At 45.0% G+C, this 72,089-nt stretch overlaps 1 protein-coding gene across 5 annotated transcripts; it reads left to right on the top strand.

The window, feature by feature from the left end:
- The first annotated feature begins 60,187 nt into the window (after positions 1-60,187).
- LOC100275628 (Arginine decarboxylase) lies at positions 60,188-66,803 on the top strand. 5 transcript variants are annotated; one of them, XM_035965439.1, is made up of 4 exons: positions 60,209-60,383; positions 61,191-63,089; positions 63,194-63,329; positions 66,566-66,803. In XM_035965439.1, exons 1-2 carry the CDS (start codon positions 60,319-60,321, stop codon positions 62,749-62,751), a joined length of 1,626 nt encoding a protein of 541 aa, XP_035821332.1. In that variant the 5' UTR covers positions 60,209-60,318; the 3' UTR covers positions 62,752-63,089; positions 63,194-63,329; positions 66,566-66,803. The 5 variants fall into 5 exon arrangements, 4 of the variants coding, with proteins under 4 accessions (XP_035821333.1, XP_035821332.1, XP_008669760.1 ...); XM_035965440.1 differs by lacking the exon at positions 66,566-66,803 and having other exon boundaries at positions 60,188-60,383; positions 61,180-63,089; positions 63,194-63,498; XM_008671538.3 differs by lacking the exon at positions 66,566-66,803 and having other exon boundaries at positions 63,194-63,490.
- Positions 66,804-72,089: the final 5,286 nt, after the last annotated feature.

The following is a 72,089-nucleotide window of genomic DNA, read 5'->3' as shown; positions in this document are numbered from 1 at the left end:
ACATTCTTGCTGTGATGCGCTCCTCCCACCTGTTTACCTGCTTGACAAGCTGCACAAGGTCTATCTTTTTCGAATTGTACGTTAGTCAAACCTATCACGTGTTCTCCCTTTAGAAGCTTGTGAAGGTTCTTCATCCCCACATGTGCTAAGCGGCGATGCCACAGCCAGCCCATGCTAGTCTTAGCAATTAAGCATGCATCTAGACCGGCCTCCTCTTTTGCAAAATCAACTAAATAAAGTTTGCCGTCTAATACACCCTTAAATGCTAGTGAACCATCACTTCTTCTAAAGACAGACACATCTACATTTGTAAATAGACAGTTATACCCCATGTTGCATAATTGACTAACAGATAGCAAATTATATCCAAGAGACTCTACTAAAAACACATTAGAGATAGAGTGCTCATTAGAAATTGCAATTTTACCTAACCCTTTTACCTTGCCTTGATTCCCATCACCGAATATAATTGAATCTTGGGAATCTTTATTCTTGACGTAGGAGGTGAACATCTTCTTCTCCCCCGTCATATGGTTTGTGCATCCGCTATCAATAATCCAGCTTGAACCCCCGGATGCATAAACCTGCAAGATAAATTTAGGCTTGGGACTTAGGTACCCAACTCTTGTTGGGTCCTACAAGGTTAGTGCAAATATCCTTAGGGACCCAAATGCAAGTTTTGTCTCCCTTGCATTTTGCCCCTAACTTCCTAGCAACTATCTTCCTATCCTTTATACAAATAGCAAAGGAAGCATTTAGGGCATGATAAATTGTAGAAGGTTCATGAACTTTCCTATGAGCATTAACAACATTTCTCCTAGGCATATTGTGAATAACATTTCTTCTACCAACCTTTCTATCATGCACAACATGAGAACTAGAAGCAGTCATAGCACAAGAATCATAAGCATGTGAATCAAAAGCATCATAACTTCTAAAAGCATTTCTAGAATTTTTCCTATCATGATACAAAAAGGCATGGTTCTTTTTAGCACTAGTAGCCATAGGGGCCTTCCCTTTCTCCTTAGCGGGAGTGGGAGCCTTATGGCTTGTTAAGTTCTTGGCTTCCCTTTTGAAGCCAAGTCCATCCTTAATTGAGGGGTGTCTACCAATCGTTTAGGCATCCCTTGCAAATTTTAGCTTATCAAATTCGCTTTTGCTAGCCTTAAGTTGAGCATTAAGACTAGCCACTTCATCATTCAATTTAGAAATTGAAACTAGATGTTTACTAGAAGCATCAACATTGAGATCTTTACACCTAGTGCACTTTTCAACAATTTCTACACAAGATGTTGATTTACTAGCTACTTTTAGTTTAGCATTTAAGTCATCATTAACATTCTTTAAAGTAGCAATGTTTTCATGACAAGAAGATAATTCACTAGAAAGCACTTCATTTCTTTTAACTTCTAAAGCATAGGATTTTTGTGCCTCTACAAACTTATCATGTTCATCATACAACAAATCCTCTTGCTTTTCTAAAAGCCTATCCTTTTCATTCAAGGCATCAATCAATTCATTGATTTTATCAATTTTATTTCTATCCAATCCCTTGAACAAACTAGAGTAATCTATTTCATCATCACTAGACTCATCGTCACTAGAAGAATCATAAGTGACATCATTACGAGTGATTACCTTCTTCTCTCTTGCCATGAGGCAAGTGTGACGCTCGTTGGGGAAGAGGGATGACTTGTTGAATGCAGTGGCGGCGAGTCCCTCATTGTCGGAGTCAGACGAGGAGCAGTCCGAATCCCACTCCTTGCCAAGATGAGCCTCGCCCTTTGCCTTCTTATAATTCTTCTTCTTCTCCCTCTTGCTCCCTTGGTCCTGATCACTATCATTGTCGGGACAGTTAGCAATAAAATGACCAAGCTTACCGCATTTGAAGCACGAACGCTTCCCTTTGGCCTTGGTCTTGCTTGGCTGTCCCTTGCGACCTTTAAGCGCCGTCTTGAATCTTTTGATGATGAGGGCCATCTCTTCATCATTAAGTCCGGCCGCCTCAATTTGTGCCACCCTGCTAGGTAGTGCCTCCTTGCTTCTTGTTGCCTTGAGAGCAAGGGGTTGAGGCTCGTTGATCGGTCCATTCAAGGCGTCGTCCACGTATCTTGCCTCCTTGATCATCATCCTCCCGCTTACGAATTTTCCGAGTACCTCCTCGGGCGTCATCTTCGTGTACCTGGGATTCTCACGAATATTGTTCACGAGATGAGGATCAAGAACGGTAAATGACCTTAGCATTAGGCGGACGACGTCGTGATCCATCCATCGCGTGCTTCCGTAGCTCCTTATTTTGTTGATAAGGATCTTGAGCCGGTTGTATGTTTGTGTTGGCTCCTCGCCCATTATCATCGCGAATCGTCCGAGCTCGCCCTCCACCAACTCCATTTTGGTGAGTAAGGTGACATCATTCCCCTCATGAGAGATCTTGAGGGTGTCCCAAATCTGCTTGGCATTGTCCAAGCCGCTCACCTTGTGATACTCGTCCCTGCACAAAGAGGCTAGCAACACAGTAGTAGCTTGTGCATTTTTATGGATCTGTTCATTAATAAACGAAGGACTATCCGAGCTATCAAATTTCATTCCACTTTCCACAATCTCCCAAATGCTTGGATGGAGAGAAAATAGGTGTGTACGCATTTTGTGACTCCAAAATCCGTAGTCCTCTCCATCAAAGTGAGGAGGCTTGCCAAGTGGAATGGGGAGCAAATGAGCATTTGAGCTGTGCGGAATGCGCGAATAATCAAAAGAAAAGTTTGAGTTAACCATCTTTTGTTTGTCGTAGTCGTCGTCCTTGTGGGAAGAAGTAGACTCGTCGCTGTCGTAGTAGACGATCTCCTTGATGCGTCTTGTCTTCTTCTTCTTCTCATCTTTACGTCTGTGGCCCGAGCCAGAGTCGTTGGATTTGTCATTTTTTGGCTCGTTGACGAAGGACTCCTTTTCCTTGTCGTTGATCACGATTCCCTTCCCCTTAGGATCCATCTCTTCGGGCGGTTAGTCCCTTTCTTGAAGAGAACGGCTCTGATACCAATTGAGAGCACCTAGAGGGGGGGGGTGAATAGGTGATCCTGTAAAACTTAAGCTTATAGCCACAAAAACTTGTTAAGTGTTAGCACAATAAATGCCAAGTGGCTAGAAAGGAGTCTCAACAAAACACAATACCACAAGAGATCAATCACAGAGATGACACAGTGGTTTATCCCGTGGTTCGGCCAAGACCAACGCTTGCCTACTCCACGTTGTGGCGTCCCAACGGACGAGGGTTGCAATCAACCCCTCTCAAGCGGTCCAAAGACTCACTTGAATACCACGGTGTTTTGCTTGCTTTTTCTCAATCCCGTTTGCGAGGAATCTCCACAATTTGGAGCCTCTCGCCCTTACAATTGAAGTTCACAAAGAAGCACAGAGTAAGGGAGAATGAGCAACGCACACAAGACTTCAAAAGATCAGAGCAACAACACGCACACAAGTCGCAACAAGAGCTCGCAACACAACTCCAAGAGTTCGCAACTCAACAAGAGCTCTAGATGCTTATCACAATGAAACGAATGCGTGAGATCGATGTCTTAGTGCTTAGGAATGTTGTAGGAATGCTTGGTGTACTCCTCCATGCGCCTAGGGGGTCCCTTTTATAGCCCCAAGGCAGCTAGGAGCCGTTGAGAACAAATCCAGAAGGCCATCCTTGCCTTCTGTCGTCGGGCGCACCGGACAGTCCGGTGCACACCGGACACTGTCCGGTGCCCGATTTCCTTCCTTAAACAGCGCAGTCGACCGTTGGAGATCTGGGAGCCGTTGGCGCACCGGACATGTCCGGTGCACACCGGACAGTCCGGTGCCCCCTTCCGACCGTTGGCTCGGCCACGTGTCCCGCACAGATCGTGCGGCCGACCGTTGGCCCGGCCGACCGTTGGCTCACCGGACAGTCCGGTGCACACCGGACAGTCCGGTGAATTTTAGCCGTACGCCGTCAGCAAATTCCCGAGAGCGGCCTCTTCGGCCGAGGCAGCCTGGCGCACCGGACACTGTCCGGTGCACCACCGGACAGTCCGGTGCCCCAGACCGAAGCAGCCTTCTAGCCAACTTTTTCTTTTCTTTTTCCTCCTGTTTCCAATACTTAGACAAGTATATTAGTACACAAAACCAATGTACTAAGACTTAGAAACATACCTTTGCTCTAGATTTGCACTTTGTTCATCCATGGGCATTGATTCACATTTAAGCACTTGAGTTGGCACTCAATCACCAAAATACTTAGAAATGGCCCAAGGGCACATTTCCCTTTCACTTACTTGGCATGGCAATATGATAATCATCTTCGGAATCAGTTTCCTCAATGTCTCCTTCTTCCGCTTCGGCAGTTGCCTGTTCTGTTTCAGCAGTGGGGATTTCTTCCGAGATTAGCAGTCCGGATCGTTGCATCGCTTTAGAGATGGGAACAGTCTCCGATCCTTCAGCTTCGCCTCCCTCACGCTCAACCCTAGCGGTAGAGCGCACTCTAGCCATTTAATTCTGGATTTTTTTGGGAATTAAATACTTTTCTTCCGAAGTTTTTTTTCTTCTGACGAAGTAGGCTTCAAGCTGGAGCTTCGTTTGGTTTCGAGAGTCAAGCTTCGGCTATGGTTAAAAATTTTGGCAGCAAAATAGTGCAAATAGCAATGAATGCTGTGGTAACTTCACACCTACCCGTCTGTTTATATAGTGATGCAGGTAAGAAGGTGAATCGCCAGGATTTTTACACCAGGCGAACAGCTGCTTGCACCCGCTGCGCGGTGGACCGCAGAGACCAAATAGTAACTCTGCAAGGTGGGACCGCTACGCGCTCGGAAACTGAATCGTTTCTCGACAACGAGCTCAGGGAAGGTGTTTTTCGGACCTTCGGCTTCCCGAAGCCTAAGATACTTTTTTCACGGATCAAGCTCGTTACGAAAAACGATCTAGCACCGCGAAGGGGCTACTGTTGGGACTATGCTTCGTCGCCGAAGGTCTTGTAAGAAGAAACAACTTCGGCTGAAGCTGTCCGCATGTGATGACCGAAGGTTCCTCTTCATGAAGCTTCGGAATTACAAACCGACATAAAAGTAGAATGACCTTTTAGTCCATAAATGTTTGAGTCGCTGTTGTAATCCCTTATGGGGGGCATAATTGTAATTCCTCACAGGCTGTGTCCCGTGTCTATAAATAGTGAACAGTATTCCTGTACTATTCACGGATTCCTGTAATTGCAACCGCATCATTCGGGAATCAATCTTTGTCAAGGCAAAGGTATAATTGTATTTAATGCTTAAATATATTAAATCAATTTAATATGAAAGCAGTGTTGTTCATTTGTAATTTATTTACCTTTGACGCTTCGTATTCTATATTACTTTATTCAATCTATTACGAAGATTTGACCTTCGTAATTGTATTGCCTTTAACCTTCGTCCAAAATTCATTAATCCTTAAGGGAATAATGCTTCGTTGGACGAAGGGCATCTACATTTAACACTTTGTGTTGCCTTGTTCTTAATTCATAGCATTTGAGAACAAGTCCCCAACATTTACACTTTGTGTTGCCTTGTTCTTAATTCATAGCATTTGAGAAGAAGTCCCCAACATTGGCGCCCACCTCCGGTCAACTCACTTCCACTTTTTGAGCTGATGGCTTTGATTAACGATCAAGTTGGAGCTGCTTCGGCCCCGAAGCTGCTGCTCCCGATAACAGGTGGTTCATGCTCAGAGCCAGCCAACAAAAAGCAGAAGAAAGAGGCGCAGAGAAGGGTACAATATGTTGGAGTGCAAGGACCCTTCATCAAGTCAAGATGGTCTCACATTCCAATCACCTTCTCCCAAGAGGATCTTCAACTCAAGGATTTTCCTCACAATGATGCTATGGTTATTTCTTGCGTTATCAAAGGGTTTCTGGTCCACAATGTTTTGGTTGATACAGGCAGTGCAGCTGATATTATATCTGCTAAGGCCTTCAGACAAATGCAAGAGCCAGAAGATAAGATTCATGATGCTACGCACCCTCTCTGTGGCTTCGGAGGAAGACAGATTGTAGCACTGGGCAAAATCACCATGTCAGTGACCTTCGGATTCATCAACAACACCACTGAGCAAGTTGTGTTTGACATTGTTGACATGGAATACCCTTACAATGCAATTATTGGTCGTGGCACCCTCAATGCTTTCGAAGCAATTCTTCATCCTACTTACCTTTGCATGAAGATACCTTCGGATCAAGGACCCATTGCTATTCATGGAAGTCAGGAAGCTGCCAGAAGGGCCGAGGGAAACTGGACTGACTCAAAAGCAATCCATAATATAGATGGAGTTGAAGCTTGTGAACAGTACAAATTCAGAAGGGAGAAAGCAGCTTCGGCAGATCAGCCGAAGCCCATGCTCTTATGTGAAGACATAGCAGAGCAGAAGGTGCTGTTGGGCTCCCAATTATCCGAAGAACAGGAGAAAACCTTGATAAGGTTTTTGTTCAACAACAAAGATGTTTTTGCATGGTCAGCCAATGATCTTTGCGGAGTTAACAGGGATGTTATTGAACACTCGCTCAATGTTGACCCATCCTTCAGACCTAGAAAGCAGAGGCTTCGGAAAATGTCTGATGACAAGGCCGAAGGAGCTCGGAATGAAGTCAAAAGACTCCTCAGTGCAGGAGTTATCAGAGAAGTAAAGTACCCAGAATGGCTAGCTAACACTGTTATGGTAAAAAAGGCCAATGGCAAATGGCGAATGTGTATCGACTTTACGGATCTCAACAAGGCCTGTCCGAAGGACGAATTCCCATTGCCAAGGATAGACTCCTTAGTTGATGCAGCAGCTTCGTCAGAGCTTATGAGTCTTTTAGATTGTTATTCAGGCTATCATCAAATTTGGATGAAGAAGGAGGATGAGCCAAAGACCAGTTTCATAACCCCTAGTGGAACATATTGTTACCTTCGGATGCCTGAGGGGCTCAAGAACACTGGAGGAAGTTTCAGCAGAATGACTTCGAAGGTTCTTCAGTCTCAGATAGGCAGAAATGTGCTAACTTATGTTGATGATATCATTGTAAAAAGCACGAGACAAGAAAATCACATTGCTGATTTGCAGGAGACCTTCGCCAGTTTTAGACAAGCTGGTCTAAAGCTGAATCCAGAAAAATGTGTCTTCGGAGTAAAGAAGGGGAAATTTCTTGGATGCTTGGTTTCAACAAAGGGAATTGAAGCTAATCCAAGTAAAATTGAAGCTATACTTCGAATGGAGCCACCAAATACAAAAAAGGGGCCCAAAGATTGACGGGGAGGCTGGCATCTCTCAATAGATTCATATCCAGATCAGCAGAGAGAAATTTACCATTCTTCGAAGTGCTGAAATCAGCCGAAGTCTTTCAATGGGGACCAAGCCAACAAAAAGCTTTCGAGGAACTGAAGCAATATTTGATGGATCTAACAACATTAACTCCACCAACACCAGGGGCTCCTTTGTTATTATATGTGGCAGCTTCGCACTCAGCGGTAAGTGCAGCACTTGTACAGGAGAAGCTTGATGGCCAAGTCAAGAAGCAGGTCCCAGTATATTTTGTATCTGAGGTTCTTAGTGTATCAAAGAAAAACTATACAGAATTGGAGAAGGTGTTGTATGCTGTTTTGATGGCATCCAGGAAGCTTCGGCATTACTTTCAAGCATATAATATTGTTATTCCTTCTTCGCAACCGTTGAAGGATATTTTGCGAAATAGAGAAGCTACTGGACGGATTGGAAAATGGGCTGCAGAGCTCAATGAATTTTGCATTGATTATGTGCATAGATCTTCGATCCAGTCTCAAGCACTGGCAGATTTCATTGCCGACTGGACGCCAGGGGCTCAGGATGAAGAAACAAATAAAAATGCCGAAGTATGGACAGTGTTTTGCGATGGGTCTTGGGGAACCTTCGGAGCAGGAGTAGCTGCTGTGTTGGTCTCACCATCCAAAGTTAAAACTTGTTATGCGGCAAGACTCGATTTTAGTTGCACAAACAATATTACTGAGTACGAAGCCCTGCTTTTGGGTCTTCGGAAGTTAAAAGCAATGGGAATCAGAAGGGCCATTCTTAAAACTGATTCCCAGGTTGTTTCGGGTCATATTGACAAGAGTTGTAAGGCTAAAGATCCGAAGCTTGAAAAATATCTAGACACGGTCCGAAGGATTGAAGCCTCTTTCGAAGGATTTTCTGTCAAAAATATTCCTCGAGGAGAAAATGAGCATGCTGATTTGCTAGCTAAGTCAGCGGCACAGGGGCTGCCCTTACCTTCGGATGTGTTCTTCGAAACAATAAAAGCACCTTCAGTGGAGCTTCTTGAAAGAGCAGTCCTCAATATATCTCCTGTTTATAGTGAAGACTGGAGAACTGAGATCATCTCTTACCTTCAGGGTAACTTTCTTTCAGATGACGAAACTTATAACAGGAGGATAGAGGCAAGAGCTCGTCCATATGTCATGATAGAAGGGGAGTTGTACAAGCATGGAGTTTGTGCTCCATTACTCAAGTGTTTATCTAGAGCCGAAGGCATAGAATTGATGAAAGAAATACATGCAGGCCTGTGTGGACCTCACATTGGATCTAGGCCGTTACTTGGAAAAGTTTTCCGTCAAGGGTTTTATTGGCCGAAGGCAGCTTCGGATGCAGCGGAATTAGTTCAAAAATGCTAAGGTTGTCAGAAATGTGCAAGAGATCAAAAACAACCTGCGTCTCTAACTCAGCTGATACAACCCATCTGGCCATTGCAAAGGTGGGGCCTTGACTTGTTAGGTCCGTTACCACCGGCCCAAGGAAACTTAAGATATGTTGTAGTGGCTGTGGAATATTTTTCTAAATGGATTGAGGCAAAGCCTTTAGCCACAATAACTTCGGCCACCATTCAAAAGTTTTTCTGGCAGAATATTGTTTGTCGTTTCGGAGTACCAAAGGCCATTACTGTAGATAATGGAACACAGTTCGACTCCGAAGCTTTCAGAGAATTCTGTGATCAAATTGGCACGAAGATCCATTTTGCATCAGTCAGGCATCCGGAGTCAAATGGACTTGTTGAAAGAGCCAATGGCATCATAATGACAAGAATAATGAAGTTAATCTTCAATCAACCCAGGGGAAAGTGGCCAGATCGATTAATCAAAGTGGTATGGAGCCACAACACAACAACATCAAGGTCAACAGGCTTTACTCCATTCAAATTATTGTTTGGTGACGAAGCAATAACTCCGGAGGAAGCTAAAACTGGATCAATAAGAGTAGTAGCTTCGGCGGAATCAGATTCTGAAGCTGATCATTCTGTGGAAAAAGATGCTATAGAAGGGATCAGGCTTCAAGCTGTGGAGAACATCAATAAATATCAAGCCGAAACAATCAAATGGCGTGATAGAAAGGTCCGGCTAAAGAATATTGAGCCAGGACATTTGGTGCTTCGGAGAGTGGCTAACCCAGATACAGTGGGCAAGTTGCAGTTGAAATGGGAGGGACCTTTTTTGGTAGTATCTTCGTCAAGACCCGGTTCATACAGATTGAAGGATATGGACGGCAACGACATTCCTAGATCTTGGAATGCGGATGAGCTTCGACGATATTATGTATAACTCGATGTAATTTTTTATATTTTTTATTTTTCTTTCATGGCACCCTTTTCCTTTCTGAAGGGGAGAAAGGTTTTTAATGGGGCCATCACATGTAATTTCCTTTTTTTAGCTCTATAAGAGCAAAATTCCCCCAAAGATGTAAATGTAAAAACTGAGAACGCACCATCGAGTGCCGAAAAGAAACAGGGAAGAAGCTCGAAAGCCGTCCCTAAGGGGATGCGGAGCACGACGAAGCTACTAAAGAAGTCGCTCCAAAGGGAGCGCAGTGTAAGTTTTCTGCTCGAAAGTCGTTCCAAAGGGAATGCAGAGCTTACAGCGAAAAGTCAACGCTGATACCGCCGAAAGTAAAAGGCGAAGAAGCTCCTAAGGGAGGCTTACAGCGAAAAGTCAACGCTGATTCCGCTGAAGTAAAAGGCGAAGAAGCTCCTAAGGGAGGCTTACAGCGAAAAGTCAGCGCTGATATGTGATTGTTTCTAAGGAAATAACGGTTGTGATTATGGCTTCAGATATGTGTTTGGACATTCATTTGCACACCACATTACATCATAACATTTGCATTCATAAACATTCATCCAGGCATAGGTAGGATAACCATCATCATAGCATAAGTGGTTGCTTCGGCAAAAAGGAAAAAACTGTCTTTTGTACTTCGTTGTGTACGAAAAGAAGAGCTTCGGCAAAAAGAAAAAGCTGTTTTTTATGCTTCGCTGTGTACGAAAAGAAGGGAAGGTGTTTTTTCGCCTTCGTCTCAAAAAGATAATTTCGTCCACATCAAAGCACCTCATACATTAATGGAAGGGTAAGAGCATATTACAAGGTATGAACAAAGTTCATTAAGAACTGTTTAGCCATATTTACAAAAGTTATTTCAAAAGTTTCTTGAGTTTTTCTACAGTCTACTCCTACTGATCTTCATGGGGCCTCAGCTTTGGCGTCGTACTCTAAGCATCGGTCTCGGCTTCGTCATCCTACATGAATTAAGTTGTTGAGAGTCAAAACCAAGTTTGAAGGAAAAGGTAAGCACAAGGTATGATTTCTTACTGGTTCAAGATGACTCCGAGCTTCGTCTCCAGCCTTTTCTCGCCCGCCTTTTGTCCATATCATCTTTACAAATCTATTAGAAATGCTTCGGGCGAGGTCAGGAATATCATCTAAAATTGATGGTGATAGAGTGAAATTGGGCCTATTAACAATTTTTCCATGGTCGCAGCCAGCTTTCAGAAAAGCTGTAGCAGTGCCCCGAGAAGCTACCCAGGCACAGAAGTCACCGTGCCCGGCTATAACTTCGTCAAGCTCATCAATTTCACCCTCAATATGTTCGAAGGTTTTTGGTAAATCTTCAGTTGACGGGGTGAACTTCTCACTGCTAGCCCCGACTGAGTGGAAGATTTTTCTCAGTCGTTGAATACATTTATTGCTAAACTCCAAACATTTGTCTTGAAGGCTTGCCAATAATTTTTTCAAATCTGAATTTTGTTGGACTTCGGCTTCAAGTTTCGCATTAAGTTCTTGCTTTTCTTGTTCAAACTGTTCAGATTGGCAGAGAAGCTTCGTATTCAATTCTGCTATTTTAGCTTCGGCTTCTGCCAATAAGCCTTCAGCTGTCTGAAGCTCGAAGTCTTTCTTTTCAATAGTAGCTGATTGCTCTTTTAATTTGCTCTCTAAATTTTCAATTATAACATCGTGTTTTTTGTCTTCCAGATCCTGCTGCATTTTCAAAGCCTTACTCAACAGCATACTCTGCACATAAACAACCTTCGTTAGAAATGTCTTCGTGATTAAAAACAATAAAAGACAAGGGAAAAGTAGTTCACCTTGAAATTGGAATAAAATAAACTACCAACGATATGTTGTCGTCGGTAGCGGCTAATATCCGTTTCCAGCTCCGGAAAACCGATACTCTTTGATAGAGTACCGATAATCTTAGCTCCAGTTTGATCCCGGATACAGTCTAATTTTTCATCGTCAATGCCCCCGAAGAGAAGTGCTCCTGGTTTATATCCGCAAGATTTGGCATATTCTTTAAGCTCTTCTATTTCGGTTTTTGACAGTTCTTGTCCAACTAAATTTTGAAACATGAATGCTTCGTCCTCTGAAGTTTCGTCAGAGATTTCCTTTTCTTTCCCAGACACTGCGGCCATGGTCTCCTCGGCGGCAGTCGTAGCTTCTTCCGTGGCCATGTTTAGCAGTATTTTGTTGATATGTTCGATTGTGGTTTCCAAGTTCAAATCTTCGGTTGAGGTAGCTTCGGTAGCCGCGATCTCCGAAGGTGCGACTTCAATATTTGTTATTTCCTCAGCCGCTGGTATCTTCCGAGCTGAGGCTCTCGGTGGTGTCTTGTCAATGACTTCTGTCACTGCGATGATTCTTTGTCTCTTTGTTTTAGCTGTTTCCTTCGTTTTTTCGGGCTCCTTTTCCTTCTGAAAAAACTTCGTCAGTTGAGGCCCTAATGGACTTAGCTTCACAGGCAGGGATTCAGTCATTACCTTCAAAATCTCTTCCACGTCAGTGGCAGAGCGTGATGCGGGAGTCTCTTCTTCGTCGGATACTTTTCGATTCGGAGATGATACTTTTCTCTTCTTCGGAATTTTCTTCTCTTTTGGTGGTTCTTTCTCATCTTCATTTAAAGCTTCGGCTACCCTTTTCCTTTTCCGGCCTTCGACACCTTTATTCAGTTGTTCGTAATCAGGGTATTCAAAACCCAAGGCGTCCAGCACTCGATTCAGTCTTCGCTTCGGACGGGTACCGAAGGCCGCAGTCATCAACTGATCTTCTTTTTTGGAGTAATTACCGAGTATTTCATTGCACATTATTTCAATTGTGTCCAGCCACTCTTGGCAAGGTGTTTTAAAGTATTTCTTAAACTTGTAATAGTAAGGTAACCGCACAAGTTCCCCTTCTTTCTTCTCCCCCTCTAGCTTCGGCATTTCCCATTCTTTTAAAGTAGGAAAAACCCTGAAGGCCAAGAACTCTTGAACCAGGTCTCTTGTGCCGATATGCTCTGAAATAATTTTAAACTCAGCCAGTGCAGCCCAAGTGGGACCTTCTAATGACATTTGGCATCGCGGTCTTGTTTCTCCGAAGATCAATTCAAGAGGGCTTTGTACCAGCTTCTCTTTGTCTTCGTCAACTTTCACATAAAACCATTCCGACTTCCAGCCTGCCGGCCATTTGCTTCGGTAGCTGATTACAGGAAATTTTGTGGTTTTCCGATAAGCAAAATTATAGCAACCAAAGTTATCATGCAATCCATCTTTTCTAGCCTTCGTCTGGTAGTGCAGCTCATGAACTCGACAAAAGCTGTCGGCAAACGGCTCCACCGCTTGGCTTCGGAGGGCCCAGATATAAACACTAAGCCTAACGATAGCGTTAGGAGTCAGCTGATGAAAGTAGATCCCAAACTTCTTCAATACATCTGCAATAATCCCATGGAGGGGGAATCCCAACCCAGCCTTTAGAAAACTCTTGAAAATGACTATTTCATCCTTCTCCGGCTTCGGGGTAGTTTCTTCTCCCCCGAAGCGAAGTAGCTTCTTCTGACTCTCACTGAAATAACCCGACTTCACCATCTTGGAGAGATCAGCCTTAGAGACAGTCGACTTTCCGAAGTCTAAGTGGCTGGGCTTACTTGGCATGGCAATATGATAATCATCTTCGGAATCAGTTTCCTCAATGTCTCCTTCTTCCGCTTCGGCAGTTGCCTGTTCTGTTTCAGCAGTGGGGATTTCTTCCGAGATTACCAGTCTGGATCGTTGCATCGCTTCGGAGATGGGAACAGTCTCCGATCCTTCAGCTTCGCCTCCCTCACGCTCAACCCTAGCGGTAGAGCGCACTCTAGCCATTTAATTCTGGATTTTTTGGGAATTAAATACTTTTCTTCCGAAGTTTTTTTTTCTTCTGACGAAGTAGGCTTCAAGCTGGAGCTTCGTTTGGTTTCGAGAGTCAAGCTTCGGCTATGGTTAAAAATTTTGGCAGCAAAACAGTGCAAATAGCAATGAATGCTGTGGTAACTTCACACCTACCCGTCTGTTTATATAGTGATGCAGGTAAGAAGATGAATCGCCAGGATTTTTACACCAGGCGAACAGCTGCTTGCACCCGCTGCGCGGTGGACCGCAGAGACCAAATAGTAACTCTGCAAGGTGGGACCGCTACGCGCTCGGAAACTGAATCGTTTCTCGACAACGAGCTCAGGAAAGGTGTTTTTCGGACCTTCGGCTTCCCGAAGCCTAAGATACTTTTTTCACGGATCAAGCTCGTTACGAAAAACGATCGAGCACCGCGAAGGGGCTACTGTTGGGACTATGCTTCGTCGCCGAAGGTCTTATAAGAAGAAACAGCTTCGGCTGAAGCTGTCCGCATGTGATGACCGAAGGTTCCTCTTCATAAAGCTTCGGAATTACAAACCGACATAAAAGTAGAATGACCTTTTAGTCCATAAATGTTTGAGTCGCTGTTGTAATCCCTTATGGGGGCATAATTGTAATTCCTCACAGGCTGTGTCCCGTGTCTATAAATAGTGAACAATATTCCTGTACTGTTCACGGATTCCTGTAATTGCAACCGCATCATTCGGGAATCAATCTTTGTCAAGGCAAAGGTATAATTGTATTTAATGCTTAAATATATTAAATCAATTTAATATGAAAGCAGTGTTGTTCATTTGTAATTTATTTACCTTTGACGCTTCGTATTCTATATTACTTTATTCAATCTATTACGAAGATTTGACCTTCGTAATTGTATTGCCTTTAACCTTCGTCCAAAATTCATTAATCCTTAAGGGAATAATGCTTCGTTGGACGAAGGGCATCTACATTTAACACTTTGTGTTGCCTTGTTCTTAATTCATAGCATTTGAGAACAAGTCTCCAACAGGCAAGTAATATATGAATTGACTCAAGCCTAGCTACGAGTGCATAGGTTTCACCGAAATCCAAACCTTCGACTTGTGATTATCCCTTGGCTACAAGTCAGGCTTTGTTCCTTGTCAGCACACCATGCTCATCTTGCTTATTGCGGAAGACCCACTTGGTTCCTACAACATTTTGATTAGGACGTGGAACTAAATGTCATACCTCATTCCTCGTGAAGTTGTTGAGTTCCTCTTGCATTGCCAACACCCAATCTGAATCCCTTAATGCATCTTCTACCCTGTATGGCTCAATAGAAGACACAAAGGAGTAATGTTCACAAAAATGAGAAACACGAGATCGAGTGGTTACCCCCTTATGAATATCGCCGAGGATAGAGTTCACGGGGGTGATCTCATTGTATTGCTTGATGGACTCTTGGGTGTGGCGGTCTTGGACCCACATCATCTTCCTTGTCTTGATCATTAGCATCTCCCCCTTGATCATTGTCCTTCTCTTGAGGTGGCTCCTTGTCACACCCGTTTCTAAGGGGCAGAGCCGGGTGCATAGCATATGTGTGCCAGGATCTATTTCCACACATATGTTGACGTCACAAGTGTAATATATCAAAAGAACAATGCATAAGAGCGTAAATAACAATTATATTAACATATTACACTTCAAACAGACATAATGTCTTAACCTTTATTCATCAAAGTACAGCGAACATGGACATCCATCCACAGGAAGATGACCGGGGGTATCACTAGACTAGCATCCATGGAGTTCAACATCATATCTTCATCTGCAACTTCTGATCAAAATTAAGCAAGGGTGAGCTCACTTATGGTCGGGGCTCAGCAAGTGGGGGAAAAACTAATGCAAGGTAACAAGGTGAGGCTAAGGTTGAGCAGTAAGCATTTTAGTTGGTCAACATTTTATTAACAACACATGTCTTACTAATAAGTGTGAATCCCAAGTATTCCCATTAAACAAAGGTATAAGAGTATATCAAAAACACTTAAGTGAAACCACTTAAGCAAACCATTGGTAGATCATCGGATCTCGATTTATTTCCATATTCAAGTTTAATTATCATGTGAGGAGTCGAGGCTGCTCATAACCGTGAGCACGGCTGATATATCAGTTTTACACTCTGCAGAGGTGGCGCATCTTTACCCATGAGTCGTGATTCCCTTCTAGCCCGGGTTAGCTAGACCCTTATTCACTTCCGAGGTGAATGGCCAGGGTCTCACTACGAGGCTTCTCCCTAGAGTCCTCATTACGCAAATGCTGGAAATGGTCAACTGCATAAGGTACACCTACCATAACCAACTTATAGTCCAGACTACAGGGTAAAGCTTTAGGAACTATGCCCGTATCCAATCTGCCTGAGCCGGAACTATAAGCGCTTGCCAGATGCCCCCATTCCGGTCGACCACGACCAGCACCCAACATAAGACTTCCCTAGTTATTTAGCCAAGACCAGAGCCATGATAGTTCTCATGGTAGCACTGTTTTCCCGGGTGGTCACTCCATGTTCCAATTAATATGCAATAATCTTGTTTAACCATCGGGTTAACAACAATAATGTAAACTTACCAATTTTGGAACATTAATATCATAAGCGGGAGTGACTGCATAAAGTTAAGTTGTAGCAATAGCATAGCTACTAATGTAAAGTATAATTCCCAGGTTTGATCAAGGAATAAGGTTGGAAAGGTTATCTAAATAGGTAACCCGTCAAATTATGCATATATATCCAAAAGAATAAACTTTATTAAATGTATTGTTTGGGATAAAACAGAGTATGCGGAGGGAGAAGTCCACTTGCCTTGCTTATTGAAAACTTGAGGTTCTTCCAAGGATAGGAACAGATCTTGATTCTTAACTACTAGATCAACCACTGAATATCACACAAACAAACAAGAAGAACAAACACCACTCAATAATATACAACATTCGCCATACGTAAAGCTAAAAGAAAGCCTAACGAAAAGAGCGTTCGCTTTTCAAAAGCATCGCACGTAATGGTTATAATAAGAAGGTATTCTTTTCAAAAATGTGTGATCTATACTTTATAAAACAAAACATGAGCTTAAAAATATCTTAATTAAAATATACAAATATTAGGTTCATCAATTTTTTAATCTTTTATAAAACGTCATACATGATACGTCTAAGATAAAAGGTTAATAAGATGATAAAACACGTAATAACGATATTAAACCTTTTTAACCTTTTAGAACACATATAAGTTATATCTAAGGTTAATGGGCTACGAAACATGTTATTAATCTTAGAAGCATTATGGAGCGTATTATAATTCATTGTTATACCTTTACTTAAGACAAATTAAGATATAAGTCTAAATAGGTTTTATGTGAAAAGATCATTATTATTAAATACCTATTTATGGAAAGTTATGATATATGTTTTAATGAACTTTTATGTAAAAGATAATGAACAACAATTATATTATATTTTTTTATTAGAAAGTACATGCCCTATATTTTATTAAGAAAGCTATATACAAAACAATATATAAACTAACATTATTATTAAAGAACATGAACGCTAATTTCCTTAGTTTATTCTTTAGAAAAAACTAAGTGACACATATATAAATAATATGAACTAATTTTGATTAAATGATTAATTAAACCTATATAACCAGTTGTAAACAAATATAAATCTAATTAACTTGGTTATGAGAGGACATAATTACTCTATTATTTATCTTTACATTTAGTTTAGAAACATATGACCTGGATATTTAAAATGAATATTATATTCATTGGTATGTTATTAACTATTGTTTTAGTTATGATGATGTGAGCACTTAATTAAGCCATTATATCGTTATTAGAAAAGTTATATGACATATTACTTTTAAGTTTCTATTTAATACTGCTATACTTAAACATCTATAATGAATCTTGTTAAATATGATAACTATTAAAAAGGTTATTTTAAAGTTAGAAACAAGTTATCTAATTCTTTAGTAAGAAACCTATATCAACATACTATCAATTTCTTTATTAGAAAAATATGAGCGCCTAATTAAATTATTATAAATTCTATCCTTTCGGTTTTCTTCCTTTCTTTTCTAAATAGAGTTTATACGTATAACTAAAAATTGTTTATTTAATTCTTCTCACATTAATATACTAAGAATTAATTGTAAATTACTAAATATGACTAATAACATATTCATGGTTATTATGACATAAATAAATATCTTACTAATTCTAAGTAATTAAGTGTCATGAATACATTTACCATGACTTGTGAAATCTATATTTTCATTTGACCGAAAATACGTGGCTTAATTCCTATTTCAATTTCTTATATCACTAAAGTTAATAATAACCGATTATCGCTCCATACACTAAAACAAAATTAATTATAAACATTTCTAGTATGAAAATCACTAAGTTAGTGAATAGTGACCGTTTTCATTTTTAGAACTATAAAATCATACGCATATTGAAGCGTTATCGTGGGGTTCGATTTTGACTAAACGTATAAAACGAAAACTCTACAATCATATACGAATCACCAAATCGCATCATCACAATATTACAACGATAAATCGCAAGATTCAAAATATGATTTAGAAAATAAATACTTCGGGGTTGCCTTCAACCTTGTGATTTCGTTCATGCGCAGGGATGAACGTCTACGAGCGGGAGTGGTTCGACGGACAGGTGCGGGGACGTCTCCGGCGAGCAGCGAAACGGGCGCGAGGTCCAGCCGAAGTGTTGCGTGGGCGGCGAGTACGAACTCCGGTGAGTTCCACGGGCGGTCCGAGCACTGCAGGGCAGTGGATGGTCCAGCGAATCGGTGAAGGCGCGGGCGACGGGACGTGCTACACTGTGAGAGGGAGGAAGGAGCGAGGTGGCTGGGGTCGGGTGCGGATGACAGGGCGCGATGTCCGGCGAACAACGAACACGCACGAGCGAGGTAGCGATGGGAAAAAGCTTAGACAGGGGAGGGAGAAAAGAGAGGAGCTCGGTGGATTTTATAGGGAGAGGGCGCTGTGTAGAGAAGAGAAACGGCAGCCATCACTACAACCATCAATGGAGCGTTACCTACATTAACGACGAGGAGGAAATGGAGAATGGGAAAAGGGAGAAACGACCGGCGTGAAGCTCCATTAATTCAAAGACGAACGGTCGGCGAGATCGGGCTCGGATGCTCGGTCGGTTGGCGGCTTCGACTGCGCGCAGGGGCGTTGAGGCAGCTTGGGGTCAGCTCCTGGCGCTGGAGCGTTGAGCAGCTGGGCGCGGGTCCGTGGCGCGGGCGGCCTGGATGGAGGGCGTCACAACTACGTGGCTTGAGGCACGGACGTCGGGGTAGGGATACAGGGGCGCGGTCTTTGGCGTGGGGCTCAGGTGTTCAGTCGGGGAGGGCGAGCGGCGTCGGGTCCGCGCGGGATCGGCTAGAGCCGCTGCAGGCGCGAGGCAGGGAAGAGAGCAGGGGAGGCGAGAGAAATGGGAGAGGAGAGGGAGAGAGAAGCAGAGGCGGCGGCATAGGAGCGGCGGCGGCCAGGAAAGCCTGGGGCGCGCGGCTAGGTCAAGGGGAGGAGCGGCGGCTGCTTGCTGATGGGCCTAATGGGCCAAGGTTAGGTTAGGATTAGTTAGGTTTTGTTTTTTTAAAATTTCGAAATACATATTTAAATACTTCTAAAATTCATAATAATTACAACAAAACTATTTATAAATAAAATATTTATTTTTGGACTAATAATTATTATATTACTTATTTGGATTTTTTAACAAAAAGTGCTATTCGGTATCCAAAATCAATTATGAGAAATCAAAAATCATTCCAAAGACAAATAAATAACAAACACTTAAAATAAAATTAATGACCATAAATATCATTAATAACTAAATGTATTATTTTTATTTTATGACTTTTATAGTGTTACACTCCTCTTGATCTTCATTTTCATCATCTTGAGCTTGATCCTCATCTTGGGTTGGTGGAGATGCTTGCATGGAGGAAGATGATTGATCTTGTGCACGTGGAGGCTCTTCGGATTCCTTAGGACACACATCCCCAATGGACATGTTCCTTAGTGCGACACATGGAGCCTCTTCATCATCTAGCTCATCAAGATCAACTTGCTCTACTTGACAGCCATTAGTCTCATCAAACACAATGTCACAAGAAACTTCAACTAGTCCAGTGGACTTGTTAAAGACTCTATATACCCTTGTGTTTGAATCATAACCAAGTAAAAAGCCTTCTACAGCTTTAGGAGCAAATTTAGATTTTCTACCTCTTTTAACAAGAATAAAGCATTTGCTACCAAAGACTCTAAAATATGAAACATTTGGCTTTTTACCGATGAGGAGTTCATACGATGTCTTCTTGAGGATTCGGTGAAGGTAGAGACGGTTGATGGCGTAGCAAGCGGTGTTGACTGCTTCCGCCCAAAACCGGTCCGAAGTCTTGTACTCATCAAGCATGGTCCTCGCCATGTCAAGTAGAGTTCTATTCTTCCTCTCCACTATATCATTTTGTTGTGGTGTGTAGGGAGAAGAGAACTCATGCTTGATGCCCTCATCCTCAAGGAAGCCTTCTATTTGTGAGTTCTTGAACTCCGTCCCATTGTCGCTTCTAATCTTTTTGATCCTTAAGCTGAACTCATTTTGAGCCCGTCTCAAGAATCCCTTTAAGGTCTCTTGGGTTTGAGATTTATCCTGCAAAAAGAACACCCAAGTGAAGCGAGAATAATCATCCACAATAACAAGACAATACTTACTCCCGCCGATGCTTATGTAAGCGATCGGGCCGAATAGATCCATGTGGAGTAGCTCAAGCGGCCTATCGGTCGTCATGATGTTCTTATGTGGATGATGAACATCAACTTGCTTCCCTGCTTGACATGCGCTACAAATCCTATCTTTCTCAAAATGAACATTTGTTAGTCCTAAAATGTGTTCTCCCTTTAGAAGCTTATGAAGATTCTTCATTCCAACGTGGGCTAGTCGGCGATGCCAGAGCCAACCCATGTTAGTATTAGCAATTAAGCAAGTGTCGAGTTCAGCTCTATTAAAATCAACTAAGTATAGCTGAACCTCTAATACTCCCTTAAATGCTACTGAATCATCACTTCTTCTAAAGACAGTAACACCTATATCTGTAAAAAGACAATTGTAGCCCATTTTACATAATTGAGAAACTGAAAGCAAGTTATAATCTAAAGAATCTACAAGAAAAACATTGGAAATGGAATAGTCGGGTGATATAGCAATTTTACCAAGTCCTTTGACCAAATCTTGATTTCCATCCTCGAATGTGATAGCTCTTTAGGGATCACTGTTTTTCTCATAGGAGGAGAACATCCTTTTCTCCCCAGTCATGTGGTTTGTGCACCCGCTATCAATTATCCAACTTGAGCCCCCAGATGCATAAACCTACAAAACAAATTTAGGCCTTGTTCTTAGGTACCCAAACGGTCTTGGGTCCTTTGACATTAGAAACAAGCACCTTGGGTACCCAAACACAAGTCTTTGATCCCTTGTGTTTGGCCCCAACATATTTGGCAACTACTTTGCCTGATTTGTAGTTAAAACATATGAAGCATCAAAAGTCTTAAATGAAATATTAGGTTCATTTGATGCTATAGGAGATTTCTTTTTAGGCAATTTAACATGGGTTGATTTCCTAGAGCTAGATGCCTCACTCTTATACATAAAAGCATGATGAGAGCCAGAGTGAGACTTCCTAGAATGTGTGCTCCTAATTTTGTGCTCGGGATAACCGGCAGGATATAAAATGTAACCCTCGTTATCCTGAGCCATGGGAGCCTTACCCTTAACGAAATTAGACAATTTCTTAGGGACATTAAGCTCGACATTGTGAAAGGGAAATGTGCCCTTGGGCCATTTCTAAGTATTTTGGTGATTTAGTGTCCAACACAAGTGCCTAAGTGTTAAATGGTGGACAAAGTACAAATCAAGTATAAAGGTATGTTTCTAAGACTTAGTATATTGTTTTGGAGACTAATGTATTATGTATAAGTGCTGGAAACAGGAAAAATCAAGTTGGAATTAAAGATGACTTTGTTCAGCCGAAGTCAGCTCAGTCTGGGTGCACCGGACTGTCCGGTGGTGCACCGGACAGTGTCCGGTGCGCCAGGCTGACTCAGGCGAACTTGCTGCTCTCGGGAAATCGTCGGCGACGTACAACTATAATTCACCAGACTGTCTGATGTGCACCGGACTGTCCGGTGAGCCAACGGTCGGCCGAGCCAACGGTCGGCCGCGTAATCCGTGCGCGACGCGTGGCCGAGCCAACGGCTAGAAGGGGGCACCGGACTGTCCGGTGCGCCAACGACTCCAAAGCGCCAACGGTCGGCTTCACCAAAGAAGGAAAGAAATCCGCACCGGACTGTCCGGTGCGCTAGGCGACAGAAGGCAAGAATTGCCTTCCTGGAATGCTCTCAACGGCTCCTAGTTGCCTTGGGGCTATAAAGGGACCCCTAGGCGCATGGAGGAACACACCAAACATTCTCTAAGCATTCCTAAGCACCAAGACTTCGATTCCGCGCATTTGATTCTTTGTGATAGCAACTAGAGCTCCATTTGAGTTGTGAACTCGTCGGGTTGTGTTGTGAGCTCTTGTTGTGACTTGTGTGCGTGTTGGTACTCTGATTTCGTGTCTTGTGTGCGTTGCTCATCCCTCCCTTACTCCGTGCTTCTTTGTGAACATCAAAGTGTAAGGGCGAGAGGCTCCAAGTTGTGGAGATTCCTCGCAAGTGGGATATAGTAAAGTGAAAGCAAAACACCGTGGTATTCAAGTGGGTCTTTGGACCGCTTGAAAGGGGTTGATTGCAACCCTCGTCCATTGGGACGCCACAACGTGGAGTAGGCAAGTGTTGGACTTGGCCGAACCACGAGATAAACCACTGTGCTATCTCTGTGTTGATCTCTTTGTGGTTGTCGTGTTGTGCAAGCTCTCCTCTCTAGCCACTTGGCTTAATTGTGCTAACTCCTAATCAAGTTTTGTGGATTAAGTTTCAAGTTTTTATAGGATCACCTATTCACCCCTCTCTAGGTGCTCTCAATTGGTATCAGAGTCGTTCTCTTCAAGAAAGGGACTAATCGCCCGAAGAGATGGATCCTAAGGGCAAGGGGATGATGGTCAATGATAAGGAGAAGGAGTCCTTCGTCAATGATCCAAAGGATGACAAGCCTACTGACTCAGGCTCGAGCCACAAAAGAAAAGATGGGAGGAAGAAGAAAACAAGGCGCATCAAGGAGATAGTCTACTACGACAGCGACGAATCTTCCTCCTCCCAAAAGGATGACGACAACGACTACGAGAAAAAGAAGACGGTTAATTCTAACTTCTCTTTTGATTACTCTCGTATTTCTCAAAGTACCAATGCTCATTTACTCTCCATTCCACTTGGTAAACCTCCTCATTTTGATGGAGAGGACTACAGATTTTAGAGTCACAAAATGCGTAGTCACTTGTTCTCTCTCCATCCAAGCATATGGGAGATAGTCGAGAGTGGAATGCAATTTGATAGTACTAATAGTCCTATATTTATTAATGAGCAAATTCACAAAAATGCACAAGCTACTACTGTTCTTCTAGCATCATTGGGCAGGGATGAATACCATAAGGTGAGCGGCTTGGATAACGCCAAGAAGATTTGGGACACCCTCAAGATCTCACATGAGGGGAACAACGTTACCATGCTCACCAAGATGGAGTTGGTGGAGGGCGAACTCGGGAGATTCGCGATGATCAGGGGGAGGAGCCAACCCAAACGTACAACAGGCTCAAGACCCTCGTCAATAAGATAAGGAGCTATGGAAGCACGCGATGGACGGACCACGACGTCGTCCGCCTAATGCTAAGGTCCTTTACTGTCCTTGATCCACATCTTGTAAACAATATTCGTGAGAATCCTAGGTACACCAAGATGTCGCCCGAAGAAATTCTTGGGAAATTTGTAAGCGGGCGGATGATGATCAAGGAGGCGAGATACGTGGATGATGCGTTGAATGGCCCAATCCACGAGCCTCAAACCATTGCTCTCAAAGCAACAAGGAGCAAGGAGGCACTACCTAGCAAGGTGGCGCAAGTTGAGGCGGTCGGGCTTAATGTGGAAGAAATGGCCCTCATTATCAAGCGGTTCAAGACGGCGCTAAAGGGTCGCAAGGAGCACCCCAACAAGAACAAGACGAGGGGGAAGCACTCCTGCTTCAAATGTGGTAAGATTGGTCATTTTATCGCTAATTGCCCCGATAATGATAGTGACCAGGAAAAGAAGAGTGAAAAGTGGGAAAAGAAGAAGAACTATAAGAAGGCAAAGGGCGAGGCACATCTTGGAAAGGAGTGGGATTCAGATTGCTCCTCGTCCGACTCCGACAACGAAGGACTCGTCGCCACCGCCTTCAACAAATCATTCCTCTTCCCAAACGAGCATCACACATGCCTCATGGCAAAGGAGAAGAAGGTATGTACTTGAAACAATACTACTTATGCTTCTTCAAGTGAGGATGAGTCTAGTGATGATGATGAAATAGACTATTCATGTTTATTCAAGGGCCTAGATAGAACTAAGGTTGATAAGATTAATGAATTAATTGATGCCTTGAATGATAAGAATAGGTTGTTAGAAAAGCAAGAGGATCTTTTGTATGAAGAGAATGATAAATTTGTAGAGGCACAAAATTCACTTGCATTAGAAATTAAAAGGAATGAAATGCTTTCTTGTGAATTGTCTACATGCCATGACTCTATTTCTAGCTTAAAGAGCATAAATGATGATTTGAATGCTAAGTTAGAAATAGCCAATAAATCAACATCTTGTGTAGAACATGTTGCAATTTGCAATAGGTGTAAAGATTTTAATATTGATGCTTGTAGTGAACACCTAGTTTCAATTTCTAAATTGAATGATGAAGTGGCTAGTCTTAATGCCCAACTTAAGACTAGCAAAAATGATTTTGATAAACTAAAATTTGCAAGGGATGCCTACATGGTTGGTAGACACCCCTCAATTAAGGATGGTCTTGGCTTCAAGAGGGAAGTTAAGAACTTAACAAGCCATAAGGCTTCCATCTCCATCAAGGAAAAAGGGAAGGCCCCTATGGCAAATAGTATTCAAAAGAACCATGCTTTCTTATACCATGATAGGAGATATTCTAGGAATGTTCATCATGATAGGAGTTGCAATGATGTTGTTTCACATGCTTATGATTCAAATGCAATGTTTGCTTCTAGTTCTTCTATGCATCATTGAAATTTGGCTAGGAAAAATGCTATGCCTAGAAGAAATATTGTTCATGTTCCTAGGAAAGTAATGAATGAACCTTCTATAATTTATTATGCTTGCAATGCTTCCTTTGCTATTTGTAGAAAGGATAAGAAGATAATTGCTAGGAAATTAGGGGCCAAATGTAAGGGAGACAAGACTTGCATTTGGGTCCCTAAGACTATTGTAACTAACCTTGTAGGACCCAACATGAGTTGGGTACCTAAGACCCAAGCCTAAATTTGCCTTGCAGGTTTATGCATCCGGGGGCTCAAGCTAGATTATCGACAGCGGATGCACAAACCACATGACGGGGAAAAGAGGATGTTCTCTTCCTACGTCAAGAACAAGGATCCCCAAGATTCAATCATATTCGGTGATGGGAACCAAGGCAAGGTGAAAGGGTTAGGAAAAATTGCTATTTCATCCGAGCACTCTATTTCAAATGTGTTCTTAGTTGAGTCGCTTGGATATAACTTGTTGTCTGTGAGTCAACTGTGTAATATGGGATATAACTGTTTATTCACAAATGTAGATGTGTCTGTCTTTAGAAGAAGTGACGGTTCATTAGCTTTTAAGGGTGTACTAGACGACAAACTTTATTTAGTTGATTTTGCAAAAGAGGAGGCCGGTCTAGATGCCTGCTTAATTGCTAAGACTAGCATGGGCTGGCTGTGGCATCGCCGTTTGGCACATGTGGGGATGAAGAACCTTCACAAGCTTCTAAAGGGAGAACACGTGATAGGTCTAACTAATGTAACTTTCAAAAAAGATAGACCCTGTGCAGCTTGTCAAGTAGGTAAACAGGTGGGAAGCTCTCATCATGCCAAAAATGTGATGACAACACCAAGACCCCCGGAGTTACTTCATATGGACCTCTTCGGACCCATTGCCTATCTAAGTATAGGAGGAAGTAAGTATGGTCTTGTTATAGTTGATGATTTTTCCCGCTTCACTTGGGTATTCTTTTTGCAGGATAAATCTGAAACCCAAGGGACCCTCAAGCGCTTCCTAAGGAGAGCTCAAAATGAGTTTGAGCTCAAGGTGAAGAAAATAAGGAGTGACAATGGGTCCGAATTCAAGAACCTTCAAGTGGAGGAGTACCTTGAGGAGGAAGGAATCAAGCACGAGTTCTCTGCTCCCTACACACCACAGCAAAATGGTGTGGTAGAGAGGAAGAACAGGACGCTTATAGACATGGCGAGGACGATGCTTGGAGTGTTCAAGACCCCCGAGCGCTTTTGGTTGGAAGCCGTGAACACGGCTTGCCACGCCATCAACCGGGTCTACCTTCATCGCCTCCTCAAGAAGACTTCATATGAGCTTCTAACCGGTAACAAACCCAATGTGTCCTACTTTCGTGTATTTGGGAGCAAATGTTACATTCTAGTGAAGAAAGGTAGAAATTCTAAGTTTACTCCCAAAGCTGTAGAAGGGTTTTTGTTAGGTTATGACTCAAATACAAAGGCGTATAGGGTCTTCAACAAATCATCGGGTTTGGTTGAAGTCTCTAGCGACGTTGTATTTGATGAGACTAATGGATCTCCAAGAGAGCAAGTTGTTGATCTTGATGATGTAGATGAAGAAGACATTCCAACGGCCGCAATGCGTACCAGGACGATTGGAGATGTGAGGCCACTAGAACAAAAGGAGCAAGATCAACCTTCTTCCTCCACAATGATGAATCCCCCAACTCAAGATGATGAACAGGTTCATCAAGAAGAGGCGTGTGATTAAGGGGGAGCACAAGATGTGCATGTGATAGAGGAAGAAGCACAACCGGCACCTCCAACCCAAGTTCGAGCGACGATTCAAAGGAATCATCCCGTCGACCAAATATTGGGTGACATAAGCAAGGGAGTAACTACTCGTTCTAGATTAGTTAATTTTTGTGAGCATTACTCCTTTGTCTCTTCTATTGAGCCTTTCAGGGTAGAAGAGGCCTTGCTAGATCCGGACTGGGTGTTGGCCATGCAAGAGGAGCTCAACAACTTCAAAAGAAATGAAGTTTGGACACTGGTGCCTCGTCCCAAGCAAAACATTGTAGGAACCAAGTGGGTGTTCCGCAACAAACAAGACAAGCACGGGGTGGTGACAAGGAACAAGGCGAGACTTGTGGCAAAAGGTTATGCCCAAGTCGCAGGTTTGGACTTTGAGGAGACTTTTGCTCCTGTGGCTAGGATAGAGTCAATTCGCATATTGTTGGCCTATGCTACTCACCATTCTTTCAGGTTGTTCTAAATGGATGTGAAGAGCGCTTTCCTCAACGGGCCAATCAAGGAGGAGGTGTACGTGGAGCAACCCCCTGGCTTCGAGGATGAACGGTACCCCGACCACGTGTGTAAGCTCTCTAAGGCGCTCTATGGACTTAAGCAAGCCCCAAGAGCATGGTATGAATGCCTTAGAGACTTTTTAATTGCTAATGCTTTTAAGGTTGGGAAAGCCGATCCAACTCTTTTTACTAAGACTTGTGATGGTGACCTTTTTGTGTGCCAAATTTATGTCGATGACATAATATTTGGTTCTACTAACCAAAAGTCTTGTGAAGAGTTTAGCAGGGTGATGACTCAAAAGTTTGAGATGTCGATGATGGGCGAGCTAAGTTATTTCCTTGGGTTCCAAGTGAAGCAACTCAAGGATGGGACCTTCATCTCTCAAACGAAGTACACGCAAGACTTGATCAAGCGGTTTGGGATGAAGGACGCCAAGCCCGCAAAGACTCCAATGGGAACCGACCTCAACAAAGGAGGTAAGTCCGTTGATCAAAAGGCATACCGGTCTATGATATGGTCTTTACTTTATTTATGTGCTAGTAGACCGGATATTATGCTTAGAGTATGCATGTGTGCTAGATTTCAATCCGATCCAAGGGAATGTCACTTAGTGGCGGTGAAGCGAATTCTTAGACATTTAGTCGCTACGCCTTGCTTCGGGATCTGGTATCCAAAGGGGTCTACCTTTGACTTAATTGGATATTCAGACTCCGACTATGCTGGATGTAAGGTCGATAGGAAGAGTACATCGGGGACGTGCCAATTCTTAGGAAGGTCCCTGGTGTCATGGAGCTCTAAGAAACAAACTTCTGTTGCCCTATCCACCGCTGAGGCTGAGTATGTTGCCGCAGGACAGTGTTGTGCGCAACTACTTTGGATGAGGCAAACCCTCCGGGACTTTGGCTACAATCTGAGCAAAGTCCCACTCCTATGTGATAATGAGAGTGCTATCCGCATGGCGGATAATCCTGTTGAACACAGCCGCACAAAGCACATTGACATCCGGCATCACTTTTTGAGAGACCACCAGCAAAAGGGAGATATCGAAGTGTTTCATGTTAGCACCGAGAACCAGCTAGCCGATATCTTTACCAAGCCTCTAGATGAGTCGACCTTTTGCAAGCTGCGTAGTGAGCTAAATGTCTTAGATTCACGAAACCTGGATTGATTTATAGCATACATGTGTTTTATGCCTTGATCATGTTCCTTAATACATGTTGTTGTTTATTTATGGTGCTCAAGTTGTATAAGCACTCCCCGGACCTCACAAGTCCATCTGCAAGTGCTGCACATATTTAGGGGGAGATGTGCTACAACTTGACCCTTTGAGACTAACTGTGCGCTTGAGTTTGCTTAATTTAGTCTCAAAGGAGGTTTGAAAGGGAAAAGGTGGACTTGGACCATGCAAGACTTCCACTGCACTCTGATGAAAGAGTAACTAATTCCAAGTTCATCTTTGTACTCTTATTGCCTTTTTACTCTTAGTTGAAGATTTTGGTGAGGCAATGGGGTTGAAGGGCCAAAATTGATCCCGTTTTGGTGCTTGATGCCAAAGGGGGAGAAAATAAGGCCAAAGCAAGTAATGGATCAGCTACCACTTGAGAATTTTGAAAATAGTAGAATAGAGCGTTTGGTTTGTCAAAAATCTCTTATTATCTCTTCTGTCAAAAGTTGGCCTCTTGTGGGGAGAATGGTTGATTATGGGAAAAAGGGGGAGTTTTTGAAATCTTTGATCAATTTCTCTTGGAACAACTCTCTTTATGTCTCAACAAGTGTGTTTGACTTAGAGATAGGAAATTGAATTTGATTTGCAAAAACAAACCACGTGGTGGCAAAGAATGATCCATATATGCCAAATTTGAATCAAAACAATCTTGAGTTCTTATTTGAATTGATTTTGCACTTGTTCTACTTGCTTTGTGTAGTGTTGGCATAAATCACCAAAAAGGGGGAGATTGAAAGGGAAATGTGCCCTTGGGCCATTTCTAAGTATTTTGGTGATTTAGTGTCCAACACAAGTGCCTAAGTGTTAAATGGTGGACAAAGTACAAATCAAGTATAAAGGTATGTTTCTAAGACTTAGTATATTGTTTTGGAGACTAATGTATTATGTCTAAGTGCTGGAAACAGGAAAAATCAAGTTGGAATTAAAGATGACTTTGTTCAGCCGAAGTCAGCTCAGTCTGGGTGCACCGGACTGTCCGGTGGTGCACCGGACAGTGTCCGGTGCACCAGGCTGACTCAGGCGAACTTGCTGCTCTCGGGAAATCGTCGGCGACGTACGGCTATAATTCACCGGACTGTCCGGTGTGCACCGGACTGTCCGGTGTGCCAACGGTTGGCCGAGCCAACGGCCGGCCGCGTAATCCGTGCGCGACGCGTGGCCGAGCCAACGGCTAGAAGGGGGCACCGGACTGTCCGGTGCGCCAACGGCTCCAAAGCGCCAACGGTCGGCTTCGCCAAAGAAGGAAAGAAATCCGCACCGGACAGTGTCCGGTGGTGCACCGGACTGTCCGGTGCGCCAGGCGACAGAAGGCAAGAATTGCCTTCCTGGAATGCTCTCAACGGCTCCTAGCTGCCTTGGGGCTATAAAGGGACCCTAGGCGCATGGAGGAACACACCAAGCATTCTCTAAGCATTCCTAAGCACCAAGACTTCGATTCCGCGCATTTGATTCTTTGTGATAGCAACTAGAGCTCCATTTGAGTTGTGAACTCGTCGGGTTGTGTTGTGAGCTCTTGTTGTGACTTGTGTGCGTGTTGGTACTCTGATTTCGTGTCTTGTGTGCGTTGCTCATCCCTCCCTTACTCCGTGCTTCTTTGTGAACATCAAAGTGTAAGGGCGAGAGGCTCCAAGTTGTGGAGATTCCTCGCAAGTGGGATATAGTAAAGTGAAAGCAAAACACCGTGGTATTCAAGTGGGTCTTTGGACCGCTTGAAAGGGGTTGATTGCAACCCTCGTCCATTGGGACGCCACAACGTGGAGTAGGCAAGTGTTGGACTTGGCCGAACCACGGGATAAACCACTGTGCTATCTCTGTGTTGATCTCTTTGTGGTTATCGTGTTGTGCAAGCTCTCCTCTCTAGCCACTTGGCTTAATTGTGCTAACTCCTAATCAAGTTTTGTGGATTAAGTTTCAAGTTTTTACAGGATCACCTATTCACCCCCCTAGGTGCTCTCACATTGTCTCCCTTTTGGAAGCCAATGCCACCCTTAATGCCAGGGCATCTCCCACTATAGAGCATGCTTCTAGCAAATTTAAATTTCTCATTTTCTAAGTCATGCTCATTAATCTTGGCACTAAGTTGAGCTATGTGATCATTTTGTTGTTTAATTAAGGCTAGGTGATCATGAATACATCTAGTGCAAATAGTAACATGCTCAATGGTAGATGTAGAGGGTTTGCAAACATTTAGTTCATTAATCTTAGCATGTATAATATCATTCTCATTTCTAAGATTGGAAATAGAAACGTTGCAAACATTTAAATATTTAGCCTTAGCAATTAATTTTTCATTCTCAATTTTAAGGCTAGAGAGTGATTCATTTAACTTGTCAATCTTAGTAATTAAACTAGCATTATCATTTTTAAGGTTGACAAGAGAATCATCACTAACATTTAATTTCTCAACCTTAGCAATCAATTTATCATTCTCAAATCTAAGGTTGGAAATAGTGTCATGGCAAGTGCTTAGCTCACTAGTTAATTTTCACATTTTTCTATCTCTTGAGCATAGGCATTTTTAACCTTAACATGCTTCTTATTTTCTTTAATAAGGAAGTCCTCTTGGATATCCAAGAGTTCATCCTTCTCATGAATAGCACTAATCAATTCATTCAAATTTTCTTTTTATTGCATGTTTAAGTTGGCAAAAAGGGTGAGCAAATCATCCTCATCATCACTAGAGCTAGCCTCGTCACTAGATGTTGCATATTTAGTGGAATCTCTAGATTTTACCTTCTTCTTTTTACCGTCCCTTGCCCTTGTGGCCGACGTTGGGGAAGAGGAGACCCTTGTTGACGGCGATGTTGGCGGCGTCCTCGTCAGAGGAGGAATCGGTGGAGCTCTCATCGGAGTCCCACTCCCGACAAACATGGGCATCGCCGCCCTTCTTGTAATACTTCTTCTTCTCCTTCCTTCTTCCCTTCTTGTCGTCGCCCCTGTCACTATCACTTGATAATGGACATTTAGCAATGAAATGACCGGGCTTACCACACTTGCAGCAAACGTTCTTGGAACGGGGCTTGTAGTCCTTCCCCCTCCTTTGCTTGAGGATTTGGCGAAAGCTTTTGATGATTAAAGCCATCTCCTCATTATCGAGCTTGGAGGCATCGATGGGGAGCCTACTTGAAGTAGGCTCTTCTTTCTTCTCCTCCGTCGCTTTGAAGGCGACGGGTTGCACCTCGGTTGTAGAGGTGGCTCCTCGCTCGATGATTTGCTTGGAGCCTTTGATCACGAGTTCAAAGCTCACTAACTTTCCTATCACTTCCTCGTGAGACATTAGTTTATATCTTGGATCACCACGAATTAATTGAACTTGAGTAGGATTAAGAAAAAACGAGTGATCTAAGAATAACCTTGACCATCTCATGGTCATCCCATTTAGTGCTCTCGAGGTTGCGCACTTGGTTCACCAAGGCCTTGAGCCGGTTGTACATGGCTTGTGGCTCCTCCCCTTGGTGAAGCATGAATCGACCGAGCTCCCCCTCGATCGTCTCCCGCTTGGTGATCTTGGTCACCTCATCTCCTTCGTGTGTGGTCTTGAGTACGTCCCAAATTTCTTTGGCACTCTTCAACCCTTGCACCTTATTATACTCCTCTCGACTTAGAGAGGCGAGGAGTATAGTAGTGGCTTGGGAGTTGAAGTGCCGGATTTGGGCTACCTCGTCCGAGTCATAGCCTTCATCCCCCACGGATGGTTCCTGCGCACCAAATTCAACAATGTCCCAAATACTAGCGTGGAGTGAGGTTAGATGGTGCCTCATTTTATCACTCCACATACAATAATCTTCACCGTTAAAAACCGGTGGTTTGCCTAGTGGGACGGAAAGTAAAGGAGTGCGTTTGGAAATGCGAGGATAGCGTAAGGGGATCTTACTAAACTTATTGCGCTCATGGCGCTTAGAAGTGATGGACGACGTGTCGGAGCCAGAGGTGGAAGGCCACGAAGAGTCGGTCTCGTAGTAGACCACTTTCTTCATTTTCTTCTTCTTGTCACCACTTCGGTGCGACTTGACGCGGGGAGGTGGTTCCTCTCTCTTCTTGTTGTCGGACTCTCCTGATGGAGCTTTCCCATGGCTTGTGGCGGACTTCTCGCCGGTCACCATCACCTTCTTGGCGTGAGCTCCCGACATAACTTCGAGCGGTTAGGCTCTAATGAAGTATCGGGATCTGATACCAATTGAAAGTCGCCTAGAGGGGGGTGAATAGGCAAATCTGAAATTTATAAAGTTTAAGCACAACTATAAGCCGGGGTTAGCGTTAGAAATATAATCAAGTCCGAAAGAGAGGGTGAAAACAAATCATAAGCAAATAAGGCGGATGACACGGTGATTCGTTTTGCCGAGGTTCGGTTCTTGCAAACCTACTCCCCGTCGAGGTGGTCACAAAGACCGGGTCTCTTTCAACCCTTTCCCTCTCTCAAACGGTCACTTAGACCGAGTGAGCTTCTCTTCTCAATCAATTGGGACACTTAGTCCCCGCAAGGACCACCACACAATTGGTGTCTCTTGCTTTGATTACAAAGAACTTGAGAACAAGAAATGAGGAAGAAGAAAAGCGATCCAAGCGCAAGAGCTCAAAAGAACACAACAAAACTCTCTCTTCTAGTCACTATTGCTTTGAGTGGAATTTGGACTTGGAGAGATTTTGATTCACTCTATTTGTGTCTTGTATTGAATGCACTAGCTCTTGTATTGAATGTGTTGGCTGAAAAACTTGGATGCCTTGAAGTGTTGGTGGTTGGGGGTATTTATAGCCCCAACCACCAAAGTGGTCGTTGGGGAAGGCCGCTGTCGAGGGTGCACCGGACAGTCCGTTGTGCCACCGAACACTGTCTGGTGCGCCAGCCACGTCACCCAACCGTTAGGGTTCGACCGTTGGAGCTTCTGACATGTGGGCCACCGGACAGTCCGGTGGTGCACCGGACAGGTCCTGTTCACTGTCCGATGCGCCATCTAACGCCTGCTCTGACTCTGCACGCGCTGTCGGCACTGTTCACTGTTCACTTTTGTAGTCGACCGTTGGCGCTGTAGCCGTTACTCCGCTTGGCACACCGGACAGTCCGGTGCAACACCAGACAGTCCAGTGAATTATAGCGGAGGGCAATTCCAGAAACCCAAAGGTGGCAAGTTTGGAGTGATTCTCCTTAGTGCACCGAACACTGTTCGGTGGCAAACCGGACAGTCTGGTGCGCCAGACCAGGGCAGCCTTCGGTTGTCTTTTGCTCTTTTTATTTGAACCCTTTCTTGGACTTTTTATTGGTTTGTGTTAAACCTTTGGCACCTGTAGAACTTATAATCTAGAGCAAACTAGTTAGTCCAATAATTTGTGTAGGGCAATTCAACCACCAAAATCATTTAGGAAAAGGTGTGAGCCTATTTACCTTTCAAAGAGAACTGGAAGGCGGATCAGCTGTGAAGAGAGGCGAAAACGAAAACTGGGATGAATTGGATGCTGGCTGCCAGGCGCCTTTTATAGGGCCGAGTCCGCGACCAGATAGCTCTCTTCAATCTTATCCACCCGCGAAAATCTCGCATTCTGTTTAGATTTTATAGCGATCGGTTAGGATTCTAAACTTAACAGCCAAGCAACCAAAAATTCAAACGGCAAAAGGAGACCGCGCCCCCGCAAAGCGACGGGCCAGATTTTGGCGGACCATTCACGCGCATGTCGTGCGCCCGCGCCCTTCGCCCCGCCCCTGAAGCGTCCCGATCCTTTGGGACTCAAATGTGATACAATTACTAGTCCCAGGAGGCTAGTAACCACATTCCTTACTTCAAATAGTACAGAGTTTAAATAAAAGTTATTACAATACCGGGGTACAAGCTCGAGAGAGCCAGAATATAAAGCGCAGTAGAAAGTTTACTAGCCCAAGCCACAGGCAGAACTGGGTGCAGACACAATCCTCTCAATCAAGCATAGCAGAAAAGAAGTCTTTGGCTGCTGAAAAACATAAATAAATCTGGGTGAATACACTAGGTATTCCGCAAGCCCACTGAAAGGGAAATTTGTCCTTAGGCCATTTCTAAGTATTTTGGTGATTTAGTGTCCAACACAAGTGCCTAAGTGTTAAATGGTGGACAAAGTACAAATCAAGCATAGGTATGTTTCTCAGACTTAGTACATTGTTTTAGAGACTGATGTATTGTGTCTAAGTGTTGGAAACAGGAAAAATCAAGTTGAAATTGAAGGTGGCTTTGTTCAGCCAAAGTCAGCTCTGTCTAGGTGCACCGGACTGTCCGATGGTGCACCAGACAGTGTCCGGTGCGCCAGGCTGGCTCAGGCGAACTTGCTGCTCTCGGGAAGTGATTAACGACGTACGACTATAATTCACCGGACTGTCCGGTGTGCACCGGACTGTCCGGTGAGCCAACGGTCGGCCGCGTGATTCGCGCGAGACACGTGGTCGAGCCAACGGTCGGAAGGGGGCACCGGACTGTCCGGTGTGCACCGGACAGTGTCCGGTGCGCCAACGGCTCCAAAGCGCCAACGGTCGGCTTCGCCAAAGAAGGAAAGAAATCCGCACCGGACAGTGTCCGGTGCGCCAGGCAACAGAAGGCAAGAATTGCCTTCCTGGAATGCACTCAACGGCTCCTAGCTGCCTTGGGGCTATAAAAGGGACCCCTAGGCGCATGGAGGAGTACACCCAAGCATTCACTAAACATTCCTAAGCACCAAGACTTCGATTCCGCGTGTTTGATTCTTTGCGATAGCAATTAGAGCTCCATTTGAGTTGTGAACTCGCTGAGTTGTGTTGTGAGCTCTTGTTGCAACTTGTGTGCGTGTTGGTACTCTGATTTCATGTCTTATGTGCGTTGCTCATCCCTCCCTTACTCCGTGCTTGTTTGTGAACCTCAAAGTGTAAGGGCGAGAGGCTCCAAGTTGTGGAGATTCCTCGCAAACGGGATATAGTAAAGCAAAGCAAAGCAAAACACCGTGGTATTCAAGTGGGTCTTTGGACCGCTTGAGAGGGGTTGATTGCAACCCTCGTCCGTTGGGACGCCACAACGTGGAGTAGGCAAGTGTTGGACTTGGCCGAACCACGGGATAAACCACTGTGTATATCTGTGATTGATCTTTTTGTGGTTATCGTGTCTTGCAAAGACTCTTCTCTAGCCACTTGGCTTATTCGTGCTAACTCCTAATCAAGTTTTGCGGATTAAGTTTCAAGTTTTTACAGGATCACCTATTCACCCCCCTCTAAGTGCTCTCAATTGGTATCAGAGCCGTTCTCTTCAAGAAAGGGACTAATCGCCCGAAGAGATGGATCCTAAGGGCAAGGGGATTGTGATCAATGATAAGGAGAAGGAGTCCTTTGTCAACGAGCCTAAAGATGACAAGCCTACCGACTCGGGCTCGGGCCACAAACAAAGAGATGGGAAGAAGAAGAAGACGAGGCGCATCAAGGAGATCGTCTACTACGACGACAGTGACGAGTCCTCCTCTTCCCAAAAGGATGACGACAACGACTACGAGAAAAAGAAGACGGTTAACTGAAACTTCTCTTTCGATTATTCTCGTATTCCGCATAGCTCGAATGCACATTTGCTTTCCATTCCTCTTGGCAAACCTCCTCACTTTGATGGAGAGTACTACGAATTTTGGAGTCACAAAATGCGTAGTCACTTGTTTTCTCTCCATCCAAGCATATGGGAGATAGTCGAGAATGGAATGAAATTTGATAGTACTGATAGTCCCATGTTCATTAATGAGCAAATTCACAAAAATGCACAAGCTACTACTGTTCTCCTAGCTTCCTTAACGCCAAGCAGATCTGGGATACCCTCAAGATCTCACATGAGGGGAACAACGTCACCATGCTCACCAAGATGGAGTTGGTGGAGGGAGAACTTGGGAGATTCGTGATGATAAGGGGGGAGGAGCCAACCCAAACGTACAACAGGCTCAAAACCCATGTCAACAAGATAAGGAGCTATGGAAGCACGCGATGGACGGACCACGACGTTGTCCGACTAATGCTAAGGTCCTTTACTGTACTTGATCCACATCTGGCATACAATATTCGTGAAAATCCTAGGTACACGAAGATGACGCTCGAGGAGATCCTTGGAAAGTTCATAAGCGGGCGGATGATGATCAAGGAGGCTAGATACGTCGACGATGCATTAAATGGTCCAATCCAAGAGCCTCAAACTATTGCTCTCAAGGCAACAAGGAGCAAGGTGGCACTACCTAGCAAGGTGGCGCAAGTTGAGGCGGTCGGGCTTAATGATGAAGAGATGGCCCTCATCATCAAGCGGTTCAAGACAGCGCTAAAGGGTCGCAAGGAGCACCCCAACAAGAACAAGACGAAGGGGAAGCGCTCCTGCTTCAAATGTGGTAAGATTGGTCATTTTATCGCAAATTGTCCCGATAATGATAGTGACCAGGAAAAGAAGAGTGGAAAGTGGGAAAAGAAGAAGAACTACAAGAAGGCGAAGGGCGAGGCACATCTTGGAAAGGAGTGGGATTCAGATTGCTCCTCGTCCGACTCCGACAACGAAGGACTCGCCGCCACCGCCTTCAACAAGTCATCCCTCTTCCCCAACGAGCATCACACTTGCCTCATGGTAAGGGAAAAGAAGGTAAGCACGTGTAATACTAGTACTTATGCTTCTTCAAGTGAGGATGAGTCTAGTGATGATGATGAAATAGATTATTCATGTTTGTTCAAAGGCCTAGATAGAACCAAGGTTGATAAAATTAATGAACTAATTGATGCCTTGAATGATAAGAATAGGTTATTAGAAAAGCAAGAGGATCTTTTGTATGAAGATCATGATAAATTTGTTAGTGCACAAAATTCTCTTGCTCTAGAAGTTAAAAGGAATGAAATGCTTTCTTGTGAACTATCTACTTGCCATGAAACCATTTCTACTTTAAAAGGTGTTAATGATGATTTAAATGCTAAACTAGTAGTAGCAAATAAATCTAACTCTTGTGTAGAACATGTTATAATTTGCAATAGGTGCAAAGATTTTAATGTTGATGCTTGTAGTGAACACCTAGCTTGCATTTCTAAATTAAATTATGAATTGGCTAGTCTTAATGCTCAACTTAAGACTAGCAAGAGTGAATTTGACAAGCTAAAATTTGCAAGGGATGCCTACACGATTGGTAGACACCCCTCAATTAAGGATGGTCTTGGCTTCAAGAGGGAAGTCAAGAACTTAACAAGCCAAAAGGCTTCCATCTCCGCCAAGGAGAAAGGGAAGGCCCCTATGGCTAGTAGTGCTCAAAAGAACCATGCCTTCATGTATCATGATAGGAGACATTCTAGAAATGTTTATAGAAGTTATGATGCTTTTGATTCTCATGCTATGGTTGCTTCTAGTTCTTCTATTATGCATGATAGAAATGTAGCTAGGAGAAATGCTATTAATCACATACCTAGAAGAAATGTTGTTCATATGCCTAGGAAAACAAATAGTGAACCTTCTACAATTTATCATGCTTTAAATGCTTCCTTTGCTATTTGTAGAAAGGATAAGAAGGTAGTTGCTAGAAAATTAGGGGCAAAATGCAAGGGAGATAAAACTTGCATTTGAGTCCCTAAAGCTATTTGTACTAACCTTGTAGGACCCAACATGAGTTGGGTACCTAAGACCCAAGCCTAAATTGCCTTGCAGGTTTATGCATTCGGGGGCTCAAGCTGGATTATCGACAGCGGATGCACAAACCACATGACGGGGGAAAAGAGGATGTTCTCTTCCTACGTCAAGAACAAGGATCCCCAAGATTCAATCATATTCGGTGATGGGATCCAAGGCAAGGTTAAAGGCTTAGGCAAGATTGCTATTTCATCCGAGCACTCTATTTCTAATGTGTTCTTAGTTGAGTCGCTTGGATATAACTTGTTGTCTGTGAGTCAACTGTGTAATATGGGATATAACTGTTTATTCACAAATGTAGATGTGTCTGTCTTTAGAAGAAGTGATGGTTCATTAGCTTTTAAGGGTGTATTAGACGACAAACTCTATTTAGTTGATTTTGCAAAAGAGGAGGCCGGTCTAGATGCATGCTTAATTGCTAAGACTAGCATGGGCTGGCTGTGGCATCGCCGCTTAGCACATGTAGGGATGAAGAACCTTCACAAGCTTCTAAAGGGAGAACACGTGATAGGTCTAACTAATGTTACTTTCGAAAAAGATAGACCTTGTGCAGCTTGTCAAGCAGGGAAACAGGTGGGAAGCTCTCATCATGCCAAAAATGTGATGACAACGTCAAGACCCCTGAAGTTACTTCATATGGACCTCTTCGGACCCGTCGCCTATCTAAGCATAGGAGGAAGTAAGTATGGTCTTGTTATAGTTGATGATTTTTCTCGCTTCACTTGGGTATTCTTTTTGCAGGATAAATCTGAAACCCAAGGAACCCTCAAGCGCTTCCTAAGGAGAGCTCAAAACGAGTTTGAGCTCAAGGTGAAGAAGATCAGAAGCGACAATGATTCCGAGTTCAAGAACCTTCAAGTGGAGGAGTATCTTGAGGAGGAAGGAATCAAGCACGAGTTCTCCACTCCCTACACACCACAACAAAATGGTGTGGTAGAGAGGAAGAACAGGACGCTTATAGACATGGCGAGGACGATGCTTGGAGAGTTCAAGACCCCCGAGCGCTTTTGGTCGGAAGCCGTGAACACGGCTTGCCACGCCATCAACCGGGTCTACCTTCATCGCCTCCTCAAGAAGACTTGAGCTACTAACCGGTAACAAACCCAATGTTTCGTATTTCCGAGTTTTTGGGAGTAAATGCTACATTCTAGTGAAGAAGGGTAGGAATTCCAAATTTACTCCCAAAGCGGTAGAAGGGTTTTTATTAGGTTATGACTCAAATACAAAGGCGTATAGGGTCTTCAACAAATCATCGGGTTTGGTTGAAGTCTCTAGCGACGTTGTATTTGATGAGACTAATGGCTCTCCAAGAGAGCAAGTTGTTGATCTTGATGATGTAGATGAAGAAGACGTTCCAACGGCGGCAATGCGCACCATGGCGATTGGAGATGTGAGGCCAATGGAACAAAAGGAGCAAGATCAACCTTCTTCCTCAACAATGGTGCATCCTCCAACTCAAGAAGATGAACAGGTTCATCAAGAGGAGGCGTGTGATGAAGGGGGAGCACAAGATGATCATGTAATGGAGGAAGAAGCACAACCGGCACCTCCAACTCAAGTCCGAGCGATGATTCAAAGGGATCATCCCGTCGACCAGATTTTGGGTGACATCAGCAAGGGAGTAACTACTCGGTCTCGATTAGTTAATTTTTGTGAGCATTACTCCTTTGTCTCTTCTATTGAGCCTTTTAGGGTAGAGGAGGCCTTGCTAGATCCAGACTGGGTGTTGGCCATGCAGGAGGAGCTCAACAACTTCAAAAGAAATGAAGTTTGGACACTGGTGCCTCGTCCCAAGCAAAATGTTGTGGGAACCAAGTGGGTGTTCCGCAACAAACAAGACGAGCACGGGGTGGTGACAAGGAACAAGGCTAGACTTGTGGCAAAAGGTTATGCCCAAGTCGCAGGTTTGGACTTTGAAGGGACTTTTGCTCCTGTGGATAGGCTAGAGTCCATTCGCATTTTGCTAGCATATGTCGCTCACCATTCTTTCAGGTTGTTCCAAATGGATGTGAAGAGCGCTTTCCTCAACGGGTCAATCAAGGAGGAGGTGTACGTGGAGCAACCCCCTGGCTTCGAGGATGAACGGTACCCCGACCACGTGTGTAAGCTCTCTAAGGCGCTCTATGGACTTAAGCAAGCCCCAAGAGCATGGTATGAATGCCTTAGAGACTTTTTAATTGCTAATGCTTTCAAGGTTGGAAAAGCCGATCCAACTCTTTTTACTAAGACTTGTGATGGTGATCTTTTTGTGTGCCAAATTTATGTTGATGACATAATATTTGGTTCTACTAATCAAAAGTCTTGTGAAGAGTTTAGCAGGGTGATGACTCAAAAGTTTGAAATGTCAATGATGGGCAAGTTAAGCTATTTCCTTGGGTTCTAAGTGAGGCAACTCAAGGATGGGACCTTCATCTCCCAAACGAAGTACACGCAAGACTTGATCAAGCGGTTTGGGATGAAGGACGCCAAGCCCGCAAAGACTCCAATGGGAACCGACGGACACACCGACCTCAACAAAGGAGGTAAGTCCGTTGATCAAAAGGCATACCGTCTATGATAGGGTCTTTACTTTATTTATGTGCTAGTAGACCGGATATTATGCTTAGTGTATGCATGTGTGCTAGATTTCAATCCGATCCAAGGGAATGTCACTTAGTGGCGGCGAAGCGAATTCTTAGATATTTAGTCGCTACGCCTTGCTTCGGGATCTGGTATCCAAAGGGGTCTACTTTTGACTTGATTGGATATTCAGACTCCGATTATGCTGGATGTAAGGTCGATAGGAAGAGTACATCGGGGACGTGCCAATTCTTAGGAAGGTCCCTGGTGTCGTGGAGTTCTAAGAAACAAACCTCTGTTGCCCTATCCACCGTTGAGGCCGAGTATGTTGCCGCAGGACAGTGTTGCGCGCAACTACTTTGGATGAGGCAAACCCTCCGAGACTTTGGCTACAATCTGAGCAAAGTCCCACTCCTATGTGATAATGAGAGTGCTATCCGCATGGCGGATAATCCTGTTGAACACAGCCGCACAAAGCACATAGACATCTGGCATCACTTTTTAAGAGACCACCAGCAAAAGGGAGATATCAAAGTGTTTCATGTTAGCTCCGAGAACCAGCTAGCCGATATCTTTACCAAGCCTTTAGATGAGCAGACCTTTTGCAAGTTGTGTAGTGAGCTAAATGTCTTAGATTCGCGGAACTTGGATTGATTTATAGCATACATGTGTTTTATGCCTTGATCATGTTCCTTAAGCATGTTGTTTTATGGTGCTCAAGTTGTACAAGCACTCCCCGGACCTTACAAGTCCATTTGCAAGTTATGCACAAATTTAGGGGGAGATGTGCTACAATTTGACCCTTTGAGACTAACTGTGTGCTTGAGTTTGCTTAATCTAGTCTCAAAGGAGGTTTGAAAGAGAAAAGGTGGACTTGGACCATGCAAGACTTCCACTGCACTCCGATGAAAGAGTAACTTATTCCAAGTTCATCCTTGTGCTCTTATTGCCTTTTTACTCTTAGTTGAAGATTTTGGTGAGGCAATGGGGTTAAAGGGCCAAGATTGATCCCGTTTTGGTGCTTGATGCCAAAGGGGGAGAACATAAGGCCAAAGCAAGAAATGGATCAGCTGCCATTTGAGAATTTTGAACAAGTAGAGTTAGAGTTTTTGTTTGTCAAAATACTCTTGTTTGCCTCTTATTGTCAGAAGTTGGTCTCTTGTGGGGAGAAGGCTTAATTATGGGAAAAGGGGGAGTTTTTGAACTCTTTGATCAATTTCTCTTGAAATATCTCTCTTTATGTTTCAACATGTGTGTTTGACTTAGAGATGGGAAATTGAGTTTGATTTGCAAAAACAAACCAAGTGGTGGCAAAGAATGATCCATATATGTCAAATTTGAATCAAAACAATCTTGAGTTCTTATTTGAAGTGATTTTACACTTGTTCTACTTGCTTTATGTTGTGTTGGCATAAATCACCAAAAAGGGGGAGATTGAAAGGGAAATGTGCCCTTGGGCCATTTCTAAGTATTTTGGTGATTTAGTGTCCAACACAAGTGCCTAAGTGTTAAATGGTGGACAAAGTACAAATCAAGCATAGGTATGTTTCTCAGACTTAGTACATTGTTTTAGAGACTGATGTATTGTGTCTAAGTGCTGGAAACAGGAAAAATCAAGTTGAAATTGAAGGTGGCTTTGTTCAGCCAAAGTCAGCTCTGTCTGGGTGCACCGGACTGTCCGGTGGTGCACCGGACAGTGTCCGGTGCGCCAAGCTGGCTCAGGCGAACTTGCTGCTCTCGGGAAGTGATTAACGGCGTACGGCTATAATTCACCGGACTGTTTGGTGTGCACCGGACTGTCCGGTGAGCCAAGGGTCGGCCGGGCCAACGGTCGGCCACGCGATCCACGCGAGACACGTGGCCGAGCCAACGGTCGGAAGGGGGCACCGGACTGTCCGGTGTGCACCGGACAGTGTCCGGTGCGCCAACGGCTCCAAAGCGCCAACGGTCGGCTTCACCAAAGAAGGAAAGAAATCCGCACCGGACAGTGTCCGGTGGTGCACCGGACTGTCCGGTGCGCCAGGCGGCAGAAGGCAAGAATTGCCTTCCTGGAATGCACTCAACGGCTCCTAGCTACCTTGGGGCTATAAAAGGGACCCCTAGGCGCATGGAGGAGTACACCCAAGAATTCACTAAGCATTCCTAAGCACCAAGACTTCGATTCCGCGCATTTGATTCTTTGCGATAGCAATTAGAGCTCCATTTGAGTTGTGAACTCGCTGAGTTGTGTTGTGAGCTCTTGTTGCAACTTGTGTGCGTGTTGGTACTCTGATTTCGTGTCTTGTGTGCGTTGCTCATCCCTCCCTTACTCCGTGCTTCTTTGTGAATCTCAAAGTGTAAGGGCGAGAGGCTCCAAGTTGTGGAGATTCCTCGCAAACGGGATATAGTAAAGCAAAGCAAAACACCATGGTATTCAAGTGGGTCTTTGGACCGCTTGAGAGGGGTTGATTGCAACCCTCGTTCGTTGGGACGCCACAACGTGGAGTAGGCAAGTGTTGGACTTGGCCGAACCACGGGATAAACCACTGTGTCTATCTGTGATTGATCTTCTTGTGGTTATCGTGTCTTGCAAAGACTCTTCTCTAGCCACTTGGCTTATTCGTGCTAACTCCTAATCAAGTTTTGCGGATTAAGTTTCAAGTTTTTACAGGATCACCTATTCACCCCCCTCTAGGTGCTCTCACCCACCCCGCTCCGTAAAGAGAAAGAGACCTATATCATACATGCTTTATTTGGTGGAGTTGAAGTCACTCTTCATTTTCTTAGAGAAAGGCAGTTGATGTGAGGTTTTTCCCAAAGACTTAAAAGTAAGAAAATACTCAACCACCACTGAGCTTCCCGCTCCCGTGGCCTTGTTTTCTTTTTCAGTACACACTTACACACACATTTCCCTGTTCACGGAGGTTGTAAAAATCTCTAATTGTCATACCACACCAGACTCGTCCATACCAGTGGACACGGACTATTCGAATAGGTTTCAACTCTGCGCAGAGGGGTACACTTTACCCACTAGTCCAGTTTCTGCGATCTCACCGTCGCGAGACCCAAATGCTGGATCTCTTTCTTTCCTCGCACGTACTAACCTTAACGGTTATACCGGAAGGAGTCAGACCACCGCCATGTCCAAACCAGACAAAACATTCCCCCTCCTTATCCTCCCGGTGCTCCCCAGCCTTCATAACCCTGGGGTCGGACCGTACGAGTTCGGATTGAGTGACTGCCCACACAGTCTCGAGTGGTTGTACTATTTATGAGTACAGGTAGTGAAATATGACAAACCGGTCCTTATATGAGGGGACAATCCTTCTGCTCACGCCTAAACCAACTGAGCCAACACCTTAGGCCCTCCCCTAAACCAGGGAGTCCCTGATCATCCCACTCCCAAGGTGATGAGGGTGAATACCCTTCATCGCACATCCCTTTTTAAAAGAAACCTTATTTAAAGAAACATACTGCCCTTTCTCCCAATCCACATTTCGTATCAAAAGATATAGGTTAATGTGGGCTATCTCTCTACTCACAATGCAAATATCCCACCCTGAAATCCCGGCCTGGGTAGTGGTAGAAAGAATAGGTAATTTATGCATCAAGGGAAGGATGGACTTGCCTTCGTCGAAGCTTTCCTGGCACAAAAGGTCTACCTCCGGGAGATCGGGCTCTGGCCCTTCTTCCGGGGCTACGGGTTCCGGATCGACGGTCCCCGCTTCTTCTAGTAAAACAGGCAATAAAACAATACATCAACAATGGTTTTCTAATTGCAGTGTGTCATTTTCTAACATTATTATTACATGTGACTTTAGAAATCATTTTTGATAATTTTTGGTGCATAAAATATTGAGAAGTACTAGTTAAAGGAGAAAAGGTTGAAAAAGAAAAAAGAAAAAGGGTTTCAGCTCTGGTGGGCCGGGGGGATTCTGGCCCAGCCAGGCGCAGCGCGCGCGGGCGCGAGTGCGCCGGCCCAGTTGCGGCCCAAGGCGGTAGACGGCGCGGGCGCGTGAGGGGGGGAACGGCGTCTCCACGGGGCCCACACGCTAGAGAGAGCGGAAGGGGGGGGGACGGCGCCAGCGGTTGACGGCGGGGTGAACCGGCCGTCCGCGGGGAGAACCCGACCGCCGGTGGGCTCGGCGGCGATTCGCCGCTGATGGCCCGGTTCTTGGGCAACGGGTAGGCGACTTAGCACGGGGAGGGGCTGGCGAACCTAGGGGCGGGCTCAATTTGGCTAGAGGGGGCCGGAAGGGGGCTGTCCGCGGGGAGATGGTGGAGCTCCGCGGCGGGAGTCGCCGCCGGTGAGCTCCGGGCGGGGATTGGTGTAGGGGAGTGGTGTTCCAAACTCGTGGCGGTGTGGCAAAGCTGATAGGCCTAGCTAATTGCTTGCTACACAACCAGAGGGGGAGGGAGAAGAGGGGGAAGGGATTACCGGAGAGGGAGGAGACGGCGGCGCTTCCGCGAATTGAGCTCGGGCGAGGGGAGGAGAGGGGTGGCTGAGGCCGGTGCGGGGAAGGAAGTGCTCGGGGCGACCCTTTTATAGGCGCCCGAGGGGAGGGGAGCGACGGAGCTCGGCGGACACCGGTGAGGTGCACAGCGCCGGAGTTTAATGCCACACAGCGGCGACGATGAGACCTCACGGCGGGGGCGGTACCGGGCAAGGACGCGGTCAAGCGGCAAGGACGGGGCGGTGCCAAACTTCTCTGTGCGGCGAGGGGATGGGCGAGGGGACGGGGCGATGGAGAGGACGGTGGTCGGAGGTGACCGCGACGAGCCGTACGCGGAGAGGACGACGGGGCGGCTGACCGGTGGGGTCGGTCTGCTAGCGGGAGTGAGCGCGCGAGAGAGCGATGGTGAGAGCGGCTGGCGGGTGGGGTCGGCTCGTCAGCGAGAGCGAGAGAGAGCGCAGGGCGTGCTGGCGCGCGCGCGGAGGCAGGCCGGAGATGGGCCGAAAGGGGGAGTCGCGGGCGCGAGGGGGGAGAGGGTTTCTCTTTTTCTTTTTATTTTCCAATTTCTATATCCATTTTTATATCCTTTTTCTTTTGAATAATTAATTTAATAGATAATCTTAGGTGCTAGAAAATAAAATTTTAAGTGAGGTGCTTCTAATCACACAAAGTTTATGCATATGATGAGAAAACCTAGGGAGATTTGGGATAGATAATAGGAAAAGGGGGGTTAGATTAGGGTTCCAAACCTGGGTTAAAAATTGGGATGTTACAAACCTACCCCACTTAAAGGAATCTCGCCCTCGAGATTCAGACGGGGCTTGAGAAAAGGTAAGGGTATTCCCTCCTCAGAGAGTCCTCACTTTCCCAGGTAGCTTCCTCTTCCCCTTCTCTGCTCCACTAAACCTTACAGAGTCTTACTTCCGAGTTGCGGGTCTTTCGGACTGCTAAGTCAAGAATCTTTACTGGCTTTTCCCGGTACTGGAGATCTTTTTGAATCTGAATTGATTCTGCCTCGATGTGGTTCTCTGGTACTTGCAGGTACTTACGAAGCTGGGACACATGAAAAACATTGTGAATGTCTGACATGGATTCTGGTAGCTCAAGGCGGTATGCTGCGGGTCCCACTCTGCTAATGACGGGATAGGGACCGACGAAACGCGGTGCTAACTTTCCTTTCATTTGGAATCTTCTGACACAACGCACCGGGGAGACCTTGAGGTATACGAAATCTTCTTCCTTAAATATGAGTTCCCTCCGTCTGTTGTCTGCATAACTTTTCTGGCGACTCTGAGCTTCAAGTAACCTCTTGCGGATCAGGGCAACCTTCTCTTCGGCCTCTTTAACAAAGTCGGGTCCTTCCAGTGTCCTTTCCCCTACATTGGACCACATTAGGGGGGTCTGGCACTTTCGTCCATACAATGCTTCGAACGGTGACATCTTGATACTGGCCTGATGGCTGTTGTTATATGTGAATTCGGCATACGACAAACTGGACTCCCAATTCCTGTCGAACATCAACACACAGGCTCTTAGTAAATCTTCGAGGACCTTGTTGACCCTTTCCGTTTGACCATCTGACTGAGGGTGATAAGCGGTGCTGAAATCTAACTTGGTGCCCATAGCTTGCTGAAGGCTCTTCCAAAATTTTGAGGTGAACTGCGTCCCTCTATCTGACACTATCTTCCGAGGAATACCATGGAGCCTGACTATCTCTTTAAGATATATCTGGGCAAGGTTGGCTCCTCCAAAAGTGGTTTTACTGGAATGAAGTGGGCCACCTTGGTGAGACGGTCGATTATTACCCAGATAGAGTCATTCCCTTTTTGCGTCTGGGGCAGTCCGGTTACAAAATCCATGCCTATTTCCTCCCACTTCCATTCAGGCACTGGGAGGGGTTGTAGTAGGCCCGCAGGCTTTTGGTGTTCGGCCTTTGTTCGCTGGCAGGTGTCACACCGGGCCACATACTGTGCTATCTCCTTCTTCATCCCTCTCCACCAGTATCTGGCTTTGATGTCTAGGTACATCTTGGTGGTTCCTGGGTGGATGGAGTAGGCTGAGTTGTGGGCTTCATTGAGCAGGACTTCCCGCGCCTCTCCTATTGGTACACACAGACGGTTCTTGAACCAAAGAACTCCTCGTTCATCTGCCCTAAGGTCCGGAAGTTGCTCCTTGCGAGCTCTTTCCATAAGTCTTGTTGTCTCCGCGTCCAGGCGTTGAGCCTCGCATATGAGGTCTTCTAGTATTGGCTTGACTTCCAGGCTACCGTTGTCTCCCAGACATGCATTTAGCTGAGGTGATTCCTTCTTCCAATCTTCTAAAAAGTTGGTCCCCTTTATCCCGAAAGGTTTTTGGCTGAGGGCGTCTGCTACCACGTTGGCCTTCCCGGGGTGGTAACGAGGTCATAATCTTTGATCAGTTCAAGCCATCTTCTTTGACGGAGGTTGAGGTCTGGCTGAGTGAAGATATACTTCAGACTCTTGTGATCCGTGAAGATGTGGCATTTGTTCCCAATCAGATAGTGCCTCCATATCTTTAGGGCGTGCACTATGGCTGCCAACTCCAAGTCGTGAGTGGGGTAATTCTGCTCATGTGGCTTGAGTAAGCGGGATGCATAATCGATAACTTTCTCATTTTGCATTAAGACACACCCTAAGCCTTGCCTTGAAGCATCACAGAAGATGACAAAATCCTGGTGTATATCTGGTAGTGTCAAAACGGGCGTGGTCGTGAGCTTCTCCTTGATGATCTGGAAACCTTCCTCACATTTTGGAGTCCACACAAATTTATTATCCTTTTTGAGAAGTTCGGTCATAGATCTTGCTATGCTGGAGAATCCCTTGATAAAGCGGCGGTAATACCCTGCCATTCCCAGAAAGCTTCGTACTTCACTGACGTTGGATGGCTGTTTCCATTTTGAAACGGCTTCTACCTTGGATGGGTCTACTTCTATTCCTTCTGCAATCAAGATATGCCCAAGGAAGGCTATCTTTTCTAACCAGAATTCACACTTGCTTAGCTTAGCATAGAGTTGATGTACCCTGAGTCTTCCGAGGACGATTCGAAGGTGACACTCATGGTCTTTGCGATTCTTGGAATAGATAAGGATGTCGTCGATGAAGACTATGACGAACTTATCCAATTCTTCCATGAATACCTTATTCATGAGGTTCATGAAAAAGGCGGGTGCGTTCGTTAGCCCAAACGGCATCACTGTGAACTCATATTGTCTGTATCTGGTGACGAATGCAATCTTTTGAATATCTGCTTCCTTGATCCTCAGTTGGTGATATCCTGACCTGAGGTCTATCTTGGAGAAATATTTGGCTCCCTGCAGCTGGTTGAAGAGATCGTCGATCCGAGGAAGTGGGTACTTATTCTTGATTGTAACTTCATTCAAGGACCGGTAATCAATACACATCCTCATACTTCCATCCTTTTTGGTGACGAAAAGGATGGGTGCTCCCCAGGGAGACAAACTGGGACAGATGTACCCTTTTTGTTGCAGCTCTGCAATCTGGAGTTTTAATTCTGCTAACTCTATGGGGGCCATGCGGTATGGTCTCTTTGCGATAGGCGTAGTGCCTGGAATGAGATCTATATAGAATTCCACTTTTCTTTCAGGCGGCATTCCAGGCAATTCTTCCAGGAATACATCCATGAATTCTTCTATTACGGATATGTTTTCTGCTGCCAGATTAAACATCATTGGATCGCTGGCGGGCGGTTGGGTCTGACAGGAAACTGCTTTTCCTTGGTGGTCGGTGAGAAGGACGGTCTTACTTGCGCAACTTATGATGCCCTTGTGCTTAGTTAGCCAATCCATTCCTAGGATCACATCAATCCCTTGGGATGGCAAGACGGTTAAGTCTGCCAGGAACACTACCCCACTTAAAAGAATTCTGACCTGGGAGCATTTGAGCTGGCATAGAAGGTCTGACCCCGGGGTTCGGGTGACCAAAGGAATTTCTAGGGGTGTAGAGGGGATGCCATGCTTTTCCACAAAACTAGTGGCTATAAATGAATGGGATGCTCCTGAATCAAAAAGCACAGTAGCGGGAGTAAATTCAACAAGGAACTCACCGAGCACTACTCCCGGAGCTTGCTGGGCCTCCTGAGCGTCGACGTGATTAACTCGTGCTCTGCCCTGGTACTGGGTCTTGCTCTGCTGACTGTTGGAGGGGGGTGCATTGGAGGCAGGTGCCGAGGGAATCTTGGGGCCATTCACCGAGTTGGAGTAGGTCGGTCCGGGTGCCTTCAATTGGGGGCAGTTATTCTTGAAGTGACTAGGGTCTCCGCAGTGCCAACAGGCATTTGCTGGCGGTTGGTTGCTTGCAACCGAGGGGGCCTGAAAGGAACTCTGACTCTGCTGGCTGTAACGTGACGGAGTCGGTCCAACTGGTCTATTGAAGTTTGGTCCCTTGGGTAGATGTCCAAAGGATCGAGCTCTCTGGTGACGGTCTTGCTGCTGAGCTCGGAGAACCTGGAATTTCCTCTTGAGGTGCCCTTTTTCTTCCTCTTTTGCCCTTTCCACTTGGATGGCTTTGTTGGAGAGGTGCGAGAAGCTGAAGAAATCTTGGCTGGCGAGGATGGTCTTGAGTTCTGGTCTTAGCCCTTTTAGAAAACGGGCCATCTTCCTGGCCTCGGTGCTGACATCGTCAGGCGCGTAACGAGCCAACTCTGTGAACTTGTGCACGTACTCACTGACAGATCTTCCACCTTGAGTTAGTTCCCGGAATTCCTCTTCCTTGAGTTGAATGATCCCCTGGGGTACATGGTGCTCGCGGAAAGCAGTTTCAAATTCTGCCCAGGTAGCGTCCCTGACAGCCTCGCTGAAGGTATCCCACCATGCTAGGGCCATCCCAGAAAGTTGATGAGCAGCCAATTGAACACGCTGATTTTCGGGGCATCCGATGGCTTCCAGTTTCCTCTTGATCGTGCGCAGCCAGTCGTCTGCATCGAGGGGATTGCTAGATCCAGCGAACGTGGGAGGCTTGAGTCTTAGAAATTCTCCCATCCTGTCCTGTGGTCTCCCACCACCTGGGCGCTGATTTTCTAGACTTCTAGTGAGGACTTCAATGAGTCGGGTCTGATTGGCTAGAACTTGGGCCAAATCTAGTGGTAGTTCCGAAGGTGCGGGGAGGTGGGTCTCACTCCCTTCTCTGCCAGCTTCTCCTTCTGCTCCTAGGGGAAATCCTGCTCCAATCCCGGAGGCGGTAGGCGTGGTTTTATCCGAAGCCATTTGCCAGGGGAAAAGAGTTACTACCATGCACATGCCACATTTTTTTCAACAAGTTACTTTATTCATTACACCAGTTCATTACAGCACACAACTACCATAAGTTCATTACATGCGAGTGTTATCTAGGGTACTCCCGAACTCCTTCTCTAAAGTGTCCCCAAATTCCTTCAGAAGGTCATCAAGGCTGGCTAGGGACATTTCCTCGATGTCGGACGAGTTCCCTATCCTGGTAGGTGGTAGGGCTGGAGGGGCTTCTTCCTTTTGCTCTATCTGACATCCTTGGCTTTTGGTCTTCTTGCGGATTTTTCTTGCGGGGGCGAGCTTCTTCAGCTTCTTGTCGTAATCCATCTTCAGAGTGCGGTAGGCCTCACGGGTGTTGGTTTCCTCGCCTTCTGCTATCTCGAGGCTCTCTTGAAGGGATGCCTTTTCCCTTGTAAGTTCCCTGACTTGATGCTCCAGGCTTTCCACTCGGGAGTTTAGGTGAGTACAGTGGGAGGCAAGGTCATCATATTGGTTATCGAGGGTGTGGAGGTATCCAGCCATGTAGACGATGGTGGGGTCATCCTTGGTAGGGTCTCTCCCTGACAGGGCCTGAAGTCTTTTCCTCCAGGCGAGGGTATTTTTGTTGCTGGGTGGAAAGTAGCGAAGGGGGGTTTCAAAGATTACTCTGCTGTAGTTCTGGCATAGTTGCCGGAGGGCTTTTCGAGCAACATTTTGGCAAGTATCTGGGAAGCGGTATCTGGTGAAAGTGACTTGGAAAGAAGGGTGGTTCGGGTAGTTTCGGCTTTCTCCCAGGTAGACTGCCATAGAGCACTTCCCCATTCCGTTCTCGAGATATTCCTTCCAGACATATTCTGGCTTCTTGTGGATTCCCATGCGAAGCGCACAACTTCGCAACAGATGTGGGAACCCTTCCACCTCTGAGCAGTAGGATGTCCTAATGACCAGAGAGTCTTCCATCTGGAATAGGAAAAGAAGGGTCTGTTAATATCGGGGGAAAGGAGAGAAGATTTTTCTTGGGGTAAGAGGTATTTTCTTTTAAGGCAAGTTTTAAGGTCAGGGCTGCGACCTATGGCCAGTCCTATGGCTTTGATACCACCTGAAGCGTCCCGATCCTTTGGGACTCAAATGTGATACAATTACTAGTCCCAGGAGGCTAGTAACCACATTCCTTACTTCAAATAGTACAGAGTTTAAATAAAAGTTATTACAATTACGGGGTACAAGCTTGAGAGAGCCAGAATATAAAGCGCAGTAGAAAGTTTACTAGCCCAAGCCACAGGCAGAACTGGGTGCAGACACAACCCTCTCAATCAAGCATAGCAGAAAAGAAGTCTTCGGCTGCTGAAAAACATAAATAAATCTGGGTGAATACACTAGGTATTCCGCAAGCCCACCCTGCTCCGTAAAGAGAAAGAGACCTATATCATACATGCTTTATTTGGTGGAGTTGAAGTCACTCTTCATTTTCTTAGAGAAAGGCAGTTGATGTGAGGTTTTTCCCAAAGACTTAAAAGTAACAAAATACTCAACCACCACTGAGCTTCCCGCTCCCGTGGCCTTACACATACATTTCCCTGTTCACGGAGGTTGTAAAAATCTCTAATTGTCATACCACACCAGACTCGTCCATACCAGTGGACACGGACTATTCGAATAGGTTTCAACTCTGCGCAGAGGGGTACACTTTACCCACTAGTCCAGTTTCTGCGATCTTACCGTCGCGAGACCCGAATGCCGGATCTCTTTCTTTCCTCGCACGTCCTAACCTTAACGGTTATACCGGAAGGAGTCAGGCCACCGCCATGTCCAAACCGGACAAAACATTCCCCCTCCTTATCCTCCTGGTGCTCCCCAGCCTTCATAACCCTGGGGTCGGACCGTACGAGTTCGGATTGAGTGACTGCCCACACAGTCTCGAGTGGTTGTACTATTTATGAGTACAGGTAGTGAAAGATGACAAACCGGTCCTTATATGAGGGGACAATCCTTCTGCTCACGCCTAAACCAGCTGAGCCAACACCTTAGGCCCTCCCCTAAACCAGGGAGTCCCTGATCATCCCACTGCCAAGGTGATGAGGGTGAATACCCTTCATCGCACATCCCTTTTTAAAAGAAACCTTATTTAAAGAAACATATTGCCCTTTCTCCCAATCCACATTTCGTATCAAAAGATATAGGTTAATGCGGGCTATCTCTCTACTCACAATGCAAATATCCCACCCTGAAATCCCGACCTGGGTAGTGGTAGAAAGAATAGGTAATTTATGCATCAAGGGAAGGATGGACTTGTCTTCGTCGAAGCTTTCCTGGCACAAAAGGTCTACCTCTGGGAGATCGGGCTCCGGCCCTTCTTCCGGGGCTACGGGTTCTGGATCGACGGTCCCCGCTTCTTCTAGTAAAACAGGCAATAAAACAATACATCAACAGTGGTTTTATAATTGTAGTGTGTCATTTTCTAACATATTATTACATGTGACTTTAGAAATCATTTTTGATAATTTTTGGTGCATAAAATATTGAGAAGTACTAATTAAAGGAGAAAAGGCTGAAAAAAGAAAAAAAGAAAAAGGGTTTCAGCTCTGGTGGGCCAGGGGGGATTCTGGCCCAGCCAGGCGCAGCGCACACGCGGGCGCGAGTGCGTCGGCCCAGTTGCGGCCCAAGGCGGTAGACGGCGCGGGCGCGCGAGGGGGGGGGACGACGTCTCCGCGGGGCCCACACGCTAGAGAGAGCGAAGGGGGGACGGCGCCAACGGTTGACGGCGGGGTGAACCGACCGTCCGCGGGGAGAACCCGGTCGCCGGTGGGCTCGGCGGCGATTCGCCGCCGGTGGCCCGGTTCTTGGGCAACAGGTAGGCGGCTTAGCACGGGGAGGGGCTGGCGAACCTAGGGGCGGGCTCAATTTGGCTAGAGGGGGCCAGAAGGGGGCTGTCCGCGGGGAGATGGCGGAGCTCCGCGGCGGGAGTCGCCGCCGGTGAGCTCCGGGCGGGGATTGGGGTAGGGGAGCGGTGTTCCAAACTCACGGTGGTGTGGCGAAGCTGATAGGCCTAGCTAATTGCTTGCTACACAACCAGAGGGGGAGGGAGAAGAGGGGGAAGGGATTACCGGAGAGGGAGGAGACGGCGGTGCTTCCACGAATTGAGCTCGGGCGAGGGGAGGAGAGGGGTGGCTGAGGCCGGTGCGGGGAAGGAAGTGCTCGGGGCAACCCTTTTATAGGCGCCCGAGGGGACGGGAGCGACGGAGCTCTGCGGACGCCGGTGAGGTGCACAGCGCCGGAGTTTAATGCCGCACAGCGGCGACGACGAGACCTCACGGCGGGGGCGGTACCGGGCAAGGACGCGGTCAAGCGGCGAGGACGGGGCGGTGCCAAACTTCTCTGTGCGGCGAGGGGATGGGCGAGGGGACGGGGCGATGGAGAGGACGGTGGTCGGAGGTGACTGCGACGAGCCGTACGCGGAGAGGACGACGGGGCGGCTGACCGGTGGGGTCGGTCTGCCAGCGGGAGTGAGCGCGCGAGAGTGCGATGGTGAGAGCGGCTGGCGGGTGGGGTCGGCTCGTCAGCGAGAGCGAGAGAGAGCGCAGGGCAGGCTGGCGCGTGCGCGGAGGCAGGCCGGAGATGGGCCGAAAGGGGGAGTCGCGGGCGCGAGGGGGGGGAAGCGGCCGCGGCATGGGCTGGATTCAGCCGAGCTAGGGGGGAGAGGGTTTCTCTTTTTCTTTTTATTTTCCAATTTCTATATCCATTTTTATATCCTTTTTCTTTTGAACAATTAATTTAATAGATAATCTTAGGTGCTAGAAAATAAAATTTTAAGTGAGGTGCTTCTAATCACACAAAGTTTATGCATATGATGAGAAAACCTAGGGAGATTTGGGATAGATAATAGGAAAAGGGGGGGTTAGATTAGGGTTCCAAACCTGGGTTAAAAATTGGGATGTTACAGCCCCGCCCCGGCCTGGCAAGGCGAGCAAGCGAGCGCGCGTGTGGCTCTCCACACTCTCTCCTCTCATCCATGACTTGGTGAGTGAGTGTGGCTTCCATATTTAAACTAGCTCTACTCCACTAGAACTAGCAATATGGTGCTATTGGTTCCACCATTCCCTAGCCATACACTTAAATGGGCTTTTGAGATTTTCCTGGGATTTATTTGAATTTCTCAATTGGGCCTAGCCCATAAATCCTAACAATCCCCCACCAGATCTCAAATGCCCATCTGCAGTTTTCGCCACTGTTCACTACTGTTTAATATACTAGTGTTTCAGCAGAGACTGTTAAGTTGAACTTCCGCCTAGAACTCCAAGCTACACCAACCCACAACTTGAACAATGGACTATGCCTTGAATTGCAAGTTTTGTGTGAATGGGTTTCATTTGAAGTCATGACCAGTACTTGGCTACCAGTAGTCCCCTTCTCGGGTGGAGCATATACGTCGTACTCCAAGGTCTCTTCGTGAGTTTACTAGAGATCACCCAAATCTCATAGACTGCGACGTTAGACAGTCTAATTCATATAGGTGTGTTCTTTCAAGAATGTTCTGCATGACAACATCTTCGCTAATACAAGCCAACAGAACACATTAAGGCACAAAGCCAACCTGCCTTACAACATTTGAGAGTATTGCATCTTTACTTAGAGAGGGTCAAAGGTTACTCTCCTCAGTTCACCAATGGCTTGTTCTTCCCAGGACCTAATTCACGGGATCTCCGATCACATAGACTGGGTTTCCACCATGGTAACTTATATGGGTCTCATACACATCTCTCTTGATGCGATTTCTATCACATTACTTGGTAGTCCCTTGGTAAAAGGATCTGCCATAATTTTATCTGTTGAAATATAAGTCACACTTATAACTCTGGAGTTTCTCAACTTTCTGACAGACTTCAATCTTCTTTTGACATGTCTTGATGACTTCCCATTGTCCTTAGAACTCGTCACTTTAGCAATCACTGTCTGATTGTCACAGTTCATAAGGATAGCTGGTATTGGTTTCTCAACCACTGGCAAGTCCATCAAGAGTTCAGGCAACCATTCTGCCTCAACGGTTGCTGTGTCAAGTGCAGCTAGCTCGACTTCCATGGTTGACCTCATCAAGATGGTCTACTTGCATGACCTCCACGATACCGCACCTCCACCAATAGTAAAGACATAACCACTGGTGGCATAAAGCTCATCTGCATCAGATATCCAGTTTGAATCACTATATCCTTCAAGTACTGCATGCTGATCAGAATAGTGAATTCCATAGCTCATTGTACCTTGCAAGTAGCGCATAACCCGCTCAAGTGCATGCCAATGATCAGTCCCGGGGTTTGACATGAACGTACTCAATTTGCTAACAGCAAATGAGATATCGAGCCTTGTTGCACCAGCAAGATACATGAGTGAACCGACGATCTGAGAGTATCTCAGTTGGTCTAAACCAATTCTCTTGTTCTTTCGCAGTGTCTCACTGGGATCATAAGGTGTTGGAGAAGGTTTGCACTCAGAGAAGCCAAATCGCTTCAAAACCTTTTCAACATAGTGGGATTGCGAGAGAGTAATCCCACCATCTGCCTTAATCAGCTTGATGTTTAGAATCACATCAGCTTCCCCTAGATCTTTCATATCAAAACTCTTTGATAGAAAAGACTTGACCTCATTGATCACATCAATGTTTGTGCCAAATATCAATATATCATCAACATATAAGCACAAAATAACTCCACCGCCCCCACCACAACGATAATATACACACCTGTCTGCCTCATTAATGGCAAAGCCTGCAGACGTTAGAATCATGTCAAACTTCTCATGCCACTGCTTTGGTGCTTGCTTCAGACCATACAAAGATTTCAATAACTTGCACACCTTGCTTTCTTGACCCTTTACCACAAATCCATCAGGCTATTCCATATAGATTTCCTCGTCCAGCTCTCCATTAAGAAAAGTTGTCTTTACATCCATCTGATGAACATGGAGACCATACGAGGCAGCCAAGGAAAGTAGTACTCGAATAGTAGTCATTCTAGCAACAGGTGAGTAAGTATCAAAGAAGTATTCTCCTTCTTTCTTAGTGTAGCCTTTAGCCACAAGCCTAGCCTTGTACTTCTCAATTGTACCATCAAGCTTGAGCTTCTTTTTAAACACCCACTTACAACCCACATGTTTACATCCATAGGGTCGATCAGTGACTTCCCACATACCATTTGAAAGAATGGAGTCCACCTCATTATGAACTGCTTCTTTCCAATCATCTGCATCTGGAGATGCAAATGCTTCTGCAATGGTAGTAGGAGTATCGTCCACAAGGTACACAATGAAATCATCACCAAAGGATTTTTCAACCCTTTGTCTCTTTCTCCTTTTAGGAGCATCATTGTCATCCTACTCTAGGACAATTTCATGTGGCTGTTCAAAACTCTTAATAGGTGTACTATGTTCAGGAGTTATCTCAGAAGAGTATCTAGAATTGCTATGAATGTCTTTCATTGGAAATATATGTTCAAAGAAAGTAGCATCACGTGATTCCATAATAGTATCAACATACACATCAAGAACTTCAGATTTAACTACTAAAAATTTATATGTTATGCTACACGAAGCATATCCAAGAAAGACACAATCCACTGTCCTTGGACCAAGCTTGCGCTTTTTATTAATTGGTACATTGACTTTCGCCATGCACCCCCAAGTGCGCAAGTATGAAAGTGATGGTTTTCTCCCAACCCACTTATCATAAGGGGTTTTTCTTCTTTGCCCATAGGAATTCTATTCAGAACATGACATGAAGTCAGGACTGCTTCCCCCCACCATGCCTTAGATAAACCACAAGTGTCTAACATGGCATTCACCAGATCAGTCACCGTACGGTTTTTCCTTTCAGCAATCCCGTTTGATTCGGGTGAATATGGAGGCGTCCTCTCATGAATAATGCCATGTTCTGCACATAAATCATCAAAGACTTTGGGAAAGAATTCACCACCACGATCTGATCTAAGACGTTTGATCTTTCTCTCTAGTTGGTTTTCAACTTCAGCCTTATAGATTTTAAAGTAGTCTAAAGCCTCATCTTTAGTTTTTAGCAAGTATACATAGCAAAATCTAGACGCATCATCAATCAATGTCATGAAGTATCTCTTGCCACCCTTTGTCAACACACCATTCATCTCACAAAGATCAGAATGTATGAGTTCTAGAGGTGCCAGGTGTCTCTCCTCAGCAGCCTTGTGAGGCTTTCGAGGTTGCTTCGACTGCACACAACTATGGCACTTAGAACCTTTGACTATGGTGATATTCGACTGCACACAACTATGACACTTAGAACCTTTGACTATGGTGATATTCGGAATTAAACTCATGGTTGCAAGCCGAGACATAGAGCCAAAATTAATATGACACAAACGAGAATGCCAAATACTTGCAAGATCATCAACATTAGCGCAAATATGGTTCACAGACTTATTATTGAAATCTAACAGAGAAAAGCGGAATAAGCCTCCGCAATCATAGCCTTTACCAATAAATTGTCCAGACTTAAACACAACTAATTTATTGGACTCCAAAACTACCTTGAACCCATCTCTACATAAAAGGGTTCCGCTAACGAGATTCTTGTGTATAGAAGGGACATGATGCACGTTCTTCAGCTACACGATCTTTCCCGAAGTAAACTTCAGATCCACCGTGCTAGTGCCATGAACAAAAGCATGTGACCCATTCCCCATTAGGACAGAAGAATCCCGGGCACCCTGATAAGAAGAGAACAAGTTAATGTCAGAACACACATGAACATCAGCACCAGTATCAAGCCACCAACTAGGTGATTGAAATACTGAGAAGATGAAAGGTAAATTACCATACCCTTTGTCATCCTCATTGCTAGCGATCACTGTGTTGACATTGCCCTTTTTTGCCACGGCGATCCGCTCGATCAGGACAATCCTTGGCAAAATGACCCGCCTCGCCACATGCGAAACATGTCAGTTCAGCCTTGTTCTTCTTCTTCTTGAAGTTGGTAGTTTTGTTGGGCTTGTTAGATTTTGGCTTTCCTTTGCCCTTGTTGTGGTTCCTTTGAACCATGTTAGCGCTAGAGTGGCCCTCGCCTCCTTTAGATCTCATGTCCTTAGCCCGAGCTTTCTCCTCAACATCCAGAGACGCTATCAGATTTTCAACTGATATCTCCTGTCTCTTATGTTTCGGAGATGTGGCGAAGTTCCTCCATGAAGAAGGCAACTTTGCAATAATGCATCCAGCCACAAATCGGTCAGGAAGGACTATCTTAAGGTGGTCGAGCTCCTTGGCTATACACTGTATTTCATGAGCTTGCTATACAATAGAGCGATTATCAGCCATCTTATAATCATGAAAGCTCTTCATGATATACAGGTCACTGCCAGCATCTGATGCACCATACTTAGTAGTAAGTGCATCCCACAACTCTTTCCCGTCTGTGTGCTGAATATTCGCATCAAGCAGACGATCAAGAAGGGCGCTAAGAACGGCTCCCGTAAAGATAGTATTGGCATGGTCGTACTCTTTCTCCTGTTCAGGAGTCTGTGGACCCTCAGGTTTGCCTTTACTAACATGGAAGACATTCATAGCAGTAAGCCAGAGCGTAGCCTTGACTTGCCATCTCTTAAAGTGCATACCATTGAACTTTTCTGGCTTCAGCGTGTCGGCAAAAGCATTCATAGAAAAACTAGAAAATTGTCTACAATAAGGTTTTTGGATTGTTGAGTAATTAGACAAATTCCAGATTAAATTCTGAATATAAATCATAAACAAATGAGAAGAACTGAAGTAAAAAGTCAAATCAGATGGTGCGTACTGATCAGACATACTGGTTGATGGCGTGGGCCGGAATCAGCAGGGTCAAGCAGTCGCGTGGGGACGCTTCCCAAAAACCTTATTCGCCCTCTCCCAGTGCAGGATCTAGAAGACAAAGGGTTCTGGAGACCTACTCTCCTGATCGCAGATGCACGTCTGCGGTCGGGATGAAGAGAACTGGAAGGCGGCTCAGCTGTGAAGAGAGGCGAAAGCGAAAACTGGGATGAATTGGATGCTGGCTGCCAGGCGCCTTTTATAGGGCCGAGTCCGCGACCAGATAGCTCTCTTCAATCTTATCCGCCCGCGAAAATCTCGCGTTCAGTTAGGATTCTAAACTTAACAGCCAAGCAACCAAAAATTCAAACGGCAAAAGGAGGTCGCGCCCCCACAAAGCGAGGGGCCGGATTTTGGCAAACCATTCACGCGCATGTCGTGCGCCCGCGCCCTTCGCCCCGCCTAGGCGAGCACGCGCGTGTAGCTCTCCACACTCTCTCCTCTCATCCATGACTTGGTGAGTGAGTGTGGCTTCCATATTTAAACTAGCTCTACTCCACTAGAGCTAGCAATATGGTGCTATTGGTTCCACCATTCCCTAGCCATACACTTAAATGGGCTTTTGAGATTTTCCTGAGATTTATTTGAATTTCTCAATTGGGTCTAGCTCATAAATCCTAACACAATGTACCAATGATCATCATTAAGTAGGACATACCCATCCTCTTTACAAGGATGGTTTGTGCAATTGTTTGAACAAGGTTAGTGCACGCATTTGAGTCATACGCCAAATAAAAAAATAGAGGAACCGCATTGCCAAACGATTTGCAAACAAAAAAACAGTGACTCTTGTGGAGAAGCTGCTCCTATAGAGGAGTCAGAACTAAAGCCATTTTTAAATGAGTCAGAGCAGTATCAATGAGGCTAAACATACCAAATTAAGCTGCCAGCCAGTAATCTGTTCTTGGCAAACTAGTCGAGATGAAATAACAAAGACCGTCAGACAACGTGTAGTAGCAACTAATCCATGGAGTTAATGTACGGAACTGAGCTAAAAACGTGCTGTAGATTATAGATTAAACATATAATATGAGGATCTATAGAATTATTTTTTATTTTTCAGTTTCTATTAATTTAAGACAAATTATATTTATTTTGTTTAAAAATATAAAATATTGATTTTTAAACCAAATAGCTTAATCCATCATACATATATATTCTAATTCATTTAAAATAAAAGAATCCAAACGGCCGTTCCGTTCACTGAATTCTCCACTTCCAACGGAAACATGGGCTCTAGAATTCCATAAAGTTGGGCCGGGCCAAGTTTGCATCGATCAGGGAACGTTATCCCCAGCTGCCCAGCACCACAATCGGGTCCCCTTCCCCTCCGTCCAGCTCGCCGTCTGAGGGAAGCAGGGCGCAGCAGTCACCAGTGACCAGTCATGGCTCGCTGCGTTGCCGGCAGCTGCCCTCCCGTCACCTTCGCGTGTTGCCCCCGCCGGACTGGGTAAATGTCCTCCTGCTCAGAACCGGCTCTGCACCTGGCTGCCATTGCCTTCGTCCTCATGAATGATTTTAGTAGTTTATTCTGGAACCCGCCAGTTCTTGTTCGTTCCCAGTACTCTAGATTTTCAGTGGGGTTTCGTGGTGATGCGCGGTGGTGTTTCCGTTCCGCGTGTCCAACTCTAGAATCGGTGGTTTCGGGGAGCGTCCTTGAAGTTGAAGGATTGCCGACGGAACTCCCACAACTTGTTTGTGGAATTGCTCTGAAGCTGTCCTTAGATTGTGAACCACCAAAGCACCTCGAGTTCGTGGGTTTACTGTTCCTATTATGGATTTTTGATTGTGTCAATCGGAGAGCTAATAACGAATTTGGCCATTTAACTTTTAAGTGTGGCCCCAAACTATACGGGTACCTTCACATTCTCTCCTGAAGCTATGACTGCCGTTCCAATCTCATTGAGTGTATGCTGTGTCTGTGTTCAGTTTTAGTGCGTGAATGGTGACACTTTACAGTAGATTTATTTCATTAGTATCTTATTCCCCCTTTGAACACAAATTTTATTTAACATATGCTCTTTAGTTTGTCTGCAAGAATGATTACGTCTCGTTCACTTGTAAATATAAGCAGAGCTCCTGCCATTCGCGTTTTAAAAAAAGTTTCTCTGCAAGAATATCCCATGACTAGAATATGAATATCTTCTTAGTATCATTAACTCTGGAAAATGAACATAAACTTATTTTTATGTTCATTTGAACTATTTATTGTGTTCTATGTGACTATAAAATTTCCTGCCTCCTAGGAGTCTTCCAGACGAAGTGCTGTTGTTCAGTGTGGCACTGCATCGAGCACACCAGCAATATCTGGAACTGGACCTTCATCATCTGGATCCTCGGGGCTTGTTCAAGATTGTACTGCCCCTCTGGTCTGTGCACTGCAATTAACTGCCAGACAAGATGTTTCCTGCTTTCACTTCCCAGGACACAACAGAGGAAAAGCTGCTCCATCTTCCTTGTCGAAACTCATTGGCTCAGGGGCATTTCTGCATGACTTGCCCGAGCTACCCGAGCTCGATGATCTCTTCTCCCCAAAAGGTGTGATTCTAGATGCCCAGAGGCGAGCAGCTCAACTGTTTGGGTCATCTAAAACTTGGTTCCTTGTCAACGGAACGACCTGTGGAATCCAGGCCTCAGTGATGGCTACCTGTTCTCCTGGCGACTACCTCATTGTGCCACGGAACTGCCACCTTTCAGTGATCTCTGCGCTGGTCTTGTCTGGTGTGGTGCCTAAATACATAATACCAGAATATAATTCTGGGTGGGACATTGCTGGTGGTATCACCCCGCTGCAGCTGGATGAAGCAGTAAAAGAGCTGGAGGAGGATGGGAAGAGGGTAGGCGCTGTTCTTGTTACTTCACCCACCTACCATGGTGTATGCAGCAATGTGCAAGGTATTGTCAGTGTTTGTCATCCACGAGGCATTCCGGTTATAGTTGATGAAGCGCATGGTGCACATTTCAGGTTCCATGACAGTTTGCCAAGCACTGCAATTGAGCAAGGTGCTGACCTAGCTGTGCAATCCACACACAAGGTCCTGTGCTCCCTTACACAGTCTTCAATGCTTCACATGTCTGGAGATCTTGTCGATGTAGATAAAGTAAGCCAGTGCCTTCAGCTCCTCCAGAGCTCGAGCCCGAGTTACCTTCTACTGTCATCTTTAGATGCCGCGAGAGATCAGCTGAGCCAGAACACAAATATATTTGATGAGCCATTAGCTATAGCATCGGAAACAAAAGACCTGCTGGCGAGAATCCCTGGGATATCTGTTCTAGACTTACCATGCTTTGCTTCTGATTTCCCTGCCATTGATCCGTTGCGCATCACACTCAGTGCCTCAGATCTGCAATTATCGGGATACGAAGCCGATGACATTTTATATGAAGGCCATCAAATCGTATCTGAGCTTGTTGGCACAAGGGCCGTGACATTTGCAGTCAACTTAGGAACCAGAGTGCAGGACGCTGAGAAGCTTGTGCAGTCTGCAAAGCATCTATCAGAAAAACATTTCTTTGCAAATAGCCTGAAACCCGTGAAGGAGAATCGTGTGCATGGCCCATTAGAGAATATCTCTGTGCATCTGAGTCCAAGAGAGGCCTTCTTTACAGAGAAGAGGAGAGTGAAAATCGAGGACAGCCTTGGTGAAATCTGTGGTGAGCTAATATGCCCGTATCCACCTGGTATCCCAGTTCTGATTCCAGGCGAGGTAGTAACCCATGATTCACTGTCCTACTTGATGAGCGTTAGACACCAAGGCATCACGATCAGTGGAGCGGCTGATGCTGAGCTAAATTCCATTCTGGTGTGCGACTTATGATGATTGCCCTATTGTTTGTCACAAGACTGTGTTGTCGCAGAGATACCGTGGGTGGGAGAGATCAAGTATGGTTTATGCCAAGTCAAGAGCACAATGTATTGTCCGCTTGATGGATGTAAACCAACGGCTGGCGGTTTGTAGCCACCGGCCACTTGGCCAAATAATTTAGTCTGTGTTGTGTTGTGTCTCGGTCTCGTGAGCCGAAAGAGTTGCCAAGCTGCGACATATGATGCCAAAGCATGAATAAGGGTCTATAGCATGTGATCTCCTGTGTTGTTGTTTGAAGTATGAGTTGCTAGGGAGGGAGGGCTACCTTTCTATCTGAAGTGCCGTGCAATGTAATGGTATATCCTGCTTTTTTTTCTGCATTTATGTTGAAGAAAAGGGATTAAATTAGCCGGTAAGTAACGTTGCTGCCTGTTGTATTTTATTCCTTTTTCAGGTTTCCTCTTTGCTTCTCTTCTGAACTGGGAGGTCCGGTCTGAACTGGCAGTAAAGCTGAAGCATCATATGCAGGTCTGCACACCTCCACGGTTGTGCTACCTCCGGCTGCATGTTTTGCAGGGCTTCTGAAACAAGTACTATCTACCTTCTCTTCTAAGTTTATCCATCAACTCATGAATTCACGAACATTCCACAACTCGTACACACACACACAAAAAAGGAAACATAGGAATGGACCGCATCATTGTAATCACAATTTTTTTTCTTCATTTCGTAGAATGGCACTCTTGCTCTATAGTATAAGAAATGAAGGGCGCTTATATATATACAAACTAAGGGGGTGTTTGGTTTCTAGGGACTAATGTTTAGTCCCAACATTTTATTCCATTTTAGTTTAAAAATTGTCAAATATAGAAACTAAAACTTTATTTTAGTTTCTATATTTAACAATTTATACACTAAAAAGGAATAAAATGAAGGGACTAAACATTAGTCCCTACAAACCAAACACCCCCTAAGGCCCCCACCTGAAGCAGGAACTGAAAACATGACACAATAGTAGTGATTGTTTATTTAAAGCTTGATAGGCCCCCCTACACACTGCCATCAACAAGACAACAACCATGAAGTAATGTGACAGTGATGATGACGACGACGATGCAGTTGGGTTCGTCACGGGCCAGCCGGCGGTCTTTCCCTAACAAAGCGCGCGCACCATAAACAATAAGGACCTGTGAGCTAACGCCCTGCCCCCACTGTGCTGTCGGTTTCCTTCCCGTTTAATTAAGCGCATACATACAAACAGCATTTTTTTTTTGTTGGCCTCACTTAATCCAACCCTCGCACGATCGTAGACATTTAAGCAAGCAGACACGCATTTTTATAATTAATATTAGAGCCTTACTGACAGAGCAGTCCAGCGTCTGACGGGTGGGGCCATGTCCCTCCGTGCCAGGCATAAAAAGCCAGATTAATTGAATCGGTTCTGGCAGGATGCTTGCTACGGCGAGATCATGTGAACACTCTATGTCTATACTCTATAGAAAAAAGGATTTGTGGCCCTTCTACTTTTTTTTCTTTCTAAATTCATGTGTACAGAGACTGCTATCATTAGAAGAATCTTTCCGCCCCCTTTTTTGTAAGTAAATACGAAAGACGTGCCTTGCGTATCCTGAAATCCAGCATATGATATCAGTCGTATACCTTGACTAGGTGGGTGCCCGTGCGTTGCAACGGAAACATATCATCAGCATAGAGAATGCAGCTCCTACCAATCTGGTATCAAAGGTCTCGACGATCATGAGCTCTGCCGCTGCCTCCAGGCAGCAGCCGCCGCCAGCATCAGGCGGCCCCCCAGCAATATCCAGCGTGCTGGTCGTAGCCCCTGCTTCGTCGGGAGCCATGATATTTGGCCGATAATCCCCCAAATACCCAACCTCCTTGCCGGGCAGCGCCACTGGGGGCGTGACAGCCCCGCAGCTAATGGAACGTTGTACGACGTGGTAGACGGGCTGCTCTCCCAAGAGCGCAGCAGCCTGCTGCCCCACGTAAATGGACAAACAAAAAAGTTATTGCTACAAACTTATGATCAGATAGACAAACAAAAAACAATGTAAATGATATATAAAGTTGTTATTACGAGTAAGTTAGAAAGCGCTACAACAATACGACAACCCCATGAGGCCATGATGCACAATAACAGAGATCCACTATGCATAAAACTCCCAAGTGAACAACGCATGTGATGAATCTGCTACTGACGCTAGAGCTGTCAATGCTCCGCCGTGCACCATTTGCTTGCCATTCTAGAATATGAACATGAGCAGTTAGCATTGTTTACTAACCATGATAACAAATATATTTGAAGCAACCTGAAACCTAATTCAACACAAGTAATTGCGTACCTGAAGAATAACAAGTAATTTATTCACGATTCTGTCCAGGTAAGGCGTCAAAAATTCTGGTGTACAATTCTCACTAAAATTCAAAATCGCCGAAACATCATGTGCCTATAAACAAGAAGAGCAATACAGGTCAAAATAGATTACCAGGTCCTAAGATGTATGACATGAACATGTAATCAAGTATAGTAGAATATAGGCATACAAATTGTATAAACTTAATATCTCAATGCACACAAAAGACTTAAACAACATTCAATTCAGAGGTCTGGCATACATAAAGTTATAGTAGTTGCTTGGTAATCAAATTACTTTTTTATCGAAGAAACTTGTAAGCTCAAAGATCAAAAGGGATTTGTTTGACATTTAGATGTGCTAGCTGCTCACATATATTTATATTTAAAACATGTAAACCACACACAAACCATATTGGTCTACATCAACCTGTTTATTGATGCAACCTCAATTAAAAATGTGATGTCTTACAATTTTTAATAATAGGCAAATATATCGACAACCGTACATTAATCTAATTTTTTTAGCGATATTGATAAGTCGTTGTTGTATGTTTGGCGGGATGGCATAGCGGCATGAATTGTCCTCGTAACTTAATAGATCAATTACAAAGTTCCTTCGAAGAATCTTTACATCCTACACACAAAGACATAAGAGAACAAAACATCAAAAATTTATATTATGTAACTGAAATGTATGTTTTAACATGAAACAAACATACTCCACTCACCCTATCAAATTCCATTCGTCTAGCACTCCCCCACATGACCATAGCTTATAGAACGAAGTAGTTGATATTAACCCTACAGAATAATGTTTGGCTAACTATATTATATACAATGGTTATCATAGAAAAAATTTAAACTGTTGAGAACATAGTGTTGAGAAAATACCCTTTTAAGCCAATCGGGAATTTAACTTCAACTCGAGCGACAATACTATACTTCCGTTGTAGCCCATAAAAATCTTCATCACTATAGTCGTCGAACAACCTGAAGCTATATTCAACATACGACTAAATAACGTTCATAAATTTGATAGCGAAATCTTGTGTTAACTATTGTTTATAATATAACTTACATAGGCATCCTGTTTTTCTTGTCCAATGCAACTCTTGTACGGTTCAATACGGCTGGCTCCATCAAAACATTTTATCATTTGAAAATATTTTAAACTAAATTGTAAAATGGTCCAATGCATTGATATAGCACGACATAGGAGCAGTGTGGGTTGGTTGGTTGAGCACTTATTTTGGACTGTAGGTGTGACTGTGATTAAGGCTTGTCGTTCACGAGTCTGTGGCTCATGCAGAGGTGGATGGCATGCATGATTGCGTATGACGGATTTGTATTGCCCAGTTGGATGGCTACACCATAGTATTGGACTGTCGTTGCAGAGTTATTTTCAATGAATTATTGAAGTGACAAATTTGTGTGATTTCTGGTACATTTCAGATTGTGCGGGTTTGGTAAAGGGAGCCAAGGACAAGCATTTGAGGGTTAAGGGGCATGTCAGGATCCCTACTAAGGTTCTCCACATCACCACTCGTGTGTCCCCTTGCGGTGAAAGTATCAAGCTGTTTTCTAGCCTCTGCTGTTGAAACTGTCTCCTGGTTGGCTTTGTTTAATTTTACTGATTGAATTTTTAGTGCTTTCATTAAAAGGAATACATAATAAATTGATCTGTTCACTATTCACTAATTTAAACATAACTTTGACGGTACAACCTGCACGTGATTAGCAAAGTGGACGTGTCTCACTCACCGGAAGATCAGGATCTCCGACGGTACAACCTTCGCCCTACAAAGATCCATCCACTTATGGTCGGAGCTAGAGTTTGCGTATGAGTTGCGCCAGCGTTAGTGGATTCTGGGCTGCAGACAGCGTCTCATTAGCCGCCAGTAATAAACATGTTCCCGTCCCCAGCCAACAAGGACTTGCAGGACAGCACAACACAACGAGCCAAATAATTGCGTGGCAACAGCGACGCGACACGGGATACACATTCATACTGATGACGTGATCTGCACGTGATTAGCCTGTCACCATGATAGGTCAATCCATTGCTGATCGAGGTTAGCGAGCTCGTGCACGCTCCTTTCCCTCCACTCTCCCTTCTCTGTCCCACGTGCTACCAAGGCACTACGATGAAAACGAATGTTTATTCGAGTTTTAAATTTTTGGTCCTTTTCCTTTAATCACGGATAAATAAGATATAGAGTGGTCTATGTAAATTCATGGTGGATGGCATGCATGATTGCTTTGTTTTTCCTTATCACCAGAAGAAAGTATATGGAGATCAAATGTAAGGTTTAATCTTCTCATGATCTCCTGCAATAATTGTGCTATGATGCCTGAAGTTTTAGGTATGTTGCTGACCCTCACGATCTCATTCAGTGCTTCATAAGCAGAAGCACGAAGCCTGAAATGGGTGGTCTCAGCAAGGTCTGCGGCAGAAAGAAGAGCAGCAATCGTATTAGATAGATAAGGTGTGAGGACAGAAGACGTTGACTCTGCATCTTCATAACCTTGGGCGAGAAAATAAATAGCTCCACAGACTTTGTCGGCCACATTTGGAGCATACATATATGATATGAGGAAGGTTTGAACCATTTATGATTGAGTTTATACCGACTGGAGAATGCAAGAGCTCAAATACTCTCTCAAGAGTCCAAGCAGTAGTATCTTTTACCTGGCTATTTGCATCATTCATCGTGTTGAGCAAGAAATCAAGACCAGCCTGGACCAGTGGAGCAAGTTTCCCAACATAAGGGCCTTCAAGGATAGAACCAAATGCAAAGCTAGCTGCCCCACGACAATGCCAATCAGGCTTTGTGATGTTGGTCTCGACAAATGGCATCACAAGAGGGACAACTGCATCACCAACAGTTCTAGAAATGAGTCCAGGGCATGTCCCACCACTCAGAGAAATATTCCAAGCATTATCATCTTGATCTTGATCTTCCTCTTGCTTCAACAAAGTTTCTAGCAGCAACGGAACAAGTAAAGGGAGGGCCTTTTCAATAAAGCGGAAGTGTATAGCAGAGTTGCCATCCTCAGATCCCTCATGTTCATCTTGGAGTGAAATCTCTTCATCACAGATAGCGCTCCAGAACTCAACAGCTTGAAGTGCAACCGGTTCCTCGTCACCTTTTGCACTGGTCCACTAATGCGCATAGAAAATGGGATCGCACACCCAACCATTGTAATCTGCGACTAACTGTCTCAGAGAAAAAATTTGTACATGTTCTCTAAAATCTGACATAAATCTGGAAGTTTTGGGCTGCACCTCCAATGCAAGTTTTTCATTTGGTTAACTGTTCTAAATCAGTGTTGGACTGCAGTCAGGTTAGCTCATTGGGGACAACTAATGTTTGCTTCCTAATGTCAAATAATAGGTACAGTTTTGCTTAAATGATATCTATTATATTATGGTAGTAGTGCACAAAGAAAGTAAATTAAGGCAAGCTTTTTTAGATAACATCATTGCAAAAAAATTAATAGATAAAAATACAATTATTTAAATAGTTTCGATAGTTCTTATTGTTATCCATCCGTACATGTCCTAGATCCAAATAGTTCGAATCAGATTTACTGATTTTTCCAAATAACTTGTTGGTCTAAGAGTATGTCAACTCGCTCATTTTTTCCCTTTAGAACTGAAACTTGCGCCTTTGCAACTGAAGCTCGCTCATAATGTTTACTAATTTGCAATATAATGTTCAGTTTGTGCTCATAGTACCTAGCCTTTGATATGTTTACCTTAGGTTACTTCATTTTCAGATCTCAGATTTTTATCGGCTGTATGATTTCCAGGCTGTATGTGTATAGGTGTCACATATGTAGCCTAGACACATGATTCAGTTGGAATAAATGCAGTGTCGTGTGATCGTGTCTCGAGTACTCAGCTCTGGCTGTTGCAATTGTGCGTGTCCGTTGCCGGTTTCGTTCGAGGCCATGAGCATATATTGATCCTATGTTATGAGAGCATGCATATAGTGTAACGTGGGCTCCAAATAACAGAACTGCTTTTATGCTCGCGGTGTGCATTCTGTTGTGCCTTGCTTTCATGATTTTCCTGTTCTCTGGTGAATTGGTGGTAGCCTGAACATCAGGTTATCTTCTCTTATATATGGGCATATTTCTGACCTGGATTTTTTTTCAAGCACATGTTAATCAAAATGTTTGGTGCAGAATGAACCCCGTCAGTGTATATGTAGCAGAAATGTTGTTCAGCTGTTCTTATAGTCTCTTTTGATTCTGAATGTTGCAGAGTCGTCAATCCAATAGATGGCGTTATTGTTTCCAAAAAGCAGATGCCACCAAGAAAGACATGGAAGGTACATAACTGGCTATCGGTTCAGTAGTGATATGAGCAACAACTGATGGTCTCGAGATTGTGGGACTTTTGCATTGGGTAGATGTATTTCAGTATTTGATTTAACTTGTGATATAAGTTTATCTAATGACTTACTGCACTTATTTTCCCTTCAGATGAACGAAAGCTTGTTCCCATGTGAACTTTCAAAAGAAAACTTATCATCCGTCAAGGATACAGTTGAAATGGTTGTCAAAGAATGGGGAGAGAAATCATTAACTGAATTGGAAGCAGAAGAGCGGCTGTCCTATTCATGTGAGAAGGTAGGCCTATTTTAGGAACCATGAGAGGTCAAATTCTAGTTTTTGTGTGGGTGAGACAACTATGCAACTTCTACCACTGGTGTTCCACATTGCAGTCTGAGTATTATGTTAAAAGTTTTCTTATCTTGAGGACTTAATCATGTTTCCTTATATTTCAGGAACCAAATGGATAACCATAATCATGGATCGTCCCAATATAATGAAACTATATCTGAAACTGTGACCAGTGACAGTTCTCATCAATCAGGATCAACTACATATCAAAACCCTAAACTTGAAACTACTGAGGGTACTGGGATATCAGTACTATTAGTCCCTAAGTCAAACAACAATAAATGGCCTATTGTAGAAGGGAGGGCCCTGGCTGCTACAAATATGTTGTGTTCAGAACCCTATTATGCAAGAGATAGTGTCAGTATGATGAAGCGTAGCTTTGGACTGGACACCACTTCAGCTGCTTCTTCCAGTGATCTTGGATCTTCAAGGCACTATGAGTCGTCAAAGCATTGCTTCTGTGTCAGATATGTCAATCTGTAGCTCTTCAGCTTCACTTTGCCCTCAGATTGGTGCTGTAGGTGATTCCTGTTTCCCAATTGACACTTTAGAAAGTAGCACTTCAAGAACATTGATCTCTTCTGAAGAAAATGATGCTTTTGTAAGGATGCTTTGCCAAGTGATATGGAATGTTTGTCTCCACAGGTTATTGCTGATGATGACAGTCATGTTGACTTGAAAATTCAGAGCTATTTAAGTGAGGTAGGAGATACAACAGTTGAGAATCATAGTGCTGGCAGAATGCCTGACATGGATCATACCAGTACAAATATGTATTCTTTAGATACTGAAATGCCAAGTGATACCCAAGAGTCATCAGGCCCAGAGGAAAGTGTACTGGATTCCATTCAACTTGTATATCACTTTTTTGGGTTTTACAAGTGGCCTGATTTGGAGAAAATAGCTGAAGGCAAACTTCACGGCGAGCAAAAGCACCCAAAAGATGGAGTACTTGACATTGTCAAATGTGCCCTCACGTAGTCCTCTCATCCAGTGCACAGGCCTTGCTGTCGTCGATCATCCCAAACTCCCGCTTGAACAAGCCCGGGTGTGGCCTCTGAAGCGCCCTCACCTCCTCCACAAGGTATGGGTACAGCTCACACATCTCGTCAGGCTCCCTCCCAGCACCACCGTTAGCTGACGCCTTGGTATTGCTAACAGAAGGCCAGACGTTCTTGCAGAGGTCGAAGAGACGGCGATCCTGATCCTTGCTCGGTGGCGCACCTTTCTTGACCGCTTTGGCGTACTGGCTCTGCAAACTCCTCACCTTCCTCTTGAGCTCGGAGAGGCTGCAGCCACTATTGTCGAGCTTGCCAGCGAGAGCGTCGGCCAGCACGTCCGTTTGAGGCAGCGTGCCGTGCTCCAGGAGCCACCACCTTTCGGCTTCGAAGATCCAGTGTCGTCGCCTCCCTTCTTCGTGTTGTATGTCGCACCTGAGAGAAACACGACGGCGTCATTGGAAAGAAGAGTAATGCTTCGATCAAGCGCCATGCCGACATGGTGTGAGAGACGATGCACGACGACAAAGAGCCGGGCCGAGCATCAAACCACGCCCCGGCGAGAGGACACCAGATCTGGGGAATGTTCAACTGGATCCAAACTTGGAGGCCATGGATCCACACATCCGCCGAACGGATGGTGCCAACGATGTGGGGTTGCGGCTGTTCGATGCCGGAGTCAGCCAGTCGAGCACGAACCACGATGCCAGAGCCGTCGTGTGTAGAGGCGCTGGTGGACAGGGTCGGGGAAGCTGCGACGATGAGGAGGATGTCGTGTTGTGGGAGTTGGAGAGGACAGAGACGTGGTTATCGCCGTGACAGCCGCGGCTGCGAGGGAGAGCGCAGCGTCGCCTAGGGTTCGGAGTAGCGAGAGAGAACACACGGGGGGAGGGGGGATGACGGCTACCATATCACCGAGGCGGAGGCGAGGGGAGGGGTCGCTCGCGCGGGTGCAGGCAGGGGCGCGGCTCCATGGAGAGGGCGGACGCGGAGATAGCCGGACGCGGCGATCCGGGGCGGAGGATGTCGCGGACGCGGGATCTGGGGCAGAGGATGTCGTGGACGCAGATCTGAGAGAGAGAGTGGGGCGAGGAGGAGATGGCGGACGCGACGGCGCAGGCGAAGTTTGCGGGCGGGCGGTAGGGCGGCATGGGGTGATTCGCGGCCGGGCGTGGGCGGGATCCACGGAGGCAGGGATGGCGGGGGCAGTCTACACTCTACTCTTAATAGTTAGTAGAGATGAACGAACCTGCCATTTGCATCCAGTTAATCGCTGGTCGTACCGT

This window comes from Zea mays, chromosome 1, assembly GCF_902167145.1.
Source record: "Zea mays cultivar B73 chromosome 1, Zm-B73-REFERENCE-NAM-5.0, whole genome shotgun sequence".
NCBI classification, from domain to species: Eukaryota; Viridiplantae; Streptophyta; class Magnoliopsida; order Poales; family Poaceae; genus Zea; species Zea mays.
The sequence above is the reverse complement of the archived record's forward strand: the minus strand, read 5'-3'. Positions and strand labels throughout refer to the sequence as shown.

Coding starts and splice junctions, on each gene's coding strand:
- LOC100275628 (XM_035965439.1), top strand. CDS start 60,319: ATGGCTCGCTGCGTTGCCGGCAGCTGCCCTCCCGTCACCTTCGCGTGT. Junction 60,384..61,190: donor TGTTGCCCCCGCCGGACTGG/GTAAATGTCCTC, acceptor GGAGTCTTCCAG/ACGAAGTGCTGTTGTTCAGT.